General features: G+C 40.0%; 1 protein-coding gene across 2 annotated transcripts; it reads right to left on the bottom strand.

Annotated features, from left to right (window-relative positions):
* Positions 1 to 23,788: 23,788 nt before the first annotated feature.
* LOC126477240 (frataxin homolog, mitochondrial) lies at positions 23,789 to 60,638 on the bottom strand. Of its 2 annotated transcripts, none has more exons than XM_050103603.1 (3): positions 60,512 to 60,638; positions 26,073 to 26,193; positions 23,789 to 24,180 (listed from the first exon to the last, which is right to left on the bottom strand). In XM_050103603.1, the coding sequence occupies exons 1-3, from the start codon at positions 60,514 to 60,516 to the stop codon at positions 23,932 to 23,934; spliced, it is 375 nt and encodes a 124-aa protein (XP_049959560.1). In that variant the 5' UTR covers positions 60,517 to 60,638; the 3' UTR covers positions 23,789 to 23,931. The 2 variants fall into 2 exon arrangements, with proteins under 2 accessions (XP_049959560.1, XP_049959559.1); XM_050103602.1 differs by lacking the exon at positions 60,512 to 60,638 and adding an exon at positions 60,120 to 60,498.
* Positions 60,639 to 72,089: the final 11,451 nt, after the last annotated feature.

Raw genomic sequence — 72,089 nt, 5'->3', positions numbered from 1 at the left:
GACACTTAAATCAATGCTGGATGTTAACAAATTTCTCTTCTTCAGAAACGCTTTCCTTGCCATTGCCAGTCTACATTTTATATCCTCTCTACTTCGACCATCATCAGTTATTTTGCTCCCCAAATAGCAAAACTCCTTTACTACTTTAAGTGCCTCATTTCCTAATCTAATTCCCTCAGCATCACCCGACTTAATTAGACTACATTCCATTATCCTTGTTTTGCTTTTGTTGATGTTCATCTTATATCCTCCTTTCAAGACACTGTCCATTCCATTCAACTGCTCTTCCAAGTCCTTTGCTGTCTCTGACAGAATTACAATGTCATCGGCGAACCTCAAAGTTTTTATTTCTTCTCCATGAATTTTAATACCTACTCCTAATTTTTCTTTTGTTTCCTTTACTGATTGCTCAATATACAGATTGAACAACATCGGGGAGAGGCTACAACCCTGTCTTACTCCCTTCCCAACCACTGCTTCCCTTTCATACCCCTCGACTCTTATAACTGCCATCTGGTTTCTGTACAAATTGTAAATAGCCTTTCGCTCCCTGTATTTTACCCCTGCCACCTTTAGAATTTGAAAGAGAGTATTCCAGTCAACATTGTCAAAAGCTTTCTCTAAGTCTACAAATGCTAGTGGGATACAAGACACTAATACATACAGACCATAGTGCATTAACATTTCTATTAAAGAGCAAGTTTCAACACAGTAGGCTAACACAAAGGGCTCTCTTTCCACAGGAACTTCACTTTACTATTAAATACATAGATGGAAAAGATAATACAATATCCGATGCATTGTCTTGACTGCGTATAGGTCCCCAATCAAACCAAAATGTAAAGGAAAGGGGCTAATTTGCTGTTTATTTTTTAAAGTAAATACATATTAGAAAGACATACAGGATCTCAGCAAAAACTTTGAAAGTGATCAATGCAACAACAGTCACTCACGATTACACGTTGATGCCTTATGCCAAACTCATACTGATACAAAGGACAATTGGAAATTGTACAAAAGAATACTGTTTCATAGGAAACACAACTCACATAGATGGTTACTATGCACCCCCCAAATTAGCACAATTTAATAACTTGATATGTACACATACACTATGCCAATTTTAGCCCAAAAAAGTGTACAATTCATGTGAACAAATTTTTGCTAATTTAAGAAAATGAATTACGCGGTTAGGAAAATCTTAAGATCATATGAGAGATGTCAGAAAGTTAAGGTGCGAACTATTGTTGTCCACACTGCACTGTATCCCATCATTCATGTAATTTGTGGGACTTGTCGGCCATAGACTTTACAGTCTATTACCAAGAGGCCAGGGAGGAATGACATAACTAATAAAATTACACCCATCAAGGAAGGCAATATCACGTAATACTATAATCAAACTAAGAGATAATTTCAAAAATGTGGGTAAACCAAAAAAATTTGCTGTCAGATAATGGAACATAGTTTTTAGCCAGGCAGTTTAAAGAATTTTTGGCATGGGAAAGCGTGAATAATATATTAATTTCTAAATATCATCCACAAAAGTAATCCAGTAGAAAGGATCATGTGCAAGTTGGGCAGACTTTGTCAGACTTATTGCACAGATAGACATTAATGGCCGAGTGCACCAACCCCGGTCAAAAAGCATGATAACCAACGTCCCATGGTCCTGGTTAAAAGTACATTGCATTTAAAATGTTTCTGCAGTGCACCAGCGTTAATCACTGGTCAGCAAACTGTCATCAGCCAACCGTGCATTTGATCGTGGTAAACTCTCTACATTGCAATGGAACGTGCCCTGGCGACGCAAAGGTTAGTAAACATGAAATTGTACAGATAATCACTGGTGTCACATTCTCTCTTTGCTCTTTTTACCGTCGACAAGCAGACGTGTGTATACGTACCTCGGTACCCCTATTTCTGATCTGCTCTCTCTTTTTTTTTTTTTTTTTTTTTTTTTTTTTTTTTTTTTTTTTTTTTTTTTTTTTTTTTTTTTTTTTTTGAGAATAATGGAGAATAAAAGAAGAACACCGAATTTCTCGAAGTACGAGATAAATGTACTTCTTGAACTGGTGGGTGCAAACGCATCCGTTCTTGAAAATAAGAAAACCGGCAGCTGCAGCTTAAAAGAAAAACAGGCAATGTGGTCCCATGTGGAGGTGCAATTTAATTCTACTCCTGGTAAGTTTACTCATAAATTAATACCTTTTCTAGGTTCTTCGTAAGCGTAGGGTACGGCACATGAACTGATCAGTAAACAGCCATATATAGATTTTAGATTTTTATTGAAGTTATAAGTTAAGAGCCTCAGAATGCAAAATGGACTTATGAATGTAAATAATGTAAGAATTAATTTATGGTACTACAAACTACAACATTTATTTAATTTCAGGTGTGCCAAAGAGATCCTGTGACAGGTTGAAAACCTGTTATGAAAACATGAAAAGAAGACTTCGAAAAGACCTTTCAGAAGAAAAGGTAGAAGTGTGTAAAACAGGTGGGGGGAAGCCTACCCAAACAACCAAGATCCATGATCAGGATAAACTGTTACAAATTGTTGGTTCCTCAATGAAAACGTTAACAAATGTATACGATTCCGATGCACAGTTTAGTATGACTGTGGATGTTGTTAACATGGAGTGCAGTGCAGTGCAGTGAGAACACGCCACCTGCTTCAGTTGTCGAATTAGCAGAGTGCACAGAACATAGCACTACCCACACATCTGACGTAATACAAAGTAAAGAGACAACAAAGAATGTTCTGGTGAATGTCATCCAGCTTCAGTCTTGTTTTGCAGTCTCCTGATCCACCAAATGAAAACATTTGCACAGCAAAAAATACAAGGCATTGTCACAGGATGCCTGCAAAACCAGGGCCATCAGGTTTGGGAACAGTAAACGAAAATGTGTGCAAGAAGAGAGTGGAACTACTGGAGGCCCAATTACACATGATGAAGGCAGAACATAAGAAGGAGCTGAGGATTAAAAATTTAAAGATTCTGTCCCTGAAAGAAAAACTAAAACACTGGAAGAAGAAAAATGCCAGTAACATGTGATTTTTTTTTCCTGTGACAGTGAATTTTTGTAATTTTTCTGTGCTGTGCTGTATTCTATCTAAAGTATGAAAGTTGTCTCACAGTTCAAATTGTTTCTCTGTGTTTGTCCCATTAGTGATGACTGCTACTATTCTAGTTGTTGTCTAATATCCGCTTACAGCTTATAGGGTCTGGACCAAGTTTCATCCAATCACTTAAAATTAAAATTACTTCATATACAAAAACAGATTAGCAACACTGCAGTTTACACAAGTAAGCTACATGTCAGTTGCAGGCCTGCAGCCGTAACGTCAGGTGCCAATTTCTACTTAAATGACTTAACAATGAGGTAGACTGTTAATGAAACAAAATAATAGTAATAAAGCATCCTTGTTACTCTACCTTTTAAATGAACATATGTGCTGTAACAATTATATACATGATGCCCAATGTAATCATGTTTTGGATTATTTATACCAGAAATATCCTAACATATTAAATTATGAGGGAAAGTGCTCCAAACCATAACTTTGTGTGTGCCATTTTCCTCGCAATACTCTGCACCTGGTAATGTTTATAATGAGAACCTATAACTTTTATGACAGTACAATTTGAAGTGAGGCATTTTGAGAAATACATTGCTGTGATGGGTTCTCTTTTCTGCAAAAGCAAGCATGGCATATGTGGCTTTCCTAGCCACACCACCTGGTAATGTGTATGGTGCAAACCTGTAACATTTATCACAACAGTGTTTGTAGAGAGGCATTATTGAGTAATATATTGCTAATATGGGCACTGTTTTCTACAGTAGTGAGATTAGCATTCTGTGGCTTTTCTAGCAATACTCTGCACCTGTTATGTTTATAATGTCAGCCCATAACTTTTATCACAACAGAATTTGTAGCAAGGTATTTTCAGTAATGCATTCCTATGATGGGGCACTGTTTTCTGCTATAGTAATCGTAGCATGTGTGGCTTTCGTAGCAATACTCTGCACCTGCTAATGTTTAAGATGGCAACCCATAACTTCTGCCACAACTGTATTTGTAGTGAGGCATTTTTCAGTGGCACTATGCAATCACAAGCAATTCCCTTCTGTAAAGGTGAGCATTAAATATGTGAAAAAACTGCATCAATATCAGTGACAGAGTGAGGGAGAGAATTTTCCTCAGTAATAACTTACAGTATGACACTTCTTACAGACAACCCACAGCATTACGGTTCCACTTTCATATCTTCCGAAGTAGCACACTCCTTAACTAATTATTACTCTTGTACTGATCCCCAAAGTATTAGACATTGCTGACAAAATTCCATTGCCTTTTGTAGCAATGAGAACTTGTTTTTGATGGCAATTTCTAAACGCAAATTTGTCTTCAATTTTATGTATTTTTTTGATACCATACAGTTGTACATAATATTGTGTAAGTGCTGCTGAAGGCATGACTGGCTAGAATTAACAATGTAATTCAATTCTTTGCACAACCTTATAGCCGCACACACTTATGTTTGAAGCAAATCATATTGTAAACAAAGAGTAGTGATTAATATGGAAACAATTTAAGAAATAAACTATCCCAAACTGACATTTTATGTTATTACACAAATGATTATTTATTTTGTGCCTATGTGTTTACTGCATATTCACAAGTTTAAGGTAATCTAGGTGATAAGACTGCATTAATGGTGAACAGAAGTGCAGTAAAATAATCTCTAATCTGAAAGGTTCTAATAATAACCAATGTGCTCTTTTAATATAGCAAAACTGTTGGACATTCACATATTAGTTATTACAATAAAAAATTTGAGAGATGTTTAGGATCTACAGTGAACATAATACAGAACTATCCATTATATTTTATTCCACTCACTTTTACTCTCACTCTCTCTGATTGTAATGGAGTCATTTGTTCTCAAATTTAAGTACATACCCAGAAACTGAACATGTATATAAATAACAGAGTACTGCATTGCTTTCACAATCAATGTGGTACGACAAATATATCTTTAATAATGAATTATCAACAGTTCCACACTAAAAAAATATCTCAGAAAAGCAGTAGCTGGGTAATTGTCTGTAGACAGCACATCCTGTACCTGGCACGCCACAACCTCAAATTTCTCATCACACACCCAGTTCAGTGAGTACTTTTATGTTCCCTAAATAGCAGAAAAAAATAGATTACACGCTGAAATAATCAGAAAAATTAATAATACGGCGAAATCTCGTAACTATAATCGTAATTATTCATTCTGAACAATGTCTGAATTTATGTTACCTTATCGGAAATGTTCATTAATGATAGCATGGCGAACTGGTCTTCCAGGTAATGTATCATTAATACATCTGCTGTCCAGGTAGCACAGGTTCATTATCTTCAATGTTGGGGCCTCTCTCGTCACATAACTGATTTAAAAGTCGAGAAATTTCTGGATCTTCTGGTGGTTCTTCACCGCTTGTACTCCTCGCAATATTATGCAAGACAGCCATACCCACAATTATTGATTTTGCTTTCTGTGGATTACATCTTATTCCTACAGATAATATGGGCAATCTTCTCTTCCACATGCCATATTTTCTCTCAACAGTGTTTCTAGTTTTAATATGAGATCTGTTATATCGATGCTCTGCTTCATTTTGTGGATTTAAAAGTGGAGTTAACAAGTAGGATCTACATGCATAACCACTATCTCCCAATAAGTGACATTGTGGTATTTCTCCGTTTTCAATTGAGCTCTGCGAGCGCAGTTGAGAAATATGGTACTGTCGTGCACAGAGCCCGGCCATCGAGCGACAATATCTCTTATTAACAAATTGTGATCACTAATGGTTTGACAGTTAAAGGAAAAATATGATTTCCTATTGCGGATTATGTCCTCCAGGAGACTGAATTCTTATATGGGTACAATCCAAGGTACCAAGAACGCCAGGAAATCGGTCCAATTGACTAAAACCATACATCACAGAACGCACTTCTCCTCTTGTAGGAAATTTTATAAAGTGAGGAGACATTGATGCTATGATGTCTGATACATTACTGATGATTCGTTGTGCTGTTGTATGATGTACATTACTGTTGTCCCCAGTAAGAATGTTGAATGCACCAGTTGCATATACCCTTAAAGTAATCAAAAGTATGTTTATCAGCGAAATAGGGGTATTCCGATCAGTAGGAAACTCTAACCTATCATTAATTTGGTTTAATAACCACCACACTGTTTCTTTTGGCAGACGAAATCTCTCTTCAAACTTCCTGTGACCATAATCTTCAAAAAGGTTTCCCCTTTCCACAATCACTCCAACGCAGTTTCGGTCATGATTTAAATGGTCAAGGTATAACAATTCTTCCTCAGTGCCATCCATAACATCAAAATGTGCTGCCACCTTAATAGTGTATGCTTTTAAAACCACGGTTATGTCGAGAAAACTGGGAAAGAACCCCAATTAAATACAACCACGGTCGATTCCCTCATTTAACTTACATCGATGTTGGTGCACCAGAATTTTGCGTTGAACAGGATTATATATCGACTTAACCATGGTTAACTGTTTATCGAGATTGGTGCACTCGGCCATAAAATGGACAGATATTGTGGGAGAATTTGAAAAGGTACTAAATGTGTTGCTACATTCAGTCACTGAAGTTTCCCCAGTAGAAACAGTAGGGGAACAAATGGAAGGAGAATACCTCCTAAAATGGGTTGGATGGCCACAGGAACCTGTTGGTACACAAGAGTCATGGAGCAAAAATGTGAATTAGTTGCTAATGAGAGAGACTAAGAGAAGGAAAATGAGGTGGGAGTAAGGTATGCCCATGAAGTACAAGGTGGGTGACTAGGTGTTAGTTAGCAGTTACCAAAATAGTGAAAATGTGAAAAAATTATAAGCAAATTTCACTCGTTATATGAGAGGCCATTATTAATAACTAAGATGCCCTACCAAAACACAGTCATTTTAACTGGCCCAGATACAGGGAAGGATAGGTATGTACAGTGTTCAAGACTTGAAATCATTCATCAGTGAACAAGAGAAGGCTGATAACAATACAAATGGTCTCAAAATTGTCTAGTTTAATTGGTAGACTGTGTTGTAGACTGGTTTGATGCAGCTCTCCATGCTACTGGATCCTGTGCAAGCCTCTTCATCTCCGCGTTACTACTGCAACCTACATCAATCTGAATCTGCTGGCTGTATTCATCTTGTAGTCTTCCTTTATGATTTTTACCCACCAAACTTTCCTACAGTGCTAAATTGGTAATCCCTTGTTGCCTCAGAATGTGACCTACCAACCAATCACTTCTTTTAGTCAGGTTGTACCATAAATTTCTTCTCCCCAGTTCTATTCAGTACCTCCTCATTGGTTACATTATCTACCCCCTAATCTTCAGCATTCTACTGCAACACCACATTTCAAAAGCCATTCTCATCTTTACTAAACTGTTTATCGTCCATGTTGCACTTCCATACATGGCTACACTCCATACAAATAACTTTAAGCAAAGACTTCCCAACACCTAAATCTATACACAATGTTAACAAATTTCTCTGCTTCAGCAATACTTTTCTTGCCACTGCCAGTCTATTTTCATATCCTCCCTACTTCGACCACCAGTTTTTTGCTTCCCAAACAACAAAACTCATTTACTTCTTTAAGTGCCTCATTTCCTAATCTTAAGTCCCTCAGCAGGAGCGTAAGATCTGTGCCCTTCAGGTGCAGTTACAATGCGCAAAGGAGGAACTAGATAGGTTGAGGAGGGTGAAGGGTGGTGGGGAATGGGAACTGGCAGTTGGCAAGAAGGTTGCTAGGAAGAGGAGGTATTCAGACAGTTTTACTTTGCATACATTCAATAGATACGACCAACTGTCAGAGTTGAGTGGAGAGGAGCCTCGTGTAGCTGTAGATGTAGGTAACTTGCAGCAGTCCTCAGCAATTAGGAAACCTAGGTTAGTTGCAAAGTCTAGCAGAAAGATGGTTCTGCTGCTAGGTAGTTCCCACGGTAGAGGTGTGGGCCAGCAGTTGCAGGAAGTGTTGGGGAGTGAGTACCAGATCACCAGCATTGTGAAGCCTAGTGCAGGGTTGGCTCAGGTGACTGAAAACATAGGGAAGCTATGTAAGAATTTTACGAAAGAGGATCAGGTAGTGATAGTGGGTGGAGCAGGGTACAGTCTCGATAGGGACGGGGAATATGATGTCAGTGGTGACTTGGATAAGGTAGCTACTCAAACTGGTGACACTAATGTGCATTTCGTGCAACTGTTTCAGCGTCATGATCGGCCTTACCTTAATTCAGCTGTTAGGCGCGTTAATGTGGGGCTGGTGAGGACACTGATGGCGGAGGGCATGGATCACATCTCAGTGGTGCCAGTTGGGTCTATCAGTAGATGGGGTTTCACTAGGCATGGCCTGCACCTCCTTAGGTATGGGAAGGGGAGGCTGGCTAAGCTTATAGGTGACAGTGTAGTGGGTGGTGGTGGTGGTTGTGGTATCACTCATGGAAAAATTCCTGTAGTAGTTGGTGTTAGAGCTGCACCTTTTTTAGACTGAAGTCAGCTGATATGTATACCTGCTTAAAGGAAGTGCCTCTAACTAAGGGCTCACCTCCAGAGGATGTAATGTTTCCAAGTAGAGAAAGAATTAGCACATTTCATCAAAATATAAGAGGTATTAGAGATAAAGTTAGTGAACTGCTAATAGATGTTAACTCTGAAATTATTGGTATATCAGAGCACCACTTAAATAATTTGATAATTCAGAGGCTTCCTTTACCAGGCTACAGATTAGCTGGCTGTTTCTCAAGGAGTTCCTTGCAGGGTGGGGAAGTGGCTCTGTACGTAAAAAACAGTATTTCATTTGAGTCCATAGACGTATCACGACACTGCACTGAACAGATATTTGAAAGTTGTGCAGCATTAGTTGAATTTAGTGAAACTAAACTTCTAATTGCTGTTGTTTATAGGTCCCATAACTCTGACTTCAGAGCATTTTTGCTTAAGCTAGAGAGGGTTCTTGATTCACTTTGTAGGAAGTACCAGAAAGTAGTTATATGTGGTGACTTCAATATTAATTTTGTACATGATTGTGCAAGAAAAAGGATGTTGGAAGATCTCCTAAATTCATATGATGTGATGCAAACTGTTTTTTCCAACTAGGGTGCAGGGGAACAGTAGCACAGTCATAGACAATATTTTTATTCATTCTTCATTACTAGATGTGCATTCTGTTAGTAAAAGGGTGAATGGCCTTTCAGACCATGATGCACAAATTTTAACACTAAAAGGTTTTTGTACTCAAACCAATGTTGTATTTAATTACAAGCTATGTAAGAAAGTTAATTCAACAGCAATAGAGAGTTTTTCAAAACTTGTCAAGGAACAAGAGTGGTAAGATGTTTATAGTGCCGATAATATAGATGATAAATACAATGCTTTCCATAACACATTTCTCATGCTCTTTGAGAGTTGCTTTCCATTAGAACATTCTAAACGGGGTACTAGCAGTAATGGACAGCCCGGTTGGCTGACTAGTGGGATAAGGATATCATGTAGAACAAAGCGGGAATTATATCAAAATGTTAGAAGTAGTCACAGTCAAGCTACAGTAGCCCATTACAAACAGCATTGTAAGGTGCTTAAAAATGTTATTAGCAAGCCAAAAAGTATGCGGTATGCAAATAGAATAGCTAATTCACAGGATAAAATTAAAGCCATATGGTCAGTTGTGAAGGAAGTGTCTGGTCAGCAGCACAAGGTTGATGATATAAAGTCAGTTCGCAGTAATAATATTTCTGTTACTGATAAATCAGATATATGTACAGTATTTAACAACCATTTTCTGAGCATTGCTGGTGAATTAAATAAAAATTTAGTTTCTACAGGAAATCATATAAATTTCTTAGCAAATGCCTTTCCGAGATTGACGTCTGAAATACTCCTCTGTGATACAGACAAGAGGGAGATTGAGTCAATAATTAAATCACTGAAGACTAAGGACACTCATGGTCATGATGGAGTGTCTAGTAGAATATTAAAGTACTGTGCTGCACATGTTAGCCCTGTATTTAGGCATATTTGTAATTTATCCTTTAGGAATGGTCAGTTTCCTGAGCGACTAAAGTACTCAGTAGTAAAGCCCCTTTATAAAAAGGGAGAAAGGGATAATGTAGATAATTCTAGACCAATTTCTACGCCATCAGTGTTTGCAAAAGTTATCGAAAAGGCTGTGTATGTAAGGTTAGTTGATCAATTTATATCACACAATTTGCTATCAAATGTACAGTTCGGCTTTAGAAGTCGTTTGACAACTGAAAATGCTATATTCTCTTTTCTCTGTGAGGTACTGGATGGACTAAACAAAAAGTTTCGAACGCTTGGCGTATTTTTTGATTTAACAAAGGCATTTGACTGTGTTGATCTCACAATATTGCTCCATAAGTTGGACCATTACGGAATAAGGGGAGTAGCTCACAATTGGTTCACCTCTTACTTTAGCAACAGGCAGCAACAGGTGATTATTCACAATGTTGATAACGGCTGTGATGTGGGATCTGAGTGGGGTACTGTCAAGATCAGTATTATGGGTAACTCTAAAATATTTCTGTTTGCTGATGACACTAGCTTGGTAGTAAAGGATGTTGTGTGCAACATTGACTCTGTTTCAAGTAGTGCAGTACATGACCTCAGTTCATGGCTTGTAGAAAATAAACTAACGTTAAATCACAGTAAGACTCAGTTTTTACAGTTTCTAACACACAATTCAACAAAACCTGACTTTTAATCTCACAGAATGGGCATATGATTAGTGAAACTGAACAGTTCAAATTCCTAGGTGTTCAGATAGAGAGTAAGCTGTTGTGGAAAGCCCACGTTCAGGATCTTGTTCAAAGACTTAATACTGCCATTTTCACTATTTGAATGGTATCGAAAGTGATGGATACTTCGACACGTAAATTAGTCTACTTTGCTTATTTTCATTCACTTATGTCATATGGTATTATGTTTTGGGGTAACTCTTCCCATTCTAGAACGATATTTTTGGCTCAGAAATGGGCGGTTCGGGCAATAAGTGCTGTGAGTTCACGTAACTCTTGTCGACCTCTGTTCACGAGTCTGGGTATTTTGACATTGGCCTCTCAATATGTATATTCCTTATTGTCGTTTCTTGTTACCAATATTAGTTTATTTCCAACAATAAGCAGCTTTCACTCGGTTAATACCCGGCAGAAATAAAACCTCCATTTGGATCGGACTTCCTTAACTCTTGTGCAAAAAGGTGTGCAGTATACTGCTGCATCCATTTTCAATAAGCTGCCACTCGAATTAAAAAATCTTAGCAGTAATCCATGCACTTTCAAATCGAAACTGAAGAGTTTCCTCATGAGTCACTTCTTCTATTCTGTCGAGGAGTTCCTTGAAAAATTAAGCTGATTCTCATTGTATTGCTGATAGCGTTTGCTTAAACTTATGGACTGGTTTTCTTTCAGGTTCATGAATATTTATTATTATCTGTTATTACTTTTATGTTGTAAGTTCATGTACTGACACGTTCCATGACCTTGGAGATTTGCTCCTCAGTTTGGTCCTATGGAACTTGGTATGTAAATAAAAATAAATAAATAAACAAAAGCAAAACAAGGATAATGGAATGTAGTCGAATTAGGTCAGGTGATGTTGAGGAAATTGGATTAGGAAATGAGACACAAAGTAGTAAAGGAGTTTTGCTATTTGCGGAGCAAAATAACTGATGATGGTCGAAGTAGAGAGGATATAAAATGTAGACTGGCAATGGCAAGGAAAGCGTTTCTGAAGAAGAGAAATTTGTTAACATCAAGTATAGATTTAAGTGTCAGGAAGTCGTTTCTGAAAGTATTTGTATGGCGTGTAGCCATCTATGGAAGTGAAACATGGCCGATAAACAGTTTGGACAAGAAGAGAATATAAGCTTTCGAAATGTGGTGCTACAGAAGAATGCTGAAGATTAGATGGGTAGATCACATAACTAATTAGGAGGTATTGAATAGAATTGGGGAGAAGAGGAGTTTGTGGCACAACTTGACCAGAAGAAGGGACCGGTTGGTAGGACACATTCTCAGGCATCAAGGGATCGCCAATTTAGTACTGTAGGGGAGTGTGGAGGGTAAAAATAGTAGAGGAAGATCAAGAGATGAATACACTAAGCAGATTCAGAAGGATGTAGGCTGCAGTGGGTACTGGGAGATGAAGAAGCTTGCACAGGATAGAGTAGCATGGAGAGCTGCATCAAACCAGTCTCAGGACTGAAGACCACAACAACAACAACAACAACAACAACAACAAGTCCCTCAGCATCACCACATTTAATTCAACTAAATTCCATTAACAATGTTTTGTTTTTGTTGATGTTCATCTTATATCCTTCTTTTGAGATGCTGTCCATTCCATTCAACTGCTCTTCCAAGTCCTTTGCTGTCCCTGACAGTTACAATGGTATTGGCAAACCTCAAAGTTTTTATTTCTTCTCCCTGGGCTTTAATTTTCCTTTTGTTTCCTTTACTGCTTGCTCAATATACAGATTGAATAACTTCAGGGATTAGCTACAACCCTGTCTCACTCCCATCACAACCACTGCTTCCCTTTTGGAGCCCTTTGACTCATAACTGCCACCTGTTTTCTGTACAAATTGGAAATAGCCTTTTGCTCCCTCTATTTTACACCTGTCACCTTCAGAATTTGAAAGAGTATTCCAGTCAACATTATCGACAGCTTTCTCTAAGTTTCTAAACGCTATAAATGTAGGTTTGCCTTTCCTTAACCCATCTTCTATGAGAAGTCATAGGATCAGTACTGGCTCGCGTGTTTTACATTACTCCGGAATCCAATCTGATCTTCCCCAAAGTCAGCTTCTACCTGTTTTTCCATTCTTCTGTAAAGGATTCGTGTTAGTATTTTTCAGCCATGACTTATAGAACTAATAGTGCAGTAATTTTCACATCTGCAAATATCTGCTTTCTTTGGAATTGGGATTATTATATTCTTCTTGATGTCTCAGGGTATTTCATTGGGGAGTGAACAAATCGAACAGACTTGAAAGCCTAGTTTAAAAGGGTAGGTGAATCCAGAAGGTATTGATCAGGAATATGTTGAAGTGTACATAGAGACACAAAACTATTGGAAAGAGGCTGTCTCTGGTGTCGAAAATGTTTAAATCCGTAATCCTTGCATATACTAAAGATGTATATGGCATGGATTCTGGTTAAATGGAATGCCAAAGGGATTGCCAGAATTGAGAGTGGATAAAACTTTAGGGACCACTTTTCAAGGTGTAGAGTGATGAAGATAGTGGCATCCTATTCTCTGGCCCACCAGCAAAGGACCTCCCCCAGGAGGTTAGTCCAGGCTGGGGGTGGGGTGGGGAGGGTACCATGCTTTGGGATCTGTCTTGTTTCCTCCTTCCGTCATTACACTCTTAGTTCTTCCTTTTCCTTTCTTTCTTTCTTCCCCTGTTGGAGTACAGGTACTATCCTCCCTCTATCCACATGAAATAAATACCCTGTGTGAACCCTTCTTTATATCTGGTCTATAAAACTTGTTATAACAGGAATGACCCAAGATAGTTCAGCTCTAGAGGTTTTACGACCCCCGCAGTGTAAAAGTTAATTGGTAACTATTAGGTATTACTCAGCACCATAATAATATTCGAAAGACATTTTCATTAATTGTGTGCAATGATGAATTTGAACAGTATATTACCAAACATTACATTATATCGAATTGCCATGTTTCATGGGAAAAATAAGCAATCTGCTGTTTTATTAATTACATACCTGCCACCTAATTTCAACATGGTGGGAGATGGACTTACTTTTCCAGGTATTTTGTGGTCAAGGTATGGAAATAAATAATTTCGTTTCGTAGAAGTGAAATCTCCTATTAATTTTGAATATAAATGAACAAGCTTTATTAGTAGAGTTATACGCATTTTTGGGATTCAGGATAACTGTTCAGAATATAAAGTGTTAATTACTATGTAAGAAGATTTATTAGAGGACAAGTCATGTTTTGTGTATTTCATTATTGCATGAGGTATTCCGCCTGGTTGTCATGCTGTTACAAGAAAGTTGAAGATGTACTTGGAGTCTTGACAGGCAAAGTAGTCAAAGGCAGCAAAGAGTCTTCTGTGCCAGCCACACTGGCAAGGAGTATCAATGATGAGAAGTTCATGTCAATAATGTATATGTGTAAGCATCAGAAAAAAGATAAGAGTTTCCAAGTCCTGCATTTTAGTAAAAATACAGTTATTCTACAGATAAGAAGAATATTTGACAAGTTGGGGTTTTGACACAACTCCGAGCTGAACATCAGAATGAGGTAACTTAAGATATAAACAAACCCTCACAATACATCTCATTCAATTTGCAACCATTTGATTTAATATAGTTGAAAACATCTGCATAATTCTGTAAAATTTCGCTGAGTAATATGTCCAGCTACCTCCGTGCATAATTATTTGGGCAAAAAGGCAGCAGCACAGAACCCACCCATAGATAAAATCGAGTCGAAATTATTGTAGCTTGTGTGCTTGATCAATTTCAAGTTGCTACTGACAGGACCAGAGTGAACATACGATTGATTTACTTGTAAGGAATTAGCCGACGAGCTCACAAATAGTACCTGGATGTAGGAGTCAGGCATTGTAAGGAGCTACTTAAAAATTGGGCATCCTTACTGCACCAATTGAGTACAGCTATCAATGTGTGGTGCATATCAGAGAAAACATCACCAAGTATTTCAATAATAGTTCTAAATATAATTATGGAACAAGAGCCTTTTTGGACTTACATATACCAAGAAAGAACAAACAAAAAACCCAAAATTGCATTTTCTATCAGGGAAAAAACTGTATAATTAACAGTCAAATGAATTGAAAAAGAATACTAAAATACATCTGTTTGAAAAACCAGCTGACATGTTCTTCATAAGTAATGCATAATGTGGTGTCACCGCCAGACACCACACTTGCTAAGTGGTAGCCTTTAAATCGGCTGTGGTCCGTTAGTAAACGTCGGACCCGCGTGTCGCCACTATCAGTGATTGCAGACCGAGCGCCGCCACACGGCAAGTCTAGAGAGACTTCCTAGCACTCGCCCCAGTTGTACAACCGACTTTGCTAGCGACGGTTCACTGACAAAATACGCTCTCAGTTGCTGAGACGATAGTTAGCATAGCCTTCAGCTACGTCATTTGCTACGACCTAGCAAGGCGCCATTACCAGTTACTATTGATACTGTAAAACATGTACCGTCAAGAGCGACGCTCATCATTAATGGATTAAAGTTAAGTATTCCACCAGCTACGTCCATTTATTCTAAAGTCTAATTTCCTTGTCCTGTTCCAGACCTCACGCCAGCCTGCGTGAGCCAAAACGCGTGTCTTTCGGCTTCCTCTAGTAACCTGGTGTTGGCTCTCCCCAGCCAACCCACAACACATACTACACAATAAAAGAGTACTTAGAGGGCTCATAGTTGTGGGAAGCATTCAATAAGTGATCACAGTTTACTGCTTTCACAAGGAAATCTTGTGTCAAGAAGTAAAATGCATGACAGTAATATCCTGTCATTTTCATGAGTTCAGCATCTCACTCATCATGAAAGCTGGCTCACAAGTTTTTCAGTTGGGATGAATATGTGCAGACACACAATGTACTCTCCGAACAAACTAGAGTTGGTGCAAGGGACACAGTATCATCTTCACAGACCAGGAGTGTCTAACACGAGCACTTAATGTGTTGAGTGATGAACAGGGCTGTTTTATATTATGAGTTACTTGAAACAAACTGTGCGCAAATCAAAAAACAATGTACAATAGGGATCAAAGAAATGGTATAATGTGGCTTTTGAAACACTGTTCTCATATTCTGGAGGATGGGGTTGGCCTGCTCTGATATTCTGATTTGGGTTTTCCATGTTTTTCGTCAATCATCAAAACAAATGCCGGGGTGGTTCCATAGACTCAATGCCAACCTCCTGTCATATCCTCATAAGTACATGTCCCACCCCCATAAGAAACTTCCCTTTACTGACAAGGATGTTACGACTTGTGTTGTATATTTTGAACTACTTATTTTTACTGTATTACCTTGACAATTCCTCATCAGCTGTTCCTCTGATGAAAAAAGAAACAACAACAACACTAGTATACTACCTCAACTTTAAATGCTGAATCAAAATCTGTTTTCAGTTTTTTCCTAACACATACAGTTTCGCCGCCATTTGACTTCAAAGATATACTGCTCTGCCACATGGATATGCATACTGTTGAAGGGTAATTTCTCAGTACGGCCCTGTATACCTGTAGGTTGTTATGCCTGTTGATGCTAGTTGTTATGTGACCCTCTAAGTGTTGCTTGCCTCACAGGCTTGGATTACCAGTGCTATATTATGATCATTCTGTATATTTAAGACAGTATTAATAAAACACAACAAGGGATGGGCACCAGAGACAGTTTGCTGATATTGTGTGCAAAGAATAAGATTGTGGACAAAAGAAAACATGCATTCCATCTATGGTTCCAGTGGTGTGGAGGGAGCCTAAAAATCACTTTAATTACTTTTACTTCTGCTTAGATAATGTTCAGGGGTGCAGTTCGAAAAAAACAAGGCAAATTGTGTACCCAAACATTGATTCGGCCATTAGCCCAGTTTGCGCATGGAGAAGATGTGATTGCTTCTCTTCCTCCAGCTGTTTTAGAGAACGTGGCAGAAGATAGGTTGGTTGGTTGGTTTAAAAGAGGGGGAAGGGACCAAACTACCAAACTGCCAAACTGCTAGGTCATTGGTCCCTTATTCCGAATAAAACAATGCCACAAGGGTGAGAATAAAACAAGTGAGACTGACAACACAAAACAGACAGAGAGAGAGAGAGAGAGAGAGAGAGAGAGGAGGCAGCCACTCTACAACACATTAAAACCTCCACCCTAAAAGTACTAAGGTGGAGGACACAGAGGGACAAAGGACATGTGCTAAAACTTAGATCAAATCATAAAACCCACCCTCACAAATAAAACTGAAAACTAAATCAGCCAAGGAGGCGTTGTCAGATGAAATTAGCAGCAACGAATCCAGTAACTGAAGATTTTGTCGCAGCGCAGTCAAAGTGGGACAGTGCACCAGAATAGGGGCTACTGTCATCCGGGTGCCGCATTGGCATGGAGGCGGGTCTTCATGGTGCAGGTGGTAGCCGTGGGTCGCCCAAGCGTGGCCAATGTGAAGCCGGCAGAGAACCACAGAGCCCCTGTGAGAGGCCCACATGGAGGACTGCCACACACTCGTAGTCTCCTTAAAGGCACGCAGTTTGTCATGCGTACTGAGACTATGCCATTCCGTCTCCCAAAGTCAAGAAACCTGGTGGCTCAAAAACGAACAAAGGTCAGTTATTGGAATGCTGATCTCCATAAGCGGTTTCCGTGTAGCCTGTTTGGCCAGACTGTCATCAAGTTCATTGCTTGGGATTCCGATGTGTCCTGGGGTCCACACAAACACCACTGAACGACCAGACAGTTCCAGGGCATAGATGGACTCCTGGACGGTTGCTACCAAAGGATGAGGAGGGTAGCACTGGTCGATAGCTTGTAGGCTGCTCAAGGTGTCAGTACACAGAAGAAATGGCTCCCCAGGTCATGAATGGATGTGCTCAAGAACATGAGATATAGCCACCAGCTCTGCAGTAAAAGACTACAGCCATCGGGCCAAGAATGCTGTTCAATATGTCCTCCATGGACAAACACGAAGCCGACGTGACTATCAGCCATTGAGCCATCGGAGTAAACCACTTCATGGTACCAGTACATGTCAAGAATCAAGAGGAAGTGAGAGGAGAGCCGCGGGGTTAACTGAGTACTTAGGACCATATGAAAGGTCCAGGAGAAGCTTCGGCCTAGGTGTACACCATGGAGGTGTACGTGAATGGACCTTGAGTATAGGTGTAAAGGCAAGGACTCCAGTACAGATAGAAGGGATCGGAAGTGAACTGCAATTGTAAGCCCTGAGCTGGGCCACCGAGGCGGAGATGAAATGCCGTGGGTGGGAAAAGGAGATGGTAATTCGTGTGTGCAGGAGAACTACAAATATGTACAACATAAATGGCAAGCAGTTGTGCATGCCTGACCTGCAATGGAGGGACTCCAGCCTCTGCCAGTATGCTGGTTGCTGGACTTGTCCTAAATGCTCCTGTCGCTAGTCGAACACCACAGTGGTGCACTGCGTCGAGTAAACGCAACACTGAGGGTGCCGCTGAATCATAAACAAAAGTCCCATAGTCAAGGCGGGATTGAACAAGGGCTCTATAGAGCTGCAGCAGCGTAGAACGGTCTGCACCCCAGTTGGTGTTGCTCAGGCAGCGGATGGCATTGAGTTGCTGTCAGCACATCCACTGAAGCTGACGAAGGTGAGGAAGCCAAGTCAATCGGGTGTTGAAGACCAGTTCTAAAAATTGATATGTCTCCACTACAGTGAGGGGATCATCAGTAAGGTAAATTTCTTATTCCGGGTGAATGGTATGACACCAACAGAAGAGTGTAACACATGATTTTGCGGCCAAAAAAATGGAAGCCATGGGCTAGAGCCCCTGTGGATGGCTCCCTGTAGGTGCCGCTCAGCAACACCAGCACTGGTGGAGCAGTACAAAATGCAGAAGTCGTCTGCATACAGAGGGGGTGAGACAGACAGCCCTACAGCTGCTGCTAGACCATTAATGGCCATTAAAAATAGGGATACACTCAATACAGAGCCCTGTAGGATCCCATTCTCCTGGATATGAGGGGAACTGTGGGAGGCACCAACTTGGACATGGAAAGTACAATGCGACAGGAAATTCGGGATAAAAATCAAGAGCAGGCCCCAGAGACCCCACTCGTACGAGGGTTGGAACTTCAATAGTGGCCAATATTTGTTTACAGCTCGTACAAAACAGATACATGTTTCAAAGTTTTACTGGCCTTCAAAGTAGTCACCAGCATCGCATATAACCCGTTGTCGTTGTGGAAGTTGTAGGATACTCTTAGCAGTGCCAGTTGTGTTGACATTTCGAGCGGCGCGGTCTATTGCTCAACGAATTTGTAGCAGTTCTGTAGCAAATGCCTTGAACACCTCTGGGGTCTGGTACCCAAAACCTCACTGATCTTTGCCCAAGACTAGGGAAGGTGACGTGTGGCACCCAATAGTTAAGACGTACCTCTCTGAACACTCCTGTTTCTGTCGTTTGATAAGCTGGCAGGGGTAGGCACAGAGCTGTTCAAAGGCTATGGGGTGCTGCAGGGAAGGGTGCCGCTTATGCCACTGTAAAGCTCACCGACGCTCCTTTATGGCCTCAGCGACTTCAGGCAACTACCAAGGGACTGTCTTTACCCAGAGGCACCCTAAGGAATGAGGGATCGCATTTCCCGCCACAGAAACGATCGTTGTAGTTACCTGCTCAACCGCCACATCAAAGTTAGCATGTGGAGGAGATTCAAAAGTGACAGCTGATGTGAAGGCTTCCCAGTCTGCCTTGTATAAAGCCCATCTGGGCAGGTGTCCATGGGCCTGACACCGGGACAGTGACAGGAAGATGGGGATGTGGTCACTACCACACAGGTTGTCCTGTACTCTCCACTGGATAGATGGGAGAAGGCCAGGACTGCAAACCGAGATATCAATGGCTGAATATGTGCCATGTGCCACAATGAAATGTGTGGGGGCACCTGTATCTAAGAGGCGGAGGTCAAGTTATGACAGTGCCTCAGTCAGTAAGCACAGTGTCACCCCACAAGAGGTTATGAGTGTTAAAAATCTCCCGAAAGTAAGAAAGGTTAGGGAGTTGATGAATCAGTGCAGCCAATGAGTTCAGGGGTACTTCACCATCTGGAGGAAGATATATGTTGCAGAAAGGTATTTCTTGCGTCATCCTTATCCTGGCAGCCACAGCTTCAAGAGGGTTATGAAGGGGCACAGGTTCACAGCATACTGAGTTCAGGATATAGACACAAACTCCACCTGACACTCTATTATAGTCATTACAGTTCTTTTAATATCCCCTGTAGCCATGGAGAGCAGGGTCCGCATTTTGGGGAACCAGGTTTCCTGAAGGGCAATGTGCAGAAGCAGGTGTAAAGCTTAACAGTTGCTTTAGCTCAACCAGATGGTGGAAAAAAATCACTGAAATTCCACTGGAAGATGATGTTATCATGAGGTTGGGAAGGCATGAAGTGCGCAAGGAGGCAGGTTATGCCTCAGGGTCACCTGCTGCCTCCGAATGAATATTTGCAGCTATTTCTATGGTGGATGAGACATCAGTGAGATCCAAGTCTGCAGGGGATGCTAAGATCTCCAATGCATCCTCAGATGCAGAATTGATAGGGAGTGGTGGTGTTGGGGCCACCAGAGGGTCCTGTTTCTTAGCAGACTACTTCTTAGTTTTCTTGCTCTCTCGCTTCTCCTTAGGGGCTTGCTAGGAAGATTTCTCCGAAGCAGCTTCAGGCATGGAGTAAGACCACGAAGCTCTTCCGTCCAGCAGTTTTTGGCCTCTTGAGCCACAGGCGAGTGTCCGCCGTGGCATTAGTGGAGACCTGGGGAGAGAGGGCCCCAAAGGACCCCTTCCGCATGAGAGGAGCAGGAGGAGGCTGTTGCTTCTTCAGTAGGGGGGGAAGAGACCAATGTCCTCTGCGTTTAAGGGGGGGGGGGGGGGCACTTGCTCCCAAAATAGGTGCTGTGGGAGCCATGGAGGAAGATTTGGCCCCTTCTACCAAGGAGGCAGATGTATTCTGGTGGCCCGGTGGACTCACTGTTCGTGGTACAAAGTAAGGAACCACTGGTACTTGGCACGGCGATGGTGACGCAGGTGCAGCATATGTCAATATCAACCAAAGGGGGTGTAATCTTTCAAATTTACGTTTAGCCTCTGTGTAATTCAACCGGTCCAGGGTCTTGTACTCCATGATTTTCTGCTCCGTTTGGAGTACTGAGCAGTCTGGCGAGCAGGGGGAGTGGTGCTCTCCACTGCTGATAGAAGTGGGAGGTGGAGCACATGCAGTATCTGGACGCAGTGATGTTCCCAGTCTTGACATGTGGTGCTGGAAGTGCAGCGGGAAGACATGTGCCCGAATTTCCAGCACTTAAAGCACCACATAGGGCGAGGGACGTATGGTTCAACGTCACAGCAGTAAACCATCACTTTGACCTTTTCAGGCAACGAATCACCCTCAAAGGTCAAGATGAAAGCACCAGTAGCAACCCCGTTGTTTTTTCGTTCCTTGTAAAAGCACCGGATGAAATAAACACCCCGCCATTCTAAATTGGCGTGGAGCTCGTCGTCAGACTGCAAGAGGAGATTGTGATGCAAGAAGAGACTGTGATTGAAAATGATCCCCTTGACCATGTTGAGGCTTTTATGGGAGTGACAGAAACATGAGTATCACCCAGCTTGTCACAGGTGAGTAACACCCAGGATTGGGCTGGGGATGCTGTCTGAATCAAGACTGCCGTGTTTTGCATCTTGGATAGTGCTGTCACTTCTCCAAACTAATCCTCAAGTGTTCAATGAAAAATTGAGGCGTCGTAGATAGAAAGGAGTCCATCAGTTCTGCTACAGACTAAAAACTGAGGCGAATATGGCTCTCTCTGTTCTGTAGCCCCACATTCCTCCCATGGTGTAGCGAGGGATGGAAACGATTTAGGGTCATACCTGTCGGCATTGTATTCGATCTTGCCCTTCTTACAGACTGTTGGTGCCATATGGTCATCAGCAAGAGATGACAGTCTGCTTCATTGTGGGTCATCCGCCCTGATGCCATCCACACCGATCAGGGGCTCTCCCCACGGGCGCTACCCAGCCACAGCAGAGGCCACCTGGCATGATGGTCGTTGCTGGGAGTCCTCATGCCCCAGGAAGACAGGCATCTACTATTTGGCATGTGTGTGGAGTTTACAACTCGGGTATCAGCAGTGTGATCCCTGTGTTTTCAGGGGGGTACCACCAAAAAGGTACATGATGGCCCCACCACAATGGGCTGGCTACTAGGCTGGATATTGGGCACAAAGAAATCCAATAATGTCACGCGGAGGGGGGGGGGGGGGGGGGGGGGCGGAGCAGGAGGAAGACAGGAAACAACGGAAGAAGATGACATAGCCCAGAAAGTGTCCATGCACAAATAGTTGAATCACAGGTGGAGATGCAAAGCCATGACAAGAGATTCGGGAGATCAAATCCAAGGGCACTATGGGTAACTTGTGCACCACATAAGGCATCCTTCCCCATACGGCCCGCAGTTCTCTCTAATTTTGAAAGTGGCAGGTCAAACCATAGAATTGGGCCTGTACTCATAGGGCTTAAAAGTGAGACACTCCTTTTTGTCACTTCTTATGACAGGCAGAAATACATAGGGCCTATTCCAACCCCCAGACCCGCAGGGGAACATGGCAGAAGAGTGTGAGTTTGGTCAGAGCACAGAAATTTTGTGCCTGTAACTGAAAGTACCCAGCACGAACCACTTGTAAAAAAATCTTGCTTCCACCCCTAAAATAAAATTGGGCTTGATGAAGTAATTTTGTGAAGTCTTTACCACAGGGTAGACCCTGCACTAAGCACCTTTCCAAGAAATTTTCCCTCACCACATGAGACGAATTTAAAGGTGGGACTTCTTTCATTCTGAGAAGACAATGAAGGAAAGAGGAAAAGGTACATGACCACCTTCCGATCGGTAACTGATAACTTTCTATGAAATAACAAAGATCTCTAATTACAAGGCGATTGCTGAAAAAAGTTGCAAAATTTCAAGATGATGGGTTGTTAAATGAGTATGAAACTCCACTTTACTCACATGTCGACTACTTTCCGAGGATTTGGAACTTTATATTGAAGAGCAGAGTGAACATTTTCACCGAGATATTAAGAGGAGGGACCAGCGGCATTGAACAGCATCTGTGTTGGCTGACTACTGTTGTATGTTAAAGAGGGATAGTCATCATCAACAAGAATCTGCAAGGAAGCCTTGTTTTTATGCAAGGTAGTCAAGAAACAAATTAGGGGAGTTCTGAGCCCCATTTTTTAATGTTTTTTATTTTTTAAACATATTTTGATTAAAATTTCACCTTGTGTGAAATGATGTTAGAATATTACTTCTCATTTTGTATTAAAACCTGATGTGACAGACAAAAACATTAGTTATTTCTAGGATCAGCATAAAAAATTGATTCAAGAACACCTACTTTCAACAAACCATCTGACAAAACGTTTTAAAATGCTGAATAGTGTAACAACAACAATAACAATAAACAAACAAAAATAATAATCAATATTTATACATCATTATTGGGACAGTATGATGTGGTCTTACTTTAAACTACTAACTGTGTAATGAGAACATATGAGAAATCAGGAAACTGAAGTGCAAGAATTGTGAAAATTCAAGAGGATTTTAAATTCATTACAGATTATACATTTGCTAGTTTAAACACATAGTGTAGTAGACAGATGTTCATTCTGTGTGTTTTCTGCAATTGTATGAGGTTCAAAATTCATATGTGTTTTAAATTTCATTCATACTTTGTTAAGAAAAGTCAAGACTTTTTAAAACTTGACAACTCTTTTCATGCATTGTGCAGTTAAGATGTGCATGTCAGTGCCTATATGAACATCACAGAGTAAAACAAATATATGTGCTTTAGCAAACAGGCACTGGTATTTTCAAACAAGCAGTACATTTCCAAGAACAAACTGATAAAGGTGCAAACACAACCACATCTATCTCTGCCAACATTTATTTTACAGGAACAAAACACATCAAAATCATATACAGACATTTTAATGTGCCATTAATCTGCAATACTGCCACACAAATAACTACAGTAATTTACTTACATACATACCTAAGTTATCTATGAAAGATCATTTAACATTTACATTAGGCAAACACTTTGAGAAATCTACAGTTTGTTTAACAATTTGTGATATTTCTGTATCAAGAAGTTTGTGCAATGGTACTCCATCATGTTTATATATCCACTGTCCACTGATGAAATCGTATCTCTTTGGTCCACTTATGGGTGAGGAAAGCCAAATCTGCTCGTTTGGTGTCTGCCTGTTTATTACATATGTACCATAAGGACTTCCAAAATTTACAGTGAGAACACCATCCTAAAAAGAAATAATCATGGTATCACAGAAAACTAAATACAAAATTAGATTTGCAATGCGAAAGACAATGAGACACCTAAAATTAATATTTTCATTTAAGGAGTCGATGTCAGTAAACTTATACATGTATCAGTTAAAGCTGTGATTTTTAAGTGAATTCTTGACAAGTATTTCATTATGAAGATTGGATGGAACAGTCAAACACAGTACCACTCTAATATAAAATCTTCATATGTGTCTTATCATACAATGGTTCAAATGGCTATAAGCGCTATGGGACTTAACATCTGAGCTCATCAGTCCCCTAGACTTAGAACTACTTAAACCTAACTAACCTAAGGACATCACACACAGCCATGCACGAGGCAGGATCCGAACCTGCGACTGCAGCAGCAGCGCGGTTCCGGACTGAAGCGCCTAGAACCGCAGCCACAGCGGCTGGTTCATACAATGAATAAGAACCATTTACCAATAAAAATGAAAAACGAAAGGAGAAGTAACATAAATGGCCATTACATCAGCCAGAAGTAATACTAGCCCTACAAATTTTTCCTCATTAGCCATTACTGTTTACATTTCAACAACATTTCCTACAATAATTTGTACCTTAATTATAGCTAGCTAACTACAATGTGAACCCTGAGCTAAAGGGGCACAAATACTGCTGCCTTGTTTACGTTGTTCTGGGAACTCGCATTAGAATCCTCTTGTTACGGAATCAGCAGTTTGATAAGGGCTGTAGAGAACGTGACAGAAAAGATTAATATTACTATTTCGGCACTGTTCTGTAAGGTTTCACATTCAACTTTACTGCAGAACGTAACCAAAATCAGCACCACAACCAGCAATATCTCCCATGTATAGCAAACAAATCTGAGATATATTGTAACTGTTAAAGCGACAATGTTCCCATTGCGCTGAGAAGTGTTAAACCTGCAGTTCAGTAGTCACTGGTAATAATTGCCATAAATGTGTGACAATTCTATAATGAATAAAAAGGTCAGTACCCAGATTCCAGGAGTGGGCAGATGGCCCCTCAACCCCATCCCTGCGGATACCTATAACCATACCCCCTCCCTCCCTCTCTCTCTCTCTCTCTCTTTCTTTCTTTCCCCCCCCCTCCTCCCCCCCTTTCTGCCTTAAAATACCTTCTTTCCTGTCCTGGCTATGCCAAACAGCTGCTCTAATCTTCCGAGTCTTTTAAATGTGCCTGTACACCCCTTATTAATCTTCAGATGAGTTGGTGCCTTTCTTTATTTTTTATTTGTTACACAGTTCGGAGGATGCCATTTGTATAGCAAGTGGTCATGTGTATCATGGTAGAGACATCACAGAACATCTCTATTGAAACATTCATTTAAACTAGTCCAGTTACAAACTGCAGACACTCTTAACATAATGCCCTTCAGATATAGCTCTAACTGCAGCCATCAAACTTACAGTATTCATTACACACTTTTCATGAGCACCCCATCTTTTTGGTATATGGAAAGCTTTATTCTCATATGATAGTACCAATTTGTATTGCTATCTATCACTGTAGTGTTATTACAAATAATACATCTTAATGACTCTCATAAATTTTCAGTCCCATTTAAGGACAAATGAAATTACACAAAGGACAAAAAGAAAGTGAGCACTATACATTTGCTCCACCTGCAACACAAAACTGTCATCATAATCAATTGATTATTATTATTTAGCTCTGATATGGAGCATAATGACTTAGTGCTTTAGTCTCAAGTAGTAGTCAAGATCACGATCAATTCTTGTTTGGTGCTGTTAGCTCATGGTTGTGTACCTTCCTGTGATGGTTTAAAATTGGTATGAAGGGAGCTTAATGTAAGAGTCAGAGCCACACAAACAAAGCACCTTACACTTGATGTACTTACACTGTATGTTACATCAGCAGACTTTAAATGGCCACAACCTTCAACAAGTTCTTCAAAATAGTCAGAAAAGGCTTCTAATGTTTCATCACATACATATTCAAATGTCCCCTTGTCAGAGAATCTGTGAAAATACAATAAAATAAAGTCACCTTACATGACAAATTATTTTCTCCATATGAAAGGTGAAGCCACCTCAAAAATTTTATTTTTCAACACTATCAACCACCTTGGCAGGAAAACAATACTGTAAGCAATAATGTTTGCTCACTCAGTTGGGCTTCTCAGTACTATTTAGCACCGTCACTTAGACCCTAGGATGAATGGTATCTGCCTCTTGTGAGAACAAGGGGACTTATTTGTCTCCCCTCAATCTCTGCCTGAATGACTTGCTCTTCCTTTTTAATCTTCCCCAAGCTATCCCTCTCTCTTCCTCAAGTAAGGGACTAATAGTCTCAAAAGCTAGGATAGTTTCATATTCCTTTAAATGTATCTAATCGCAGTACTACAATTCTTCCTGAAGGTAATTACTAGCCAGCCATTCCGTCACTTTATGACATAAGAGTTACATCACATACCTCTACAGAAAAGTAATGTATCATACTTCTTAAAGTGTCTGCTTAATTTTATCAGGATTCTTTTAATGAAAATATAAAACAATTAATAATATAGAGTTTAGGACAAAAGTTCAGGTTACCAATAATTTCCTTTTGATTTCAATGAGACGTGTGTCTTCATTTCAAATTGAGATTTAGTGCAAAGTTGTTCATGCAAATGCAGTCTGATGTACCGATTAAACATGTGCAATCCAAACATCAAACGAACATGGAAAAGTGACCATGTGGAATTAATATTAACTAGACTTGTGGTCAGGTGAATACAGGGTTATAAATACAAAACCAAACAGGGGTAATGCAGGAGTAGGTTTAATAATGAATAAAAAAAAAATAGGAGTGCGGGTAAGCTACTACAAACAGCATAGGGAACACATTATTGTGGACAAGATAGACACGAAGCCCACGCCCACCACAGTAGTACAAATTTATATGCCAACTAGCTCCGCAGATGACGAAGAGATTGATGAAATGTATGATAAGATAAAAGAAATTATTCAGATAGTGAAGGTAGATGAAAATTTAATAGTCACAGGTGACTGGAGTTCGGTAGTAGGAAAAGGAAGACAAGGAAACGTAGTAGGTGAATATGGAATGGGGGTACGAAACGAAAGAGAAAGCCGCTTGGTAGAATGTTGCACAGAACATAAATTAATCATAGCTAACACTTGGTTCAATAACCATGAAAGAAGGCTGTATACATGGAAGAGGCCTGGAGATACTGTATGGTTTCAGATAGATTATATAATGGTAAGACAGAGATTTAGGAACCAGGTTTTAAATTGTAAGACATTTCCAGGGAAAGTTGTGGACTCTGACCACAATCTGTTGGTTATGAACTGTAGATTAAAAATGAAGAAACAGCAAAAAGCTGGGAATTTAAGTAGATGGGACCTGGAGAAACTTAGAGAACCAGAGGTTGTAGAGAGTTTCAGGGAGAGCATTAGGGAACGACTTACAGGAGTGGGGGAAAGAAATACAGTAGATGAATGGGTAGCTTTGAGAGATGAAATAGTGAAGGCAGCGGAGGATCAAGTAGGTAAAAAGACGAGGGCTAGTAGAAGTCCTTGGGTAACAGAAGAAATACTGAATTTAATTGATGAAAGGAGAAAATATAAAAATGCAGTAAGTGAAGCAGGCAAAAAGGAATACAAACGTCTCAAAAATGAGATCGACAGGAAGTGCAAAATGGCTAAGCAGGGATAGCTAGAGGACAAATGTAACGATGTAGAGGCATATATCACTAGAGGTTAAACAGATACTGCCTACAAAAAAATTACAGAGACCTTTGGAGAAAAGAGAACCACTTGAATGAATATCAAGAGCTTAGATGGAAACCCAGTTCTAAGCAAAGAAGAGAAAGCAGAAAGGTGGAAGGAGTATACAGAGGATCTATACAAGGGCGATGTACTTGAGGAAGAGCATGTAGATGAAGATGAAATGGGAGATATGATACTGTGTGAAGAGTTTGAAAGAGCACTGAAAGCCCCAGGAGTAAACAAAATTCCATTAGAACTACTGATAGCCTTGGGAGAGCCAGCCCTGACAAATCTACCATCTGGTGAGCAAGATGTATGAGACAGGCGAAATACCCCTCAGACTTCAAGAAGAACATAATAACTCCAATCCTAAAGAAAGCAGGTGTTGACAGATGTGAAAATTACTGATCTATCAGTTTAATAAGTCACAGCTGCAAAATACTAACACAAATTCTTTACAGACGAATGGAAAAACTGGTACAAGCCGACCTCATGGAAGCTCAGTTTGGATTCCTTAGAAATGTTGGAACATGTGAGGCAATACTGACCCTACTAATTATTTTAGAAGATAAATTAAGGAAAGGCAAACCTACATTTCTAACATTTGTAGACTTAGAGAAAGCTTTTGACATTGTTGACTGGAATACTCTCTTTCAAATTCTGAAAGTGGCAGGGGTAAAATACAGGGAGCAAAAGATTATTTACATTTTGTACAGAAACCAGATGGCAATTATAAGAGTCGAGGGGCATGAAAGGGATGCAGTGGTTGGGGGGGGGGGGGGGGGGGGAGTGAGACAGGGTTGTAGCCTATCCCCAGTGTTATTCAATCTGTATATTGAGCAAGCATTGAAGGAAACAAAAGAAAAATTCAGAGTAGGAATTAAAATCCATGGAGTAGAAATAAAAACTTTGAGGTTCGCCAATGACATTGTAATTCTGGCACAGACAGCAAAGGACCTGGAAGAGCAGTTGAACAGAATGGACAGTGTCTTGAAAGGAGGATATAAGATGAATATCAACAAAAGCAAAACAAGGATAATGGAATGTAGTCAAATTGTGTCAGGTGATGCTGAGGGAATTAGATTAGGAAATGAGACACTTAAAGTAGTAAAGGAGTTTTTCTATTTGGGGAGCAAAATAACTGATGATGGTAGAAGTAGACAGGATATAAAATGTAGATTGGCAATGGCAAGGAAAACATTTCTGAAGAAGAGAAATTTGTTAACATCGAGTATAGACTTAAGTGTCAGCAATTCGTTTCTGTATGGAGTGTAGCCATGTATGGAAGTGAAACATGGACGATAAATAGTTTGGACAAGGAGAGAATAGAAGCTTCCAAAATGTGGTGCTACAGAAGAATGCTTAAGATTAGATGGGTAGATCACATAACTAATGAGGTACTGAATAGAACTGAGGAGAAGAGAAATTTGTGGCACGACTTGACTAGAAGAAGGGATTGGTTGGTAGGACATGTTCTGAGGCATCAAGGGATCACCAATTTAGCATTGGAGGGCAGCATGGAGGGGAACAATAGTAGAGGGAGACCAAGAGATGAATACACTAAGCAGATTCAGAAGGATGTAGGTTGCAGTAGGTACTGGAAGATGAAAAAGCTTGCACAGGATAGAGTAGCATGGAGAGCTGCATCAAACCAGTCTCAGGACTGAAGACAACAACAACAACAACAACAACAACAACAACAACAGACTGACCAACACAATGGGGCACCAAGGCAGGCAAAGAGCACAGGTGTTAAGTGTACTAACACAATGATCACCATGAGACTGTTGCTAGTAACATTGGTGCTTTACACAGTATCCCATGGGGCTGTCACTAGCCAGATTTTTCAATGCATTTACGAATAATATCACTGGATAGCATGCTTTGTTGTACAACCCCAGCTCACACCACAGTTTGTTGAAGTACACAATATAGATGTCACGTAGCACGCAGATGTTATCTCAAGCATGTGAGACGTTATAAGTCGAGTCTCGGTTGCAGTTACAGCTTCTTGCAATTTTTTACTCGTTACTAGCTTCATGCTGTAGACATTAATTAGTAATACCTTAATGTGGAATATAAAAACATGATATGATATATGTTACTGTTTTATAATTTATTTGCAAAATTTAGTTTGAGTTAAATTATTACTAATTATTACAAAATATCAATGTCACTATATTTTCTTGTTATAGTGGACTTCTTGTTTCTGTATTGTTATGAACAGTGAGTATTGCATTACTGAAGGCTTTAGATGAAATGGCTCGCACACATAAAGCAGAGAGACTTTATGACTATGTAAATTTATCAAAATGACAGTTTTGACTGATTATGGTATTAGTGGTGGTGACAGCAGTGGTGTGGGTATGATGACTGATTATAATCATGGTGGTAATGTAAGTAGTCTTGTGGTCCTAGCACATACATTAATCACCTCAGAAAAGGTTGTTTGAAATGAATTGTGTTAACTCGCTAGGAAAAAGGTAATCAGGAAAAATACAATCATAAATACTTACAGATAAGAATGATTGGAATGTACACCAAATTTTTAACATATTTCTGTTGAGGAGATTTTTGATATTAATGATTAATGTAACTGATGCAATGCAAATGCAGCACAGCTTTTAATTGTAAACTACTTAAGCCCAACTGCACAGATGAAGTATAGTTGTTTAGCTTTTTTTTATGTACACTGCACTGGTGCTGTATCCAAAAACAGATTACAAAAGCACAAATACCCAGTTCAACATTAACCTTTGCCTATAGTTTAAGTCAGAATTCTGATTCAGGTATTCCTTGTGTGTACTAAATGTGCAGACAATAAACCAGTTAAAAATGTAATAAAACTAGTAACATCAAAGAAACATTAGTTATTGTAGAGCAAATTTTGTGAAGAAGACACACAAGATAAATCCACTGCCACAGATGAAACCATGGTATCATTTAGAGGATGACCAAACAGAAGTCAAAAATACGAAGTTAAGATTTTAAAATTATGTAGTAACTTTAAACAACTATTCTGAAGTATTGGAGAATGAAGAAGATGAAAATATAGAGACAAATCAGAATTGGAAGGTAACTACTGATGCAACTAAAGAATTAAGGAAAAACAAGGATGGCTGGCTGAAGAATATGAGGAAGCTATACATGAGAGACAGCAGACCGAATTGCTATGGGTACACAGTAACAAAGCAATATGCAGGAATATGTAAAATCAAAGTTTGAAGAAATATGATGGCAAAACAGGGCATGTTAAGGACACAAACGTAAGATATGTAAGAATCATCATGGAGGAAACTCAGCAAGACTTTCATGGAAATAGATGTAAAGAGTTAAATAGGAAACTGAAGAGGTTTACAGAAGATCAAACCACCAACACCAAATCATAAAACTTTGCAATGGAAGGGGGCTAACAGGAGATCAAGAGATTGGGAGAAGATAGGTGGAATACTTCGTGGACCTACTAAATTTCAAGGTACCAACTGAATTACTCAAGTTTATTGACCCAGTAACAATGGACCCAGAAAATCCTCTACCCACCATTGAGGAGATAAGAAACCAGATAAGAAAACTTAAGAATAGCATGAGTCAAAGAGAGGATGGAATTCCAGCTGAACTTCTCAAAGCCGGGGACGAAGCCCTCTGCTCCAAAATCCACAAGCTGATTGAGTTAAGCTGAATAAAACAGGCAATACCAGAGGAATGGAAGGTAGCTGTGATAGGTCCCATACACAAAAAAAAAGATAAATCAATAGGTGACAGCTATAAGGGTGTGGAACTACTCAATATCTGCTATAAGATGATCAACTATCTACTACAATAAATCAAACCCCCAGCAACAGAAATAACTGGAGAGCACTGAGGAGGTTTACAAACAAGATGATCAATCACCAACCAGATATGTATCATACAACAGATCAGTGAAAAAGAAAAAAAAAAAATGGCCCATAATTATATTTCCTCTTTGTAGACTTTAAGATGGCTTATGATAGTATCCGCACACCGAGTGATTAAAACGATGACAGAATTTGGCATACCAAAGAAATTAGTGATACATTTAGTGATATGCCTATGTAACATAAAATCTAAAGCAAATCTAGTAATAAAATGACAAAATTTCCACATGGAGTGTTATCACAACTAGATGGATTATAAACTGATCTTTTCAATCTAGCACTCAAAAAGGTAATGCAGGAATTAACAAAGGGTGACTCCACGGGAAATCAACCAATGGTTTAGTACTTAACCTCTCAGATTATGATACTTTTTTGTACATTTGTAGTAGTAGTAGTAGTAGTAGTAGTTTGCATGGAAAATCCCGAATTAAAACTTTTTGGATCTTTCATTTTTGAGTGATTAATTTTTAAATGCCCAAAATTATGCAACTTTTGTTACAATTTTAAACCTTAAAATCACTATATATCAAAAACTATTTAAATTACAGATCTAAAATTTGTACCACTTTATCCAGTCTCTTATAAGATTTAAAAGTGTGTGGTAATTGGCAATATTCATAACAATGCCTAATTTTCCCATATTTTTTAATTTTGAGAATTTAAAAATCAGATTTGTCTCGGAAAAAAAGGTATGGCAGTCATACACTATTAATACATGTGCCAAGTTTCATGATGGTGTTCCAGTGGGAATATACTGACATATGTTTCACATCACTTTGCAATATTACACCTAGATATTTAAATGACCTGACTGTATCAAGTAGCACACCACTAATACAGTGTCAGACCATTGCAGGATTGTTTTTCCTACACATCTGCATTAACTTACATTTTCTACATTTAGAGCTAGCTTTCATTCATAACACCAATTAGAAATTTTGTCCAAGTCATCTTGTATCACCCTACAGTCATTTGACTTTGACACCTTCTCGTGTAACACAGCTTCATCAGTAAACAGATGCAGATTGTTGCTCAACCTGTTTGTCAGATCGTTTATGTATACAGAAAATGATGGCGGACCTATCACACTGCCCTGGGGCAACCTTAACAATACCCTGGTTTTTGACGAACACTCGCAGTCAAGCACAACATACTGGGTCCTATTACTAAGAAGTCTTTGAGCCACTCACATATCTGGGAATCTATCCTATATGCTCACATACCTCTGTTAACAGTCTGCAGTGGATCCCTGTGTCAAGCACTTTTCAGAAATCAAGGTGTACAGAATCAGCCTGTTGCTTTCATCCACAACTCGCAAAATATCATGTAAGCACAGGGCAAGCTGAGTTCCCACAAGCGATGCTTTCTAAAACCATGCTAATTTGTGGACGTAAAATATTCTGTCTCAAGGAAATTTATTATATTCAAACTGAGATTATGTTAAAGAGATCTGCAGCAAACCAATATTAAGGTTATTGGTCTGTAATTTTGTGGGTCAGATCTTTTACTCTTCTTTTATCAAGGAGTCATTTGTGCTCTTTTCCATTCGCTTGGGTCTTTGTGCTGCGCAAGAGATTCATGATAAATTCAAGCTTTAGATTACTCTTTGTAAAACCAAACTGGGATTCCACCCCATCCTGGCAACTTATTTGTTTTCAACTCTTTCAGTTGCTTCTCTATGTCAGTGGCGCCTATCACTATGTCCTCCATATGGGAGTTTGGGTGAGGATGAATACCATACACACAAGAAGAAACGAAAAGAAGTACTCAAGACCTTGGAATCACTGGTATTGAGGTTCGGGCTATCAATTAGTATCATAAGGACTGAGCACATGACCACTGAAACAGTGAATTGTAGCAGGTATAAACATGTGAAAGAATTCAAATATATTGGATTGATTTTTACTGAAGCAACATCAACTTAAGTAGAGATTAAGGGAAGGCTGCAGGGTGGGAAACAGATGGCATTACTTGCCAAACCCAGTATTAAAATGTAGAAACTCGTAACAACTAAGACTATACAGAACTTTAGTAATATCAGCAGTACTGTATGAGTGTCAGATCTGAAGCACATGATGCAAACAAGACCTTAACTGAATGCTTACATTTGAGAGAAAGGTCCTCAGGAAAATATATGGACCAGTCTGGGACCCAAATATTGGAGAATATAGATGGGGCCAGAATACAGGACTAGAAGAGCTGTACAAGGTGCCTAGCATGTAGAGAGTGATGAAAACCAAAAGACCTCAATGGGCAGGACATGTAGTTAGAATGGGAGAAATCAGATGACAAAATGACAACGGACTGGATTCCATCAGACAGCAGATCAGTGGGAAGACTTACGAGATGAATGTATGGGGTAAGATAATGCTGCAGCTGGGCGTCTTTGAGAACTGGAGACAAGCAGTGAAAGACAGAAGCAAATGGACAGCCCTAACTGTGACGTCGCGCAGTCCTCTAGACTTGATCACTTAAAATAAAGCAGCATAATTACTGTTGGTGGTTACCTGCATTTTGATAGCTACCATTCCTTCCATACCCCAAAATCCCTCCCACATCCTAGCCATATCGGCAGTGAAGAGAATCCCCTTGTTAAGTATGGTGATGGCCTCACAATGACCTTCACAGACAGGTAATACCCCCGTAACCTATTCCAGAGACAGATTTACTGTTCCATATCCTCTCACACCTCAAATCCTCCCACCATCCTCAAGAATCAACTACAAAGGAAACACGCCCCCCCCCCCCCCCCCCAAAAAAAAAATCACCCGATATCAACCTGGACTGGAACAACTGAACCACATTCTTCACAAGGGCTTTGATTATATCTCATACTGGCCTGAGATGAGGGTCATCCTACCAAATATCCTTACCACCTCTCCTAAAAAGATATTCCATCACCCAACCGACCTCCACAACATTCTAGTTCACCATCCTTGTGGCACTCACACTCCCACTCCCACCCCTTGCCACAGGGATTATGACTCAGTGGCACCAAGGTGCAAGACCTGCCAAGTCCACTGAAGTAGCAGCTCCTACCCCAGTCCTGACACATGCTTATCCCATCCCATCACAGGCCAGGCCACCTGTGAAAGCAGCCACAACATATACAAACTCTGCTGCAAGCATTGCCGACCATCACGATGTACGGCTACTGCCAAACTGTTGCCAAGAACACTGATGACCATCTAGTGGCACAACATACAGCTGAGCAAAATATCTCAATTTCAATGGCTGCTTCACAGCTCAAAGCACCTGGATGCTTCCCTCCAACACCAGTTTCTCTGTTCAATGCAGACGGGAGTTATGCTTACAACATATCATCTCCCATAATCATTCTGGCCTTGGTCTCAAGTAACCCACTGTCCCCACACCCTCCACCCAACAGTTTCTTCTTTCTCCAACCTGCCATCCCCTCCAAATTCACATTCCCAAACCTCCTTCAGTGTGGGCTGCTACCTACCAACAGCTACAACTGTCCCAACCCATATACCTGTCATCCCCCCCCCCCCCTCCCCTGCATTACTAGCTGGGAAACAGTTCGCCTCCATCCAGATTGCTAGCCACCCACCCCCAATTCCTCTCCCTGCCTTCCTCTTCCTCTGCCAACCCAACCCGTCACTACCTGGACCACAACCAGACCACCTGCTGCAAAATAACATTGGAACTGTCAATCTAGCCACCACCATGTAGGGGCATAAGCATGTATAATGTGTGTGTGTGTGTGTGTGTGTGTGTGTGTGTGTGTGTGTCTCCCCTATCTACAACTCAACGCTTCTGCTTTTAAGCGAGTGGCCTCCTTTAACTCTAAGGCGTGTACAGTCTACAACAATTTTGCTGCAACATTTGTGAGATAGCTTGTAGTTGCTTTTTGTGACATAGTGCAGTAGAGAGAATGGGGAATTGCCTGCTCACTCTTCAGTTTGCAGACCTACCAGTAGGATTTGGAGTATATACTGTACTCTAACATTATGAATCAGCTTGAAGAAAATGACTTATTGATACATAACCAACACGGATTCAGAAAATATCGTTCTTGTGCAACACAGCTAGCTCTTTATTCCCATGAAGTAATGAGTGCTGTCGACAAGGGATATCAGATCGATTCCATATTCCTAGATTTCCAGAAGGCTTTTTATACTGTTCCTCACAAGCGACTATCAATCAAATTGCGTGAATATGGAGTATCGTCTCAGTTGTGTGACTGGATTCATGATTTCCTCTCAGAGAGGTCACAGTTCGTAGTAAATGATGGTAAATCACCGAGTAGAACAGAAGTGATATCTGGTGTTTCACAAGGTAGTGTCATAGGCCCTCTGCTGTTCCTGATTTACATAAATGACCTAGGTGATAATCTGAGCAGCCCCCTTAGATTGTTTGCAGATGCTGCTGTAATTTACCATCTAGTAAAATCATCAGACGATCAATTCCAATTACAAAATGATCAAGAGAGTATTTCTGTATGGTGAGAAAAGTGGCAATTGGCACTAAACAAAGAAAAGAGCAAGGTCATCCATATGGGTACTAAAAGAAACCCGAAAAATTTTGGGTATACAATAAATTAAATTGGAAAGACCACAGAGATAATATTGTGGGGAAGTCAAAACAAAGGCTGTGCTTTGTTAGCAGAACACTTAGAAGATGTAACAAACCCACTAAGGAGACAGCCTACATTACACTTGTATGTCCTCTGCTGGAATATTGCTGTGTGGTGTTGGATCCTTACCAGGTAGGACTGACGGAGGACATCGAAAAAGTGCAAAGAACAGCAGTTTGTTTCGTGTTATCACGCAATAGGGGTGAGAGTGTCACTGATATGATACGCAAGTTGGGGTGCCAGTCACTGAAACAAAGGCAGTTTTCTTTATGCGGCAAGATCTATTTACGAAATTTCAATCACCAACTTACTCTTCCGAATGTGAAAATATTTTGTTGACACTCACCTACGTAGGGAGAAATGATCATAAGAAAATAAGAGAAATCAGAGCTCGAATGGAAAGATTTGGGTGTTCCTTTTTCCCCATGCACCATTCGAAAGTGGAATGGTACTACCAGGCACTTTAATTGCAGAGTAACCACGTAGATGTAGATGTAGACCTACGAAGGTGGGAACTGCATGACTACAATTCGGCTGCCTACCTTCCCTTATGCTTCTAACCTCCACCCCTGCCTTTCCAACCTGTTACAGCCCCAGATCACAATTTATGGTTCTAATGCTCTTTGATGTGGTACACACACATAATAGTTGTTTTTAACTCACTTCAATTAACAACAACCTCAATTTTATACCATTAAAACACTTTTAATAATCTGCGAGTTTTCCATCACGTACAATGCAGAAACTATTAGTCCTAGATGAAAAATGAACAAAACCTTTCTTGTAGGAAATTTAATGTATCTTAATTTTGTACTGGGAAAAATTTCCACTTGATGCAGTTTTCCAGATAGTCAAGAAAAACCTAAAAAGGTGACTTTCACATCCTCCGCTTCTCCCACTCCCACGCTCACATCCCACTGGTGAGGGTATTTAGTATGTAGTTCATGACACTCACCTACATCACTGTTCAAAAATTTGTGACCATACCAATTTCCCCTCCCCAGGTGACATTTTTTTGTTACTGGCTTACTGGGAAAAATCATGTAAATTGCAAATAACCAGAAACATAAAAATTTAACCTTGAAATTAATTTTTTATAACATGTCCAGTTCCATCACAGCTCAAAAGACTAGTCTGGAAACAGTCTGAAATGGAGTTACTTATTCCACTACTTTTAATAAACTTCAAGTTAGTATATTCATAAGCTTAAAATCTCTCATAAGGGAGAAAAATTCAAAATGTTTGCATCTTAAGTAATGACTGACATTTACTGCCTTTTTCTTTTTTCATGGCGCTGGTCTAGTACGGTTGAAGTGATAACATTCTACATAATATAAACAATATTAGTCTAACCAGATCATGGGAAAGGTGCTGTTGATGGAGTTAGTGACGAGAGTGAGTTTGGTTGGCTGGTTGGTTTGGGATATAAAGGGACCAAACTACGGGGTCATCAGTCCTGTTTTCCTGACGAAAGCAAGGCTCGACTTACTACACGTTCTACCAGCTTACAAATAACATTGGTGAGGCTGATGGACAGATAACTATCCACATCAGGCAGGTATTTGCAGGGTTTGAGCACTGGAATGATAGTGCTCTCTCGCCATTGCGATGGAAGATGACATCGCACCTGATCCAGTTTAAGATGACGAGGAGCTGTCGCTTGTAGTCGGATGAGAGATGTTTGATCATCTGACTGTGGATCTGATCTGGCCCAGGAGCTGTGTTGGGGCAGTGTGCAAGGATGCTGAGGAGATTCCACTCTGTAAATGGAGCATTACAGAGTTCACTGTGACGTTCGGTGAACGAGAGGGATTTCCTTTCCTGCCGTTTGGGAGTGCAAAATGCTGGGGGATAATTCTCCAATGCGGAGGCTCGAGTATACTGCTCAGCAAAGTGCTCGGCAACTGCAGTTGCGTCGGTAGATAACACACCATTGATAAACGCCAGTGACACCTGTTGGTGTCTGGTAACCAAAAACATGTCTGATCTTTGTCCAGACTTGAGAAGGTGACATATGGCACCCAATGGTCGAGACGTACTTCTACTAACATTCCTGTTTCTGTCTGTTTACAAGCTGGCAAACGCGGGCACGGAACCGTTTAAAAGTTATTAGGTGCTCTACGGAAGGGTTCCACTTATGTCACTGTAGAGCTTGCCGACGCTCTTTAATGGCCTCAGTAATTTCCGGCGACCACCAAGTTACTGACTTTCGCCAGGGGCATCCTAAAGAACAAGGGATCGTATTTTCAGCCACAGAAATGATCATTCTAGTAACCTGATCAACCAACACATTGATGGTACCATGTGGGAGAGATTCAATGGTGACAGCAGAGGTGAAAGCTTCCCAGTCAGCCTTGTTTAAAGCTCATCTTAGTAGACGTCCGGAGGAATGGCGCTGGGTGAGTGACAGGGAGATAGGAAAGTGGTCACTACCATAAAAGTCATTGTGGGCTCTCCAGTGGAAAGATGGGAGAAGTCCTAGGCTGCAGAGGCATAAATCAATGGCTGAGTGAACCACACTGAAATGCGTGGGGGCCCCAGTATTTAAGATGCAGAGGTCGAGTTGGGACAGGAAAGTTTCGACATCCCTACCTTGGCCAGTAAGCATAGTGCCACCCCACAAGGGGGTTATGCGCATTAAAATCTCCAAAAAGTAGGAAAGGTTTAGGGAATTGATAAATCAGTGCAGCCAATGTGTTCAGGAGTACTGCACCATCTGGAGAAAGATATAAGTTGCAGACAATTATTTCCTGTGTCATCCTTATCCTGACAGCCCGGGCTTCAAGAGGGGTTTTATGGGGCACAGGTTTACTGCATACTCAGTTCAGCACTTCGACACGAATTGCACCTGACACTATTATAGTCGCTACGGTTCTTGTAATATCCCCTATAGCCGTGCAGGGCAGGCGTTCACATTGCTGGTAACCAGGTTTCTTGGAGGACAATGCAGAAAGCAGGTGTAAAGCTTAACAGTTGCCTTAGCTCAGCCAGGAGGAGGAAAAAGCCGCATCAATTCCACTGGAGGATGACGTTATCATGTGGCTGGGAAGGCCTGAAGCACCCAAGGAGGCAGAGTACGCCTCAGGGTCACCTACTGCTACAGATGAGTATTTGTACCCATTCCTATTGTAGATGAGGCATCAGTGAGATCCAGTTCCTCAGGGGACACTGAGATCTCCACCTCATCTGCAGGTGCAGGATTGGTAGGAGGTGGTGCTGCTGGGGCCACCGTAGGGTCCTTTTTCTTAGCAGACTTTTTTGTTTGCTTGGCCTTTCACTTCTCTTTAGGGACTTGTTGGGAGGACTTCTCCCAAGTAGCTTCAGCATGAAGGAAGACTGTGAAGCTCTTCGTCCAGCAGCTTTTGGCTCCTTTAGCCACGAGCGAGTGTCTACTGGGGCATTAGCGGAGACCTTGGGAGAGAGGGTCCAAGGGATCGCTTCCGCACAAGAAGAGCTGGGGGAGGCTGTTGCTTCTCCGGCTGGGGAGGGGGCGGGTGTCCATGTACCCTGAGCAACGGAAGGTGATTTCCCCCCACCACCATGAGGGCAGATGTATTGTGGAGGCCTGGAGGGCCCACTGTTCAAGGCACAGAGTGTGGTATAACTGGTACTTGTGACGGCAATGGTAATGTAGCTGCATCATACATGGATGTCAACCGAATGGGGTGTAATCTTTCAAATTTACGTTTAGCCTCTATGTAAGTCAACCAGTCCAGGGTCTAGTACTCCATGATTTTCCGCTCCTTTTGGAGTACTGTGCAGTCTGGCAAGCAGGGGGAGTGCTGTTCTCCACAGTTGACACAGATGGGAGGAGGAGCACATGGAGTATCTGGATGCAATGACTTCCGCAGTCTCGACATATGGTGCTGGAATTGCAGCAGAAAGACGTGCCCATATTTCCAGCACTTAAAGCACCGCATAGGGGGAGGGACTTATAGTTTAAAATCACAGCGGTAAACCATTATCTTGACCTTTCAGGCAATGAATCACCCTCAAAGGCCAAGATGAAGGCACCAGTAGCAACCCTGTTGTCTTTGGGTCCCCTGTGAATGCGCTGGATGAAATAAACATCCTGCCGTTCTAGATTGGAGCGGAGCTGGTCTCAGACTGCAAGAGAAGGTTGCGATGGAAAATAATCCCCTGGACCACGTTGTGACTTTTTGAGGAGTGACGGAAACAGAATTATCACCCAGCCGGTCACAAGCGAGTAATGCCCAGGATTGGGCTGGGTATGCTGTCTGAATCACGACTGCACTACTTCTCCTCTTTGACAGTGCTGTCACTTCCCCAAACTTATCCTCAAGATGTTCAACAAAAAATTGAGGCTTTATAGGTAGAAATGTGTCCCCATCCATTCTGATACAGACCAAATGCTGAGGCGAATATAGCTCTCTTATTTCTGTAGTCCTATGTTCCTCCCGTGGTGTAGTGAGGGAGGGAAATGATTTAGGGTCATATGTCAGCATTGTATTCTATCTTGCCCTTCTTAGAGACTGTTGGCGCCGTACAGTCACCAGCAAGAGATAACTTAGTCCGCTTCATTGCGAGTTATCCATCCTGATGCCACCCACTCCAATCAGGGGCTCTCTTCCCATGGGCGCCACGCAGCCACAGCAAAGGACACCTGGCATGATGGCCATTGCCAGGAGTCCTGATGCCCCGGGAAGACAGTCATCTACTCCTTGGCATGTGTGGGGAGTTAACAGCTCAGCAGTGCGATCCCTGTGTTGTCAGGGGACTATCACCAAATGGGTACATGACAGCCCCACCACAATGGACTGGCTATTGTGCTGGATATTGCGCGCGCATAGAAATCCAATATTGTCATGTGGACATTGTGCTGGATATTGCGCGCAGAGAAATCCAATATTGTCATGTGGGCATTGTGCTGGATATTGCACGCAGAGAAATCCAATATTGTCATGTGGACGAAAGAGGACAGGAGACAACGGAAGCAAATGACATACCCCAGAAAGTGTCCTCGCCCAAATAGTTGAATTGCAGGTGAGGATGCAAAGCCACGATAAGAGGTTCAGGAGATCGAATCTAAGGGCACTATGGATAACTCATGCACCACGTAAGGCGTCCTTCCCCATATGGCCCGCACTTTTGCAGAATTTGGAAAGTGGCAGGTCAAACCATAAAATGGGACCTGAACTTACAGGGCCAAAAAGTAAGAGACTCCATTTAGTCACATCTTATGACAGGCAGGGATACCCCGGGTCTATTCTAACCCTCGGACCCGCAGGGGGTGGGGAAACTTTGAAACAATGATTCCTGAGCACATTAATAATGAAGTCAGTCACCAAATGTATGACAAAAAGATACACTTGTGAGTTCTTTTGGTCTTAAATTTACAAAAATAAAAATCTATTAAGCATGTCATGCAGCATGTACGAACTGCATACTTTCATCATGAAGATGTGACCTCTAGAAAGCATAGTGCATACAAAGAATTTCCATTCAAAGCTGATAATATTGCATGGGTGCTAAGGTCTGATAGTCTTCGAATTCTTGATGTATTTGATACTGATTATTGACAAAGGTTTTCATTCCCTGGCCTGGCTGTCAGTATTTCATAAACTGGAATAATTTCCATAATACTTACAATTTGTATACTTGTTTATGTTAGAAACCAATATTTTCTACATAAAATATGTTTAAATTTCTGTTTTATACTAGTCTCACTCCATCACAACAAAAGGTCCATCTGTCACGTGAAGGGATAATATAACTGATGATAATTAAAATAACAGGTGATAATTAAAAAAGTAATGCAGATTGGACCCGTGGCATCACCCACTTAAAGTTTCAAAATTAAGTTTGGTGTAATTCCATAGAATTTTTATACTGTGATGCCACAGATGGATCATATATCCTGTTGGTTTCATGTTCCATGGAACATTTGTACAATTAATCATAAAGGTGTGGAACAAGTAGTTTTAGACTCAGGTTCATATATAAATGTGGCTACATGCTAATCATTTACTTTTTCTTCTTTTTTAGTACTGTTGTGGGTTAACAATTCCTACCCACCATCTTTTACATATCATGCACAAAATTAGATTTTCTTCTACAGGTACAAGTAACTGTCAAGAAGAAATTTTTTGTTTGTTTCCAACCTTAAATTTGCTGTCTTTCAGATGTTTTATGCCATTGGGTTAGGGATCAAAAATTTTGGTGGCAGCATTGTGCACCCCTTTTTGTGCTAAAGACAAACTTAATGTGGAGTAATGAATGTCATATTTTCTTCTGGTCCTGTAATTATGTACATCATCGTGCCTTTTGAACTACAGTGAATTATTTACAACAAACTTCAGGAGGGAATATATACACTGTGAGGTGGTAGGATGCCCAACTCCTTAAATAGATGCCTACAAGATGATTGTAGGTGAGCACCACCTAGTAGTCTTACACTACATTTTTGAGCAATGAAAACACTCTTGCTTAAAGAGTTGTTGCCCTAGAACATTATTCCATATGGCATTATTGAATGAAAATATGCAAACTTACTGATTTGTTTCTCACCAATATTTGCAATTACGCAAAGAGCAAATGTAGCTGAAATAAGTTGTTTGACAAGTTCCAAAATGTGTTTAAAATCTCATCAATACAAACGCCTAATAATTTTGATGTTTCCACCATAGTTATTGTTTTCTCGTATGTGTTACACAATTATTGTTCGTGTAATACTTCTATTAGTGCAGAATTGAATATGTTGTGTTTTTTGAAATTGAGAGTGAGACCATTCACAGAAAACCACTCAACAATACCTTTTAAGAACATTATTTACCATTTCTTCTGTCGTCTGGATTGATTACAATACTGGTGTCACCTGCAAAAAGAACTAATTCTGCTTGTTGCATGGTAGAAAATCAATTACGTATATGAGAAGCAACAGCAGATTTAAGACTGGGCCATGTGGAATGCCATAGACATCTCTCTCCAGTGATTTCTCACCATTCAGAAGAATCCCCCTTCCTTACATTGACTGAATTATTAAGTATCACTTACTGCATTATTTTTAGTTATATATGACATCATTCACTGGTTGACTATACCACTAATTCCACAAAACCTCAGATCGTCCAATTGGAGCTATTTTGTTATTTAGCACTTCTAAAGTTTGGTGAGTGAACAGTTAAATAGCATTCTCAGAAGAGCAACTCTTCTGAAAGCAAACTGCAATTTAGCCTACTGTGGATGTTGCTGTTGCTCATGTCGCACATTATTGTAGAATATATGACCACCTCAAATGATAGTGATGTTATCCTGGTATGTGAATGTTTGCTCTGTCTCTCTTTGTACTAGATTCCCAATAGCCCTAAGTCTGATGTCAGAATTATTGATTTCTGACATAATGTGTATGTTTCTTTGTTTTTTAATAACTTTTCTTAGTAATGTTGAGTTATTTTTGTGGTATAGAACTACTGCGGAATCTTTATATTATTCTTACCCGCACATACAGTTCCCTTTTTTCTTATGGCTGTTCCATGTCCTTTCCAGCAGGTTTATGAGAAATGCTATTTTCAAATAATGATATGAATTTATTGTGGATTAAATTAAATTTTATGTCAGTATTTGATTTATTATGAACTTCATGTCAGGTCGTCTCCTGTAAACTACTCTCAAAAATGTTTATCTTGGATAACTAATTATCCTAACTGATTTCCACTGAGGCATACTATATTGTAATGCACACACTCATTTACTGTAACTGTGCACCATGATCAGAGAAGACATCTGTTACTGAGTACACAGTTATTTTCTTGCTTTCAGCTTCATCAAAGGAAACACTAACAACTACAGTCCTCCGCTCTTTGCTCACTAATGTTGGAAGATTAATGATGGAGATCAAATTTTAAGTTCCAAATAAGGTTTCCAGATCATTAATACTGTCACAATGCTTTACAAAATCTACACTGAAATAATCACAGACTATTAACTGTTTGCTGCTGCCTGACAGTTATCCCAGTGGGTATCCATATACAGATTCAATTAAAAACTACCTTTTTTTTTTCAGTAGTAATTCACAAGCGCACACCTCTATGTGCTGATCACTACAAAATTTACTTGTCTCAATGTTTCTGAATTTGTGTATTGTTTAATGTATGTAACACCTCCTTTTCCCTTGTTACTTATACATGAGTAAGATGCCAAGGTGTTTTCTCTTACATTTAACTTTTCTAACTCTGTGGTTATGTAGCGTTCAGATAAGCACAGGATGTCTTATCTTTTTAGAGATCTCTAAATTTTCCAAACATACATGATACTCTTCTACTTTGTTACTCAACCTAACACTCTGATGAAATAAGCTAACCTTACTTTTCCTCGCATCCTTAAGCATTCTGCAGGGCTCTTCTCTTGTTTGTTGTTTTAATTCTTTCACAACGGTTCACCGATTCCTTACTCTAACCTAAAAAGGTACCCTCCTGTCACAATTAACCACATTAACACCAAAAACAAGTACTATCATAATGATTAGAACCGACTTAATTTTACAAGGTCTCACAACAGATTGTGAGATGTCAGTGTTGGCCTGTGAGTAAGAACCATCCTAGAGTCAACATGGAATGATTTAAGAAAACCTTTGAACACTGTAATTAGACACTCTGACTTGTCTCCAACTGCACATTTCTTTCCTGCCCTTCAACTGCTTTTTGGGTCATTCCATGTCAATTCCACCAATTTGAGAAAATGTTCCAGCTGATAGTCTCAGATTTGGCTGAAATTTAGCACACCAATGCTACCAAGTGTGGAACACTGATGTACAAAATTTTAAGTTCCCCTGCCAATTAGTTCCAGAATTATGGCTTGTGAAAGAAGGTGGCGTAACCCGGAAATTGCAACCCGCATCTGGCAATCTATCTTCAGACCCAACTGCAGGTCTTAATAACTTTGGAACTATTCCGCACAGTTCAGTGAATTTTTTATAACCCCGTAACATCCACTTAGAGAACACACTTCATGAATCAAAACACCAACAACATATTTCTGAGGGAAAATAAAAAATTCCAAAATATGAATAAGAAATGTAATAAGTTAAAAGGTACATATTGTAGGTGACCTCTATGCCAAATATAATTCACTCAAAAAGGGTATAATTTTTTTTGTGGTAAGCTTAATGTGGCCTAAACACACACAGAAATCATCTTGCCCATATCAGTCACACAAACAAAGTTACATGCACAAGAAAATACAAAAATTTGAAAAATTACCTGAAAACATGGATTTTCTAAGCGTGGTAGCACAAAAGGGACAAGTGATATACAAGCCAAATTTCAAACATTGCATAAATAGATCATAACATAATATGTGGCAAAATTTCAACTTGTTATTGCAAGGCATTTGTGTACAATAAAAGTTGACAGAGATGTATTTGGTTACATTTCTTTTAACACGATTTAGCAGGTAATATTGATGATGCAGACAGCTTGTTTCAGATAAAGCTGCAGCAATTGTTGTGAACCATTAGGCAACAGACAGTTAAACAATGGTAGTTTTCAGGGACAGAATGAGTCATTGTTAGGCAGGAACAACAAAGTAAACAAGCAACAATTACAGGTTACTCATGTTTTTAAGATTCTAGTTCAGACTGGTCAGTACTGTTGTGGAAAGTCAGTATGGAGGCAGAAGAGTGTACTAGTGGTGCTTTTGTTCAAACAAGTTGCAGTATTGGTAGAGCACAAGCATCTGAATGTCATAAAACAACATATGGAACAAAATGTGGCATTCGCTTTGTAATGTATGATCTGGATGAATCTGACCAAAATTTGTTGCTATGGAGATCTGGGATACACCCTGTGGGCACAAGAAGTACAGTTCCAGGGAACTTTAGTGTTTGTTATCATCATATGAAAGATTTTCTGGATAAGTATTCTTTCCTACAAAGAAGTTGTTTTGATCCATTTCGGATTCATAAGAAGACAGTGAAGTGTAGCCTCAGAGAAATTGATATAAAATCAGTAGTGAAAGTGAATCAGTGCTTGGGACTTAACATGAAACCAGGACAAAAGTTATGTTCCAGGTGTGTTACACTGCTAAAAAATGAAGAATATTCTGATAATTTACATGACAGTGATGAAGAATATCAGCCACCTACAACCACAGCGGATGAGCAATTAAAGACTTCAGTGACTGCTCTTGGTTTGTCTTCCATGAAGACACACAAAGTTGGGAAAAGAGACAGGCCCAACTATGGTGGAAGAAAACTACAAGAAGCTCAAATGGAATTAAAACACAAAATAGCTGACACACTAATGGTGGAAGAGGAAGAACTATCTGCTCCAAAGGAACATAAATCATGTCAGATATGCTCTGAGTTGAACAAAATTGTGCATGATTGGAAAGAAAAATGTGCCATATCCACACACCAGAAAAAAGTAGCTATTCTTACTCTTGCACCTTCCAGTTGGTCTATTGACTACACTGCAAAGGAATTCAATGTTTCTACATATATGGTAAAGCAAGCTAGGAAAATAAAAGCAACCCAAGGAGTGCTTCCACAACTTCAGCAGGCTCAGGGTAAGCAATTGAGTTCAGAAATAAAGGTGCTAGTGTCGGAGTTTTATGAAAATAATGACTAGAGCCGAATAATGCCTGGAAAAAAAGACTATGTAACAGTGAAAACGGGAAATGTACGTGTACAGATGCAAAAAAGACTGCTGCTATGCAACATATCAGAACTATATGTAGAATTCAAGGAAAAGTATCCCAATACCAAAGTAGGTTTATCATCTTTATTCAATCTTCAGCCAAAATGGGTTGTACCTGTAAGTGCAAAGGGCACACACAATGTGTGTATGTGAGACCCATCAAAATGCTAAGCTGATGTTTGCTGCTGTAAAGGATTCTGGTCTGGATTACAAAGGTGCAATGAAGCTGCTAGTGTGTGGCATCAGTTCCTACCAGTGCATGATACACAGGTATGAAAAAGTGTCCTGGTAAGGCAAATCTTGCAGAACACATGAACAACAAACTGTATGGTGAACTCCTTACGGATGACGATGAACTTGTTTCTTATAACCAATGGACACACATCGATTGCACAAGTCTTGCAACAAAGCAAAGTACAGTGGAAGATTTTGTTGAAATGTGTTGTCAAAAAAACGGACAAACTGACCACACACAGCTTCACAGCAACAGCATAATCAGCTTATCTCCAGTTTTGTAAGGATAATTTGAAACAAGATGAAATTATAGTAAGACTAGACTTTTCTGAAAGTTATGCATTTATAGTTCAAGATGCCATCCAAGGATATCATTGGGACAACAGTCAAGCAACTCTCCAGCCATTTGCGATTTACTATAGAGGCGAAACACGTGATGTGTCTGTCATGAACCTGTGCGTTTTTAGTGACTGACTGATTCATGATGCCATTGCAGTTCATGCCCAAATTCGCACTGTCATGGCATATGTGAGAAACAAGCTGCCTCACACACATTTTGCGAAATACTTCAGTGATGAGGCAGCTAGTCAGTACAAAAAGTATAAAAATCGCAAAAATTTATGCATGCATTACCATGATTTTCAGATTCACGCAGAATCAAATTTTTTCGCAACAAGTCATGGTAAAAATGTATGTGATGGTATTGGTGCTACCATTAAGTGCATGGCATCACGAGCTAGTCTGCAGCACCCTACAGGAGGTCACATTCTAACACCTCTTCAATTATTTACCTGGGTACAGAAAAATATCTCTAGCATACAATCATTCTATGTTTCGAAAGATGAGGTGAAACCAGTCGAAGAGTTGCTAAAAAGCAGACCAGAACACGTTAAAATTGTTGCAGGCACAAGGAGCCACCACCACTTCTCTCCAGCGGACTCTGACAATGTGCAGATGAGCAGACTGTTCGGTTATAACTATAGGTTCATGCACAACATGTGTCTTCACAGTGTGTGTGACACAGGATTCAGAAGCAAAAGCAGCAACATACAACCAGGTTGCTATGTTATTGCTGTTCATGATGACAAATGGTACTTAGGATGTGCTGCAGAGTGCTGTGAAGCAGAAGGTGATGTATTTGTGAACTTCATGGCACCAGCAGGACCAGCAAGATCATTTCATTGGCAATGTTTGGCAGACAGGTGTTGGATTCCTTTTGAACATATTCTTATAACAGTTCCAGCTCCTACCACAGTGTCAGGAAGACAGTACAATTTGCCACTCAATGTACAGAGTACAGTAGCTAAAGTGTGGGAGAACTTCTGTTCGAAGCACAATCGTCTTGTTTTTAGCAGTTATGGTGCAGTAAACATTAATGATAAGTTATGTTAATCTGTCTATATGTTGTTGCTTAGTGATTAAACAGTTGTGGGAGAGGATAAGAAGGGGCAGAACAGTTTACAATATGTTTTTACAAAATTGTGTTGTGGAACAATGGCCACATCACCAAATACATCTCTCAACTTCCATTGTACACAAATGTCTTGCAATAACACGTTGAAACTTTGAGATACATATCATTATGGTCTACTTATGCAATGTGTGAAATTTGGCTCGGATACCACTTGTCCCTTTTGTGCTATCACACTTCAAAAATCCATGTTTTTCAGGTAATTTTTCAAATTTTTGTATTTTCTTGTGCATGTAACTCAGTTTTTGTGACTGATATGGGCATGATGAGTTCTGTGTTTGTTTAGGCCACATTACGCTTACCACAAAAAAATTTATATCCTTTTTGAGTGAATTATATTTGGCATAGAGGGCACCTTCAATATGTACCTTTTAACGTATTACATTTATAAATCACATTTTGGAATTTTTTATTTTCCCTCAGAAGTATGTTGTTGGTGTTTTGATTCACGGAGTGTGTTTTCTAAGTGGATGTTACTGGGTTGTAAAAATTTCACTGGACTGTGTGGAATAATTCCAAAGTTATTAAGACTTGAAGTTGGGTCTGAAGATAGATTGCCAGATGCGGGTTGCAATTTCCGAGTCATGCCACCTTCTTTCACAAGTCATAATTCTGGAACTAAATGGCAGGGGAAATTAATACTTTGTACACGAGTGTTCCACACATGGTAGAATTAGTGTACTGAATTTCAGTCAAATCTGAGACTATGAGCTGGAGCCCTGGTTGAACTGACATGGAATGACCCTTTTGCAAGTTAAAATTTTTTAAACACAATTAAATAGACCCAGAGTATTCCAACAAGAAACAGCTGTCAACAAACTGAAGATCGGTTTGAATAATGGTAGTTTTACTAATCACAGTTCTATTACAGGTGGTATGCTGTTGCTTTCCTTTGTCCTTTGAAATGACTTACCCAGTCAGTTATGGGAACCTGCACTTTAATGTGCACTTCACCATTTTGCACATTAACAAACATTGCCAGAGGTGAAATAAGTGAAAGTAATACATAAAAATACTATGACTGACCAGGAGTGAAACCCACAATGTTTGGATCCCCTAGTCCTGCACTTTACCACTGAGCCATATTTTCATTTATAAAGAGTACTTGCTACTTCCATTTATTTAATTGAAATCACATTCTCATAACACAGTTAAGTAATTCTGCACAGAAAATAAAGAGCTTGCAAGGAGAACAGACATCAAGAGACAACAGGAAACCCATTTTTTATCAAACAGTCTTAAACTTGTGCTTGCGAAACGTCAGAAAAACCGTCAAACAGATGTCAGGTGGAAAATCTGAGACAGAAGCCAACAGGCAGTTTGTCAAAAAGTGGTCACAAAAGCCTTACCAATGCCTCTACTGGGAGGAGATTTGCGTACTGTACTGACATCTTGAGCATGGCAGCTGGATGAAGGGGCCACACCACAGTTCTTTAATTGTACATGCCTAATCACCACCACGCAAAAACCATAATATCTACAACAAAACGGAACAAGCTTTCCTTCTGAGTGAATTCATACAACACGGAGATACTTGGTAAGAACAGATGAGGAACTGCTCGACATTTTCTATCAACTACGTTGCTGCATGCATCAAGACGACTGGGACAAGATCGACAGCATCACTCATAGGAGCATGCAGAATGAACTTGACTGCTGCACTGAGTGACAAAAGAAATAGCTTGCAAGATGCGGAAAGCAGATTGAAAAGGCCCTTAACGAAATGTTATGTACAGTAGTCAACCTCACTGAATGACAACTGACCAAAGAGGAACAGCCTGTCCTTCAACACTGAGAAAAACCACCACCTTGCAACCTGAAGAAAGACAAGTTACAACCTATCAAGAGGCTTAATGTTGACAAGAGCACATTGGTACTGCCTGCCAATAAGGGAAATGCAACTATCATAATGAAAGAAGAAGATTATGAGCAGAAGATATAGGAGCTATTTGCTCCAGCAACATACCGAAAACTAGGTGCAAATACAATGCAGTAGATCACACGAAATACAAATCAGATAATCAAGGCATCTTCTCTCTCAGCGGACATTCAGAGGAACCTGCTCAACACAGAAGCACTAGCATCTCAGACATATGGATTTCTGAAGATCTAAAAGACTATCGTTCCATTAAGACCGATAGTTAGGCTCCTGGCTCATTGACAGATAAACTAGCAAAACACTTCACCTCTCAGCTTCAGTCACACGCACGAAAGAGTGACACATACTTGAAGATCATAGAACAGTTCACTGAGAAGCTGAAGAAACAACCTTGAATCAAATGAAATCCTGGACAGTTCTGATGTTGTTTACCAAAGTGCCACTCAGCAACTCTCTGGAATACATCAGTTCTATTTTTCCTCAAGACATAACCAAGCTCTTTCATGCACATTTCACAATGAACTATTTCATGTGGAATGACAACTTCTACGAAGAACAGCTGGAAGGCTTCACCATGGGTAGTCCACTTTATCCAGTCGTGGTCGACTTCACAAAACATTTCAAAGCACAGGTATCGGACTTGGATCTTTGTAAACATAAGGTGTGAATATAATAGAGGGAAATATTCCACGTGGGAAAAATATATCTAAAAACAAAGATGTGTGACTTACCAAACGAAAGTGCTGGCAGGTCGACAGACACACAAACAAACACAAACATACACACAAAATTCAAGCTTTCCCAACAAACGGTTGCTTCATCAGGAAAGAGGGAAGGAGAGGGAAAGAAGGATGTGGGTTTTAAGGGAGAGGGTAAGGAGTCATTCCAATTCCGGGAGTGGAAAGACTTACCTTAGGGGGAAAAAAGGACAGGTATACACTCGCGCACACACACACACATCCATCCGCACATACACAGACACAAGCAGACATTTGTAAAGGCACAGAGTTTGGGCAGAGATGTCAGTCGAGGCGGAAGTACAGAGGCAAAGATGTTGTTGAAAGACAGGCGAGGTATGAGCGGCGGCAAATTGAAATTAGAAATTAGCGAAGATTGAGGCCTGGCGGATAACGAGAAGAGAGGATATACTGAAGGGAGAACTCCGGAGATGGGAACTTGCCCTTCAGTATATCCTGTCTTCTCGTTATCCGCCAGGCCTCAATCTCCGCTAATTTCTAATTTCAATTTGCCGCCGCTCATACCTCACCTGTCTTTCAACAACATCTTTGCCTCTGCACTTCCGCCTCGACTGACATCTCTGCCCAAACTCTTTGCCTTTACAAATGTCTGCTTGTGTCTGTGTATGTGTGGATGGATATGTGTGTGTGTGTGGATGGCTATGTGTGTGTGTGCGTGCGAGTGCATACCTGTCCTTTTTTCCCCCTAAGGTAAGTCTTTCCGCTCCCAGGATTGGAATGACTCCTTACCGTCTCCCTTAAAACCAACATCCTTTCGTCTTTCCCTCTCCTTCCCTCTTTCCTGATGAAGCAACCGTTTGTTGGGAAAGCTCGAATTTTGTGTGTACGTTTGTGTTTGTTTGTGTGTGTATCGACCTGCCAGCACTTTTGTTTGGTAAGTCACATCTTTGTTTTTAGATATAAACATAAGGTGTGGTACACATGTCAACAATACCTTTGTTGTGTGGAACCACAGATAGGAACAGCTCGGTGAGATGTCCTAAAACAGCTGAGTAGTCCCCATGCCAATATAAAATTTACCATGGAGGCAGAAAAGGATCAACAGCTACCTTTTTTAGATGTGCTGGTCAAGATCAGTTGTGAAAACCTGGGATACAGGGTGTATCAAAAACTGATGCACACGATTGCTACCTGCACAAACTGTCAAATCATCACCCAAGTCATAAAAGAGGCTTGATTAATAGACTCATAACATGAGAAAAACCAATGTGTGTGCCACAGCGCAACAGATATTGAATGCAACACCTGGAAAGCCTTCTGAGGAGCCAGGGGTATCAGTCAAACAGTATCGCATTGGAAAAGAAATGTCAAGTACGATCTTTCTGTCATACAGTCCCAGAGTGGCAGATAGAATAGGCTCTATATTGTGTAAACACAGTGTAAAGACTATTTATAAACCAACAAAGAAAATCAAAGAGTGTCTCAAATTGGCAAAGGAGAAAAGCACCCACTTACAATGTCGGGAATATACCATGTACATGTTGGAATAACTTGACAATCAATCCACACCAGTATCACCAAACATAAGTGGCACTGCAGGTTGGGGCAGGTGGACCACTCAGCCGTGGTGGAGAACCTACTGTGCGAGACCAACCACAAAGTAAAATTCGCCAACACAGAAATTCTTGCTGTAGAGAAGAGCTATTACACAAACATGACAATAGATTCAACAAGAAAGAAAATGCTTCAAGATGAACGGATCCTGGATTCTTGTGCTGCAACAAACAACCATTGCAAGTAGCAAAGGGAAAACCACAGTGGAAACACCTACGAAAAGCCCTTGGACGTGAGCTCGACTCCAGTCCAACACTGGCAATGAAGGGTGAAGCTTTGACAACGCAATCCACTCATGCTGGCACAACTTCACAAAAATCATCAAATATATATCAGCCAAAGAACCCGTGACAGAAGCCAACAGGCAGTTTGTCAGTCCTTAACTCCAGTGCAGCCCAGAAAATGTGTTTTTTAGGAGAACTATACACTTTTGTGAACAATATGGAAGAAAGAGCTTCCACTAAAGCTCATACTCCTGCCTCATGTTCATTTTTAAACAAGTGCGTAATAACTGCAAATCTCTTAACCAAGTATGGTAAAGATGTGCAGTTCAACCCTAGACAGGCAAATTTGGGATCGCCACGTGTGGTATGGAGACACATGTGGTCAGCACACCAGTCCTCCTAAGATTTCATGACCTTGAAACTGCTGCTAATCAGTTGAATAGTCCCTCTGTTGGCCTTGCACTTGTAGCAGTCCTCTCATCAAGAAAAATCCCTGGCAGTCTCAAGAATCGAATCCTGGTCCCCCACATGAGAATCAGCCATGCTGACCACTCAGCCTAAGTGGGGGAGTTAAAATACTTGAAGACAGGGGATACTTGGAACACTCAATCTATCTCACCTGCACTTGATATCACAATACAGTGTTTATTAGTATTTTACAGAGGAAAAAATACTGTCTAGGGGTGGATTTGAAGTCAAGCTGTCTGTTTATTGTGAATAATGAAATACACAGTTTTCAGCTTTTTCTTTGATGTAATGACTTAAGTCATTTCAGTTTAATCTTTATTTTTCTGTAATAGTATGAACAGCAGTATATGAAACAGCCACTTGGACAAAATGAGTGATGACAGGGATACCTGTCATACTCAAGTAACTTTCATAGGTACATATTCCAAACTACATTATTTTTCACAGTTAGACAGCTTTCACTAAGGAAATATATTTCTAAAAGCCTTTAGATAGTCTAATTTGTTAGTATATTTAAAGTACATTTGCCAAATTTTGCTGGAATAGTACTTTGGTTAATGTAAACGTATCTATACACATTATTTATTCCAAAGAAACTCTGAATCTGGTGCACCACCGCTCGCTCTCTATCTCTCTCTCTCTCTCTTTCTCTGTGTGTGTGTGTGTGGGGGGGGGGGGGGGTCTACATTAGATTTCATAAAATTGTCAATTTAATAAGCTGCAACATCAATGCCCCAGAGTGATACAAACCCAAGAAAAGCCATTACTACTAACATTATGCAAGCTAACTGCAAGAAAATCATTGAAGGAGTTTGTAAAGTTCGTCTTCAATTCAGAAATTAGATGCAGACAAAATGACACTGACCACAACATGTAGCTAAGGACAAACAACCTGAGTGATCAGGTAGACTCCCAACAAATTTCTGAGTCAGATGAATTGCTACCAAAGACAAGAAAGAAATGTTGAAGTGCAGTATTACAGTCAACCAGATTCAACAATGGAACCTAGGGTAAATGTGGAATAAATTAGCATTTTGTTATGACCAACAACAAAAATGTATCCCAAAGCTGAAAAATTTCATGCCAGTATTGAACTGCATTCAAGATTTTATAAGACCGAACCTTGTCTCTCAGAAGGCACCAAGCAACAAGCCAGTCAAGAGCAACATATATTTCAGCTGGGCTAATGCGACTTTCTTCTTTGTCTTCAAACTTGAACCTTTCTTTTGGAAAGCACTCTTCATTTATCCAAAACTCAATATAAAACATTGTTTTCTGAAAGCTGTTCAACTGTGTTCAGAATACGAATCTGACTGGCTTGCTGCAACAAACTCTGAACTCTATTTGAAGCACAGCTTAAAATATGCTGATGCTTTTTAAGAATATTACGAATAGAATAGTCGCTACTCACCATATAGCAGAGACGCCGAGTCACAGATAGAAACAACAAAAAGTCTTTCATAAAGTGAGCTTTCGGCCAGTAAGGCCTTCTTCGAAATTATACAACACACACACACACACACACACACACACACACACACACACACACACCTTATACTTGGCTGTGTATGGGTGTTTTTGCACTGATTCTTTTAGATATTCCTGTCAGTCAGATTTCATTTGCTTCACTGAATTTGACCAAAGACAATGTCAGCACACTCCTCACCTTTCTCTACAAACTAGCCACAAATTACAGTCGCTCAAAAGGACTGTTTATGGACCAGTGCAATAATATTACAACAATCTTGTTGATGGAAAGTTGTTAACACATCCTAGGCTGGCTTACTGCTATCTACAATGTGGTTGAAACAGTAAGGGTTACCTACTTTCACAAGTATGAACACTTACGGATTCTGAGTGAGAACCATCGTTTTCCTATAGAAAAATATTTTCACTGGCAATGAACTTCTAAATTTATTTGTACCTGACGCCATTGAAAGTCACAGGTTTCTGTATAAGACATTGATACCTCTTCTAAGAGAAGGTACCAAAAAAGGTATGGTTGGACTTAAGTCTTCTGTCACCATAAGTCCTATACTGATTAACTATGCAGAGTGAGTTGTCTAGTGAACAGCAAAAGCAAACAGTATATCCTTTGAAGTGTGACATCAGTTAAAGCTCTATGAGAGATGGCGACTTACTAAAGACCATGATACTGTCATACTGCTTCGACAACTGACATCTAGTGTGCTCTAGATTTATTTGTTGTGTAACAATTTGGAAGAGACATCAATGAAAACATTGACCAGAAGGAAAGAGAAAAAACTCTAAGCACATCTTCTTCCAAACATACAAAATATATCCTGAAAGACTCAAATGTCATAGAAAATGATAAATACTCTAGAAAGAGAGTATAACACTAGTGACATTGTAACATAGGTTATCAAAGGAAGCCAGCATCAATGATTGGTTATTGGTAAAATTTGAGTGGGGGAGGGGAAGGGGAGGCAGTGTCAACAAGTTCAAAAGGATTTGATGGAAACATTATTAATACATAAGTGTAGGGACTGAAAGTACAGTTTGCACGAAGAACTGCTCATTTTCAGTTTAAATGAAACTTCATTGAAGTAAAGAGTTAGATACTATACATACAGTATAGCTTGGTCCTTTTCTGAGAGTGTGGGAACCGGTCCAAGCCGGAAAATTTAGGGGAGGTAGTGTGCTCCTACTTGTCGCCAAACATAGCTACTAAATAATACAACATGTTGAAGCATTTTAGTAGACACTGTGAATGCAATGTTTATTTTAGTGTGCTACCTGGCCTGTGACAAAGAGGCAGCCCACAACCCTTGCAGCATCCCCTGCAGGAGAGCAAACTTATGCTGCACTTACAGTAGTGAATCAGTGAGTTACCATAATCATTTATTATTCACATACAGGAGCTCCAGAAACACACAACTAAATAGACACCTTTGAACTTAACCTAACCTACACCTCGAGTGGGTCAACAAAAGCTTGCGGTACCATCCATCTCCTTTGACCTACGATGCAACTGTGCTGCCAACCCCATGGTGGTACAGTGTGTTTGAAATGGATTGTGACTGCATAGGGCATGTTGGAGTATGTGGTGGAACACACCAGTGTGGAACGTTTATGTTTCTGAATTGTTTGCAGTTATGTTAGCGATTCATTAGACTACAAGAGTGTTTGTGAGAATAATATTGGAGGAATTGTAACAGCTTATAAGTGAATTATTTTTATGCTGGTACAGACGGGCTGTTTTCAGGTTTGGAAATGTTAGCGAGGTGTATTGTTTGTGGTTCGAGATTTAATTTTACGTTTTGTTTTGTTAGTTATGGGCCAGCCAACTGAAGTTGACCCAGTCGTGGATATGACAAAGTTCATGTGTATTTCCCTATGTGACAACAAGTTGACCACAATTAAATCCCTACAGTTATTCAGTCTGTCAACTATGTGAAGCATTAAGATTTTTGGAGAAGGTATAAAACTAACCATATCTGATGCCTACCAGACCAAGGATCAGTATAACCTGCATTGTTGAGAAATCTAGGCCCGCCATTCGAGAGATTGTGTTGATGCCACTGGTAGGTATAGTGGGTTTGTGGACTTCATTTGTGCAATATTCAAGGGAAATTTGCTATACTAGTTCTCTCCCCCCCCCCCCCCCCCCAATATTTTTTTTAAATTATGGTTTTGTGGACTGCTGAGGATTTAGTTTGGTTTCTTTTAATGTTAATATTTTTCATGGTATGTCTTCGTTAATAGGACTGCTGTTGCACTTCATAGTGGTTTGCAGAGTATAGATATAGATGCAGATATTTAGTTTGTCCTGTTAATTCATTATATTTCTGCAACTAAATATTTCTCATATCAACTGAATAATGAGTGAAAGGAACTGTTTAGGAACTGGGAACGGTGGATTTTATAGCAATGATAGTATTGAAAGTGGGGAGGAAAAAAAAATAAATAAATAAATAAATAAAAAAATAGAGGCCGCCACCATCTTGATGTCATGGATCAAAGCTGCCAAGTGATACAACAATATTCTGACTCGACCCTCAGGTTACATTACAGATTAATCTGCCAGCACAACCCAGATTTCAGCAGCAAGAAAGAGGGGGATGGGGAGGGGGGGATTGCACTATCACACTTTTAGTGCAATTGAAGATGTTTCTGTTGTTTCTGATGGCTAAGTGAAGATAATTCTTCATCCTCCAGCCAATACCAAAAACAATTGTATGAGTCATTCCATACAGTAATACAAGATTTTAAATCCCAGATGTTTATAGATAAAAAAAAAAGGTGGTCTTATTTTTCAAATCAGTATCTTCATACCATCAATCAAATGTCACCATCAGGGTCCTTGAGCTGTGCTGCATATAGATGCAGAGTGGTGGACTTCGGGGATGTCAGGTAGGTGGGCATCCCAAGGGAGTTCTTTACATGAAAGAATGATGTGAGATAAAATTAATTATAGTCAAATATATGGTGCACAATCAGTTGTGCCCTGGTGTTGTAGAACAGACCACCAGCCAGTCACGATAGTTATGGCAAGTGGTGTTCTGAAGTGGAATACAGTCCAAGAATCATCAGGAGAGAAGACAGGAAAGGATTTCATGCCTCAATGAGAGTCAGTAAGAGGGTCAGACTTTCATCCAATGTTCCGGTTGCATCTCGCAACCAATATGAGACTTTCCTCCCAACCTCTCCAGCGATCACTAAGATTTGGAGGCTTGTCAGTCAATGTATCTTACCAGAAAAGAGAACTTATAAGGTAATGGTTCTCATCTTACAGACCACAAGACTCAACATGTGGGTATTTAATGTGAAAAATACAGTAGGAAAAAAAAATGATTAACAGTAAATATTATTGACATTTTCATTTAATTATGCAGTAACATCGCTGAGATACTCAGAAACGAAAACTTGGCACACTTGCCATTCTTCTCCACACAGTACTTCCATATCAGATTAAGAATCGCTATCTCATTAACAGAATTCTACACGATTTTATAAATCGATACTAAGTACGTGTAGTCGTTGCTCTACAAATACATTAAAGAATTTTTTGAAGTTGGACATTCTTAAGTCTTGCCCAGGTTCTTAGTTTTCTTATACATGGACATGAAGTATCACCTTGATCCAGGGCATCCTATGGGCCTACAACAGCATCAAATGATAATCACTGCTCCATCATCAGTAACTGCTCCTTTTCGCAACTCGAGAAGGGATTATTGTTTCATGGGTTAATAAGTGTAGCATCATGCAGCATCTACAGACATGTGCTTTCTGCTGGCAATCAAGATTTTTGAAACAGAGGGATACTCATACATGTCGTCGGCTTTCGCCAGTGATTTACGAAACATGCGACAATTGTCATAAGCAACATGGCAACTAAAATGTTATATCAGTAACGATAATTTCATTGAGGCTATGTTACAGATCTGTCTGTCACCATAACCAGGCTGACACCCCCCCCTTTTTTTCTTATACTTTCAAATTCACTGACTTTCCATCTCACAACCAAACTGTCAGCTTCCAACATAAACTGCAATGCTGTAGGTACCTTTACCCCCCCCCCTCCACAACCCTTACTATATCACCATATCACCAGTGAAAGCTGACGACTTACCAAATATTCCTCTTGACCTGATAATTGGAGTACATACACTGTTAGTTCACAAGTTTTCACTACAGCAGATGGAGGGAAAAAATGAATATTGTCACTATCAACTCACAAAGTAATAACGGCCTGTATACATTTTTAGTTGCCAGTATCAAAGTTTTAGGTAATTTTATACAGGTTTCTACAAGCAAAATGAGGTGCACCTAGGAAATAAAATTTGTGTTTCAGAATAGCGTGTTTCTATAATTTTTAAATGGTTTCAAATTATTCGTAGTGAGCATTACTACAAGGTGCAGGATGGTGTATTTTTAATGAGCCAAGGGAAACCTTTGCTAGAATGAGGCCTACACGTATTATCAATAACACTGGCACAGCTTGGCACCCGGCTGTTACACGTTACCACCACTCCAAAATACTAACTAGCCTATATTGTCATGAAATTTGCATGATACATGATTCTGTTATACACAACTCGTACAGCCAAATACCTTTCACTAGATAACATTCAGGGGACGTTAACAAATTATACTGTACGATGATGACCGATATTTTCATGCCGTTAGTGCATAAATCATTTAGATACTATCATTACGTTAAAATGACTTGCACATCCGACAAAATGAGTTGTTTCGCACACATCCACACAGGACATTAAATTTAATGCATGTAAATGCTGTTTTCATTTATACACAAATAGTCTATTGACAAGTACTTTCATATTTCCATACGCAAAAGAATTTCGGCCAACTTTCACCACTGTCGTACAATTTCGTTTCCTACCAAAATCATTGGCATCTAAATCCTATCGGCTTCATTTACCTGATTCCAACAACAATAAAAAATGTCAAACTTACTGCCTGCAAGCGACAACTATCGTTGTAATCAAATTTTCTGGGCGTTTTGTTCTGTAAACTACCGGTGCTTTCGGTAACACGTTTCCATACATCGAACTATACCGACTTAATTTTGACCCAGTGAATATCTCTCCATTCCAGTTTCTCTTGGCCTCATTGTACAGGCAAGCGACAGCAACTTTTCTGAGCATACCTATACTATTCAACAACTTTCAAATTTTGCTAAACTCCATGCCTTTTTTAAAGACACTGCCACTCCACTCAATGTCACTGCAACCATGGCATACTAGTTGCAACTTGCTACATAGTACATAATACACATGCATAACCTTCAAGTTCACGTAAACAGTAACCACAGCTATCGCCAGTGGTAAAGTACTTTCGATTCATACCCCATGCGATATCGATCCTTCTAACTCTCTCCACTTCTTCAAAAGTACGACCATAAGTGGTACCAAGGTTAATTTGTTTCTGGATTGAAGATTAATTGCAAAGAGAACGTAGTGCTTCAGCTCCGATGGAGTCATCAACAGAGGAATCAAGAATCTTTATTGGCCGTTGATCATACAGGATGAATTAGGCTTCGTCTTTTACACAAATCATAATAAAAATTTCTGACACTATTTACATTAAATAGACAGAGTTGATACACAACTAATTGGTAAATACCATAAGTATTTACACAGTGAATATAGTGTTCATTTCAAATTACAGTACCAACTTGGTGATCACAGTTAACATACAAAGCTAACACATACAGCGATTGAGTACAATTAATAATTACATATAAATGATGCACAACATTGCTTATCTGTTATCTTACATGCTAATAACCATTATAAATTATATTGTTATTTCAATAACCTTCTTCATAAGGATAAAAAGTGATTATAGTCGCATTTACAAACTGATCTGCGTACGCTAAAACGGATTGTGTGACAGCCAATAACAACATCTTTCTTTAAGAAGTTTTAATGGCGTGGTCTGAGCAGTTTGTGATAGTTTACTGAAGATCTTTAAATTACCGGTATTCACCTTGTCTGAGTTACAAGTATTTGTTATTGTACCTTTAATGTCATAATCTGCCTTCTTTCTAGTGCTGTTACCATGAATTTCTCTCCTCGAAACACCTTTTAAGCAATTGCTTTTTCCAAATAGGCCTCTAGCACACAGACGCATATGTGCAGGTTTACAACAGTCAATAGTCTGAGCCTGATAAAGAGATGACGACAGTGTTGCTCCAGAGAAGTAAGTTCGGATGTGCCCCAGGGAAGTGTGTGGGGACTTACCATTCATGTTGTATATTAACGACCTCACAGAACTGGACGTCACTTTACGTCACGCCAAAACATTCCACAGTGCATTGCAGGGGCGAAATTCACACAGGGCGTCAATGTCACGGAGCGTCACGTCATAGTTTCCAGAGGAAAACTAATTTCTGACTTTCGTAGCTGTCTTGTCGTCTCCTAACATCGTAAGTTTTCCCTATACTCACTTCTGATGTTTCTTCTTAATTTTCAATTTATTGTTTTGCTTTGTTTCCGTGACAAATTACAAATCTTCCATAACGGCTTGGATTTTTTTTTCATTGAGTGTTCTTTCATAAACGAGGCCAGATACCTGAAAGTTTTGCAGTAACGGAATAGAGCTGACACCTAACGGTGTACAAACGACAGCCCAAATCGAGGAAGCAGTTTTTATTAAATAACGTGGCCTTTTATTAACTGAAAAGTCAGCTATATTGAAAGATTAAAAGATAGTTATTTTGACATTATTTGCTATGTTGGAAAAAAACACCGTAATAGATATATAGGCATTCTACAGTATTTGGACTGTTGAGAGGAGAGGAGCAATAGGGACAGACAGCATTGACTGCTTGTCGCAGTCCTGTCACCATTACACTTAACAACGTACACAGTAATGCTTCGTGGCTGGAGGCAGTTTTACCAAACTTTTTATTCAACAGTAAAGGCATATTGCAACCCTTCACACAGAGTAGTGTGTATAAAACCAAATGCAAGCAGGGTGAAACAGAGTGCTGTATTTTCGCCAGTCAGACAGAGCTGTGGCATTTAGATTACTTAAACAAGGGAGACATTGAAGATTAAGGAAGAAAGATTCAACCTTTGCTGAACACCATCTAACAGAACCAAAACCATTCATATTGTGACAACGAAGTAACCAGAATTAGACTCAAGAACAACTGCAAACATGAGTAACTTAGAAGTAGATATCCTTGGTGTTGCGAAGCAGCTTAAAACAACAGTTTCCCGCCGCAGAGCACGTTGCTGGCGGTTGCTACGGGGCCGTGGCGAGCGACTAGCGTTACGCAGCCTTGGAAAAACCCGAGCGGACGCTAGGCAGAGACGCATATGGCCGTGTTTGCGAGCTTGGAGAAATTTATATGCTAGAGAAAAGTTGATAAAAACAAAACTAAGAGTGACATGGAGGTGCGAGTTGGCACTCATGGACAAAAAAATATGTAAAGCTAAATTATCTGGACGCGCCAGAAAATAATCTAATTGTTTAAAAGTTATTGTTGTCTTACAAATAGTAAATTTATGAAAGTTCAAAAGCTAATATCTCGGCAATGCTTTGTCCGACTAATATGAACAAAGTGTCTACAGATGCGGCTAGTAGAGCTGCATCGAACAATAATAGCCAATTTAGCAAAACATGTACCAGTTTTGAATGAGAAGTCGGAATATAGGATTCAGAAAAAACTGTGTTTTTGGTAATAAATAAATTTAAAGGGACAAAATTAGCAACAGCATTCTAAAGTTTAAAGAGGTAGATGAGTAATGAACTATGTATTTTTATTTGTTTATTTATGTTAAATATCAAAAATCTGGGAAAAGCAATATCACAACACAAGAACATTATTTATGAAAAAACGGTGGCATATACAAAAAAATTGGACTTTAAATTGTTATTGCCCAGAAAATTTTCCATAATTTTCAATGTATCAGATTAGTTTTTGTGTTTAGTTTTAGAATATTCGTAATTCTTTTTCTCAAACATGGCAGTCGTTTTGAGGGTGCATAGGGTGGCCATTTTTTATGTCAGGGGAGTTGGTTTTGAGCGATGCTAAGAGATGGGCATGCTGCCCATCTGAGGGCAGTAGTTTGTAGCCACGTTTCGGGACAAGTATGTACGTAGCAACGTTCAAAAGCCATCAAGTGGAGAGCAATATAGTGGGTTAGGACAGCAGACTACAATGAACTGTGAACAGACTCTCGCTTGTTGTGATTGCGACAAATGAATTTTATAGTGAACTGTAGTAGCATTAGTTATTGACAACTGCCCTTACGTAAAAGTCCCTCAGACTGCAATTTGAGTGTTTAGTGAATATATTGGGGAAAAAAATAAAACACTTGTTCAAATTACAAATCAGCGTGAGTGACTCAATATTCTAACTTTCACCACAGTACCTACCTGCATTGTTTTGTTATATTTTATTTCAGCTTAAAAACTGAGTTTATGACAGGTGTGAGCTGGCACTCTATGACGAAAACGTAGCCAAACATTGAGACCAGCCACATCTCTGGACCACTCAATTAAGATGAGTGTAACAAGTATACAGGGTGTTACAAAAAGGTACGGCCAAACTTTCAGGAAACATTCCTCACACACAAATAAAGAAAAGATGTTATGTGGACATGTGTCCGGAAATGCTTAATTTCCATGTTAGAGCTCATTTTAGTTTGTTCTTCCACCTTCGCTCAATGGAGCAGGTTATCATGATTTCATGTGGAATACTCTACCTGTGCTGCTAGAACATGTGCCTTTACAAGTACGACACAACATGTGGTTCATGCACAATGAAGCTCCTGCACATTTCAGTTGAAGTGTTCGTGCACTTCCCAACAACAGATTTGGTGACCGATGGATTGGTAGAGGCGGACCAATTCCATGGCCTCCACGCTCTCCTGACCTCAACCCTCTTGACTTTCATTTATGGGGGCATTTGAAAGCTCTTGTCTATGCAACCCCGGTACCAAATGTAGAGACTATTCGTGCTCGTATTCTGGACGGCTGTGATACAATACGCCATTCTCCAGGACTACATCAGCGCATCAGGGATTCCATGCGGCAGAGGGTGGATGCATGTATCCTCGCTAACGGAGGACATTTTGAACATTTCCTGTAACAAAGTGTTTGAAGTCACGCTGGTACGTTCTGTTGCTGTGTGTTTCCGTTCCGTGATTAATGTGATTTGAAGAGAAGTAATAAAATGAGCTCTAACATGGAAAGTAAGCATTTCCGGACACATGTCCACATAACGTATTTTCTTTCTTTGTGTGTGAGGAATGTTTCCTAAAAATTTGGCCGTACCTTTTTGTAACACCCTGTATATATTTTCGTGCCATAGCACATGGGGCTCAAGCCAAACTATTAAAACTTCAGAGTGTAGTGCCCAGTACTGTAGTTGTTGTTGTGGTCTTCAGTCCTGAGACTGGTTTGATGCAGCTCTCCATGCTACTCTATCCTGTGCAAGCTTCTTCATCTCCCAGTACCTACTGCAACCTACATCCTTCTGAATCTGCTTAGTGTATTCATCTCTTGGTCTCCCTCTACGATTTTTACCCTCCACGCTGCCCTCCAATACTAAATTGGTGATCCCTTGATGCCTCAGAACATGTCCTACCAACCGATCCCTTCTTCTGGTCAAGTTGCGCCACAAACTTCTCTTCTCCCCAATCCTATTCAATACTTCCTCATTAGTTATGTGATCTACCCATCTAATCTTCAGCATTCTTCTGTAGCACCACATTTCGAAAGCTTCTATTCTCTTCTTGTCCAAACTATTTATCGTCCATGTTTCACTTCCATACATGGCTACACTCCATACAAATACTTTCAGAAATGACTTCCTGACACTTAAATCAATACTGGATGTTAACAAATTTCTCTTCTTCAGAAACGCTTTCCTTGCCATTGCCAGCCTACATTTTATATCCTCTCTACTTCGACCATCATCAGTTATTTTGCTCCCCAAATAGCAAAACTCCTTTACTACTTTAAGTGCCTCATTTCCTAATCTAATTCCCTCAGCATCACCCGACTTAATTAGACTACATTCCATTATCCTTGTTTTGCTTTTGTTGATGTTCATCTTATATCTTCCTTTCAAGACACTGTCCATTCCATTCAACTGCTCTTCCAAGTCCTTTGCTGTCTCTGACAGAATTACAATGTCATCGGCGAACCTCAAAGTTTTTATTTCTTCTCCATGAATTTTAATACCTACTCCGAATTTTTCTTTTGTTTCCTTTACTGCTTGCTCAATATACAGATTGAACAACATCGGGGAGAGGCTACAACCCTGTCTTACTCCCTTCCCAACCACTGCTTCCCTTTCATGTCCCTCGACTCTTATAACTGCCATCTGGTTTCTGTACAAATTGTAAATAGCCTTTCGCTCCCTGTATTTTACCCCTGCCACCTTTAGAATTTGAAAGAGAGTATTCCAGTCAACATTGTCAAAAGCTTTCTCTAAGTCTACAAATGCTAGAAACGTAGGTTTGCCTTTCCTTAATCTTTCTTCTAAGATAAGTCGTAAGGTCAGTATTGCCCCACGTGTTCCAGTGTTTCTACGGAATCCAAACTGATCTTCCCCGAGGTTGGCTTCTACTAGTTTTTCCATTCGTCTGTAAAGAATTCGTGTTAGTATTTTGCAGCTGTGACTTATTAAGCTGATAGTTCGGTAATTTTCACATCTGTCAACACCTGCTTTCTTTGGGATTGGAATTATTATATTCTTCTTGAAGTCTGAGGGTATTTCGCCTGTCTCATACATCTTCCTCACCAGATGGTAGAGTTTTGTCAGGACTGGCTCTCCCACGACCGTCAGTAGTTCCAATGGAATATTGTCTACTCCGGGGGCTTTGTTTCGACTCAGGTCTTTCAGTGCTCTGTCAAACTCTTCACGCAGTATCATATATCCCATTTCATCTTCATCTACATCCTCTTCCATTTCCATAATATTGTCCTCAAGTACATCGCCCTTGTATAGACCCTCTATATACTCCTTCCACCTTTCTGCTTTCCCTTCTTTGCTTAGAACTGGGTTTCCATCTGAGCTCTTGATATTCATACAAGTCGTTCTCTTATCTCCAAAGGTCTCTTTAATTTTCCTGTAGGCGGTATCTATCTTACCCCTAGTGAGATAGGCCTCTACATCCTTACATTTGTCCTCTAGCCATCCCTGCTTAGCCATTTTGCACTTCCTGTCGATCTCATTTTTGAGACGTTTGTATTCCTTTTTGCCTGTTTCACTTACTGCATTTTTATATTTTCTCCTTTCATCAATTAAATTCAATATTTCTTCTGTTACCCAAGGATTTCTACTAGCCCTCGTCTTTTTACCTACTTGATCCTCTGCTGCCTTAACTACTTCATTCCTCAAAGCTACCCATTCTTCTTCTACTGTATTTGTTTCCCCCATTCCTGTCAATTGCTCCCTTATGCTCTCCCTGAATCTCTGTACAACCTCTGGTTCTTTTAGTTTATCCAGGTCCCATCTCCTTAAATTCCCACCTTTTTGCAGTTTCTTCAGTTTTAGTCTACAGGTCATAACCAATAGACTGTGGTCAGAGTCCACATCTGCCCCTGGAAATGTCTTACAATTTAAAACCTGGTTCCTAAATCTCTGTCTTACCATTATATAATCTATCTGATACCTTTTAGTATCTCCAGGGTTCTTCCATGTATACAACCTTCTTTCATGATTCTTAAACCAAGTGTTAGTTATGATTATGTTATGCTCTGTGCAAAATTCTACCAGGCGGCTTCCTCTTTCATTTCTGTCCCCCAATCCATATTCACCTACTATGTTTCCTTCTCTCCCTTTTCCTACACTCGAATTCCAGTCACCCATGACTATTAAATTTTCGTCTCCCTTCACAATCTGAATAATTTCTTTTATTTCATCATACATTTCTTCAATTTCTTCGTCATCTGCAGAGCTAGTTGGCATATAAACTTGTACTATTGTAGTAGGTGTGGGCTTCGTATCTATCTTGGCCACAATAATGCATTCACTATGCTGTTTGTAGTAGCTTACCCGCATTCCTATTTTCCTATTCATTATTAAACCTACTCCTGCATTACCCCTATTTGATTTTGTATTTATAACCCTGTAGTCACCTGACCAGAAGTCTTGTTCCTCCTGCCACCGAGCTTCACTAATTCCCACTATATCTAACTTCAACCTATCCATTTCCCTTTTTAAATTTTCTAACCTACCTGCCCGATTAAGGGATCTGACATTCCACGCTCCGATCCGTAGAACGCCAGTTTTCTTTCTCCTGATAACAACATCCTCTTGAGTAGTCCCCGCCCGGAGATCCGAATGGGGGACTATTTTACCTCCGGAATATTTTACCCAAGAGGACGCCATCATCATGTAATCATACAGTAAAGCTGCATGCCCTCGGGAAAAATTACGGCTGTAGTTTCCCCTTGCTTTCAGCCGTTCGCAGTACCGGCACGGCAATGCCGTTTTGGTTATTGTTACAAGGCCAGCTCAGTCAATCATCCAGACTGTTGCCCTTGCAACTACTGAAAAGGCTGCTGCCCCTCTTCAGGAACCACACGTTTGTCTGGCCTCTCAACAGATACCCCTCCGTTGTGGTTGCACCTACGGTACGGCTATCTGTATCGCTGAGGCACGCAAGCCTCCCCACCAACAGCAAGGTCCATGGTTCATGGGGGGGAGTACTGTAGTAATATGGGGTTTCTCGTCTGGGATTGTCAGAACAGGCTTGGTAGGCAGTGCAGGATTGCATTTGAAAGTGAAGATTGGGAGAAACCCGTTGTCGATCACTGAGCAGTACACCTGAGCCCAACGTCTACCACCAAAGCGGGAGTTGAAGCGTCGTTGGCCACCAAACATAGATGCGCCAACTTCGCCTCAGCACTCCGAAGTTGGGGCCACCTCGACCACCAACCTGCAAGCCATTCTGCACCAAACCGCATGGCAGTCAACAGCATTAGGCAGCAGTCGTCACACAGCAGCAGTCTCAACAAAGCTAAGTGTTGGCAGCAGGCTCATTAATTTCTCAGTTCTCTATCTCGCAGCCAGTTTAGCTATGGAGTCCGAATTTAGCGAGTTGGTGATACAGAAGTCAGCTAGTGATGTTGAGTTTACAGGGAGAGAGAGTGAGCCTCAGAGCCAACACAGACAGGAAGAAGAAGCAGAAGCTAATGTGGTGGCTATGCTTAGATCATTAATGAGCCAAATGGGGGAATTCAGAACTGAATTAAAAACTGGTATGGGGGATATGGAAAGTTCTTTGGGGACAAAAATCAGAGAATTAAATGATCAATTGGGAGATTTATCAGAAAAATTTGATGAGGTAGAAGGAAATTTGAATGCTAAGATTGATGCAGTTGCTGTTGAATTAAGGGTTAGAACTGATTCAGGCAGGCAGTTGTGTGACACAAGGAATGATGAGGCAAGGCAAGCTCTAATTGATGTTGATCAGAAGATTGTGGCTAGTTGCGATAAAACCAGAACTTCATTATTAGGCCAACTGGCAGAGACAGCTAGCGACCAAAGAAAGGAAATTGAAAATGTGGCTGCTGTTACTGTAAACAGTAATGTAGAAATTGACAAAGTTAATGGTAGATTAAGTAATGAAGAATTATGTGTGACTAATGGAAGTATGTGGTGGCCTATGGTACAAGTACCCAGTGGTAAGACTTTCCAGGAGAAAGCAAATACCATGCTGTACATTTTCTGGCAGTATGCAAGATTTGTTTTATTGATGGTATGAGTGACAACAGCAAAATTAAACTGGTAAAAAGATTCTTGGAGGGTTCTGCTCAGACATAGGCAAATCAATTTAGTGAACAATTTAAATCATATAGTATATATAAACATATGTTTCTGAGCAATGCAGATTACAGACCGATTTTTTGAATGGACCAATATACAGAGGAGGTAGGCAAACAATGAGAGAATTTTGTAATGGGCAATTGAGAAAGTTGGTACATTTGGATTGGCCACTGGGAATTCTGACTGAGATTTCTACTCTAAGGAGAAGGTTACTTGAAAATATACAGTGGAAACTGATACATTGTTCAACAGATTCTATGGAAAATATCTTGGATTTTATTGAAAGGATAGACCAAGCAATGTGCTATAAGCCAAACTCAGAAGGTAATAATTCAGGGAATAATCAGGGGAAAAATGGAAAGAGAAGAAATAATGTGAGTTGAGATAATAACCAACATAATTCAAACAGGGAAGGAAATCAGAATGTTAATTGGAGGAAAAACGGAGATAGAATTCATAAAGAAACATGTAGGGATAATAGGGAAAGATTTAATGATGATGTCAGGTACCCAAAAGGTGTATAGGAAAATAGAAACAGGAGTGATCAAAGGCCAATGCAAGAACAGAGAGATGGGACAGGAGAAAATAATGTAATGGGAGCACAGGGACAAATTCTTTAAACTGAGATGTGTTCCAAACAGGGTCCAATTTGGGACAATAAACCAGGCAGGAAGTAGGACCATGATAAGGGAAAATAATTGTGGGAGAAATAATGGTCGATCTTTTAATAGTTTTAGGCAGAAAAATGGGAGGTATTTCAATGAAAGCAAAAGCAGTGGAACAAGGGCAGAGAAAGTATGGGATAAGAATTATAGACAAACTAACAGGAGGTTTGTTGATCATGATAAAAATATACAAGTGAGGGCAATTATGGGTAATGATGAGATGTTTGAAGGCTGGTTTAATCAGCGTGATAAGAGGGCCTTTAGAAGTAAAAAATTGGAAATGTAGGAATCAGGAGGGAGAAATAAATATTGGGTGTTTGTTAAAAACAAGAGTTCAATATGTGGGGATAATGATTCAAATAGTATTGGCTTGGTAATTATGTTAAGTAATGACCATGTATTAGCTATGCAATCTGTGGGAGAAAATGTGTGCTGTGCTGTTGAGAGTATGTATGTGAATGACAGCAGAAATAGCAGTGTGCTAAACGCAATGGAACTTTCACCAGTGGTAAGAGGCATAAACTATGTGGAGGCCACATTGCCTGATTCAAATGTTATTGTAGATTAACATACACAGGAAAGTATGTGCTCCAGGAGTGTGAATGTATTAAATAGTGAACAGGCAGTAGATTCTCTATCAGATGTTCATATGCAGCACAAGGCTGCAAAATGTGTTGCTAATGTACGTAGAGGCACTCGCTCCAGTAATGATAGGGAATGTATCAGTGAGCAGGCTAGAGTTCTTGTAATCAATGGAGAAGCAGCAGTTGTGGGTGAAGTTTTTAATGTGCAGAACAGAGGTGCAGGTGTTGATATTGCGGTTGAAACTGTGAGGGATTCTGTTAATTAAAGTAAGTTTAATTCTGTTGCTAATGGCATGAGTGAAGAAGCTGGGTAGACACTTTTTCAAGGAATCATGGGAGAATAAGGCAGGGAGTGATTTTGGTTCTGATGATTAGGTGACCAGAGCAAAATGGTTTCAAAAGTGGGCACCTGACGATTGGGAGATTAGCAGGCATGATTATGCCAGGCAAATCAGGGATTTATGTAGGGTAAGTGAGGTGTTCAAACATGCTTACAAGGAAATAGTTAATGGGGATAAAGATTCTAAATCATTGGGTGAAGAATGTGTATTTATGATGGGAAATGATGGTATAGGTGATAATAATACTGTTAATAATGATGCAATTAGCGAGATAGGTGAGGATATTAATTAAATCCAAAATTTCATAGTGTATAATGATGAACAACAGATAGCCATGCATGAGGGGCTAAACAATGAATGGATGGGGAAACATGAGTGTGATTATGGTGGTGATGACTGGGTTAATTTTGCAAAGTTGCGCCATCCGTTGATACCAGAGACCTGGGAGGAAGAAAAAAAGCTAGGGGATTGAGTGCAGGAACCTTCGGAGTTAAAGAGGCCTTTGATTTAATATTTTCAAGGGATACGGATATTGAACCTTATAGTGAAGAGCAGGTGTGCACCATGACTAAAGACTGTGTACATGAGATAGGGGAGGACTTGTTAGCAGAAACAGAATTGAAGCATGACTTTATTGAAAAGGTGCAGCCAATAATAACTGTTGGTGTGGCAGGGGTGTGTGAAACTGCTTTAATGGACACTAGAAGTTTCTTGTCTGGGGTGGCAGAGAGCTTATATGATAATATTAAGAACAGGGGAACAGTGGAATTTACAGTCACAGGGGTGAGAATTAAAATTGCTACAGGGAATTTCAATAAACCAGTGAGAAAGGAGGTAGTTCTAGATGTCAACATTAGAAGTGAAGTATTTAGTCACTCATTTTTGGTGGTCCCAAATTTAGATATGAATCTGGTGTTGGGGATTGATTTGCTGAGTAAATACGAGGCATATGCAGATTGTAAGGGCCAGATGGTGGAACTGAATACTGTTGAGGGAAGAAAAGGATTACATTCAAATAGGCACTCAATGATGAAGAATTTGTGGCTAGTTTGCATGTAGCACAGTGCTTATATATTGAGGATAATTTATCATGTGTATGTTAGCTAAGTTTTTTTTTTTTTTTTTTTTTTTGCAAGGGACTCCTTGTTGTATACTATTTACATATGCATTTAGTTTTAAGTATTTTCTAGATGGCCCAGTGGTTTTCATGTATATCTTGGTACAAGTATAGTGGTACTTGAAGTTGTGGAGCAGCTGGTTGACACAGCTAATTCTCTCACAATGACTAGGATATGGGCTACAATAGTTGTAGTCATTGTACAGCACTTATATGTACAGGGCTATTACAAATGATTGAAGCGATTTCATAAATTCACTGTAGCTCCATTCATTGACATATGGTCACGACACACTTCAGATACGTAGAAAAACTCATAAAGATCTGTTCGGCAGAAGCCGCACTTCAGGTTTCTGCCGCCAGAGCGCTCGAGAGCGCAGTGAGACAAAATGGCGACAGGAGCCGAGAAAGCGTATGTCGT

The sequence above is a fragment of the Schistocerca serialis genome, chromosome 1 (assembly GCF_023864345.2).
Source record: "Schistocerca serialis cubense isolate TAMUIC-IGC-003099 chromosome 1, iqSchSeri2.2, whole genome shotgun sequence".
In the NCBI taxonomy this organism is placed as follows: domain Eukaryota; kingdom Metazoa; phylum Arthropoda; class Insecta; order Orthoptera; family Acrididae; genus Schistocerca; species Schistocerca serialis.
Note: the sequence above shows the minus strand (reverse complement) of the source record. Positions and strands in the feature narration are given on the sequence as shown.

Coding starts and splice junctions, on each gene's coding strand:
- LOC126477240 (XM_050103602.1), bottom strand. CDS start 60,310: ATGCTCAGAAAAGTTGCTGTCGCTTGCCTGTACAATGAGGCCAAGAGA. Junction 26,194..60,119: donor ATAGTTGTCGCTTGCAGGCA/GTAAGTTTGACA, acceptor GTATTTTCACAG/ATTCTCTGACAAGGGGACAT. Junction 24,181..26,072: donor CTGCTGATGTAACATACAGT/GTAAGTACATCA, acceptor ATTTCTTTTTAG/GATGGTGTTCTCACTGTAAA.